Genomic DNA, 72,089 nt, shown 5'->3' with positions numbered 1-72,089 from the left:
TGAAAGGCATTATGCTGAGTGAAATAAATCAGTCACAAAAGGGCAAATATTGTATGAGATGACTATGATAAAAACTCATGAAAAGGTTTACACACAGAAAGAAACAAATCTTTGATGGTTAGGAGGGAGGGGAGGGGTGGGAAGGGATAAACACTAACTAGACAACGGATAAGTGGTAATTTTGGTGAAGGGTAACACTGTACACAATACTGGAGAAGTCTGCACATCTTGGCCAAAGCAAGGTCATGGAAGCTTCATAGACACATCCAAACTCCTTGAGGGACCAAATTACTGGTTTGAGGGTTAGGGACTACGACATCAGAGGACATCTAGCTCAATCGGCATAACATAGTTTATAAAGAAAATGTTCTACATCCTACTTTGGTGAGTGGCGCTTGAGGTCTTAAAAGTTTGTGAGGGGGGACAGGGCAAAGATGGCAGAATAGTCAGATGCTTCCTGTGGTCCCTCTTACAACAAAGACCTGAAAAAACAAATGACTTGATTATATATTACAATCAGGAACCCTGAGCATCAAAGGCAAAGTTGAGGGGTCAGACTGAATGACAGGCGGAGGGAGAGAAGGTTCAGAATTAGCGAGGAGTTGCCAGACCTGACCCAGTGGGAACCAGCACCCTGAAGGCCAGATCTGCTGAAGTAAATGCAGTGAGGCAAGTAGTGCTGTTTGGGATGCATTTTCCACATCAGGAGAGACTGAGCAGCAGAGGGTCCACTTGCCTCCAGAATCAGTGAAATGTGGGGCTCTGTTGGCAAAAGACAAGTACATGAGTCTAACCTACCACACAGATCAAAAAACAGCCCTTAGGGAGAAACTTCTCTCCCAATTACTTGCTCCCTTCCCACTCTTCACTGCGTCTGAGCTGGCTTCAGAGATTGCCACCACCCCCTGGGCCAGAAGTAGGACCCTTCATGCTCCCTGAGCCATTCTCCTGGCCTTTGAGAGGAAAAAAAATTAACAAACAGGAAAAAATAATCTGTCAACTCCCCTAAGCTGGGAAATCAGGGCAGAAAGAGCTCCATTGCCTAGACACAGGCATAAGGGGTCCATGAACTTTGAATGCCTTTCACCCCCACATAGACTTATGTGGGCCCATCTCAACAGTGTAGGCCCTCGTTAGCACAGTACAACAAGGTGTATACCTGAAGTCGAACTTCAGCTATTTCAGCTATGTGGTGCAGAGGCAGGTTCGTGACATTTGACACCACTCTGACTATTAAATAGGGTCCTCATCTACCCACATCAAGGCCCTGAGGACTGCTGGCTGCACCCATGCCACATAGCCACCAGCAACAGGGGTCCAAGAATAAGCAATGCCTCCCAGTCCTTATGTCCAACAGCACTGGGTACCCATAGTCTGGCTGTAAAACTCACCTACCTACGTGGTCTAGGGAACAGGAATACAATTCCTCACAGACACGCGGGACAGCTGTCAGCCCCAAGCCTAGCTCAGTGCTTGACCCCCTAATGCAGCCAGATACCTGTCCCTACATCAATCATGTCTGCCTGTCTAGGACTCTAGGTGAAAGCCTGCACCACACACTTGGTGGCCGACTTCCTGGACACTTGAGCTGAATCAATACAAGGAAAGTAAATGAACTCCGTGGCTCACACGTCTAGTAACAGCTCAAACCACCTGGTGGCAGGACATTAGAGCTTCAAAGGAGTCGATAATCAAAATGGCTCACATGAGCAGCCAATCTGGAAATATCTAAACAAAACAAGAAGCTAAGACACAGTAAGCAAACACAAAATAAATAAATACAATAACTTGTTCATGGCTCATTGACAACAGTCAATAATAAATCACGTAAAGAGGCAGATCATGATGGCTTCAACAAGCTCCCAAAACAAAGAATCAAGAAATTTTCTGGATGAAGAGAATTTCCTGGAATTACCAGAGGTAGAATACAAATTATTTATATACAGAACTCTCTTCAAGAGATCAGGGAGGAGATCAGGCAAAATGCAGAACAAGCCAAGGAACACACAGATAAAGCAGCTGAGAAAATTAAGAAGGGCATAATGACAAATTTAATATGCTGCAAGAATCCACAGAGAGACAGCAATCAGATCCAGAAGATGGACAATAAAACTTCAGAATTAGACAACTCAGTAGGGAGTCAGAGAGCAGAATCAAGGCAATGAAGTCAGAATTAGTGAGACTGAAGATAAAACAGTTGACACCAACATACTTGAGGAAAAATCAGATAAAAGAGCTTTAAAAATGAAGAAACCCTAAGAAATACATTGAACTCCGTCAAGAGGAATAACCTACAGGTGATTGGCATACCAGAGTGGGGGATGGGGGGAGACTGACAGAAAATACAAAGAGAATTGTTGAAGGTTTTTTTCACAGAAAACTTCCCTGATATAATGAAAGACGAGAAGATATTTATTGAAGATGCTTATCAAATCTCACACAAGGTAGACGCCAAAAGAAAGTCATGAAGACATATTATAATCGTACTTGCCAAAACCAAAGACAAATGGAGAATTTTAAGAGCAGGCCAGGGATAAACGAAAAGTCATGTACAAAGTCAGTAAGACTAAGTTCAAACTGCTCAGAAGAAACCATGCAGCCCAGAAGACAATAGATGACACATATATAGCCTTGAATGAAAAAAAAAAAAAAAAAAAATCCCAGCCAAGAATTATATATCCAGCAAAACTTTCTCTCAAATATGATGGCAAAGTTAGGGCATTTCCAGATAAACAGAAGTTTAGGGAATTTGCAAAAAACAAAGCAAAATTACAAGAAATATTAAAGGGAATCCCTCAGCTAGAAAATCAATAACATCAGACAACAACTCAAGACTAAAACACAGGACAGAGCAATGAGATATCAAACCAGGTATGGGAATCAAAAAAGTAAGCCAAAGCTAAAACACGGAAAATAGGAAAAGAGGCGCCATTATGTAAAAGATGGCAACATTAAAACAAACAAAAAAAAAGAGACTTACAAAAAAATGTAGCCATAGATCTTTCATATGAAGAGGAAGTCAAGGCAATAAAGAAATAAAAGATTGGTATAAACTTAGAAAAATAGGGGTAAACATTAAGGTAACCACAAAGGAATCTAACGGTCTTACAAACAAAATAAAAAACAAGAAAAACCTAAAGACTCAACAAATATAAAATCAACAACAATGAAAAATGACTCAACACAGAAAACTAAGTGGAAAAGAGAAACTGTCAACAATACACACAAAAGAAACATCAAAATGACAGCGCTAAACTCATACTCAACAGCAATTACACTGAATGCAAATGGGCTAAATGCACCAATAAAGAGACAGACAGTGGGAGAATGGGTAAAGCAACATGATCTGTCTGTATGCTGCCTACAAGAGGCACACCTTAAACTTAAAGACACAAACAAACTAAAACTCAGAGGATGGAAAAAATATATCAAGCAAATAATAATCAAAAGAGAGCAGGAGTGGCAATATAATTTCTGACAAAATAGGCTTTAAAGTTAAATCTACCACAAAGGATAAGGAAGGACACTATGTAATGATTAAAAGGTCAATACACCAGGAGGACATAACCATAATAAGTAATTACCCAACAACAAGGCTCCAAAATACATAAAACAAACTGTAACAGCATTGAAAAGAGAGATAATCAGCTCCACAAAAATAGTAGGAGACTTCAACACAGCACTGTCAGTGAAGGACAGAACATCCAGAAAGAAAGTCAATAAAGACAGGGAAGATCTAAATGCCACAATCTACCAGCTTGGCCTCATAGCCATATACAGAACACTCCACCCAACAGTAGCCAAGTATACTTTCTTTTCCAACACACATGGAATTTTCTCTAGAATATACTACATATTATACCAAAAAGCAAGGCTTAACAGAATGCAAAGCATTGAAATATTACAAAGCATCTTTTCTGACCATAAAGCCATAAAAGATGAAATAAATAACAGAAAAAAAAAAGGAAAAAATAAATCAAACACATGGAAACTGAAGAATACCTTGCTCAAAACCTACTGGGTTGTATAAGAAAATAAGGTTAGAACAACAACAAAAAAAAATTCTCAGAATCAAATGAGAAATAAAACACACCCAACAAGAATGTTTGAGACACAGCTAAAGCAGTGCTCAGAGATCAATTTTTAGCAATAAAAGCACACAACCAAAAAAGAATAAAGGGCTAAAATCTAAGCATTAACCCTACAACTCAAACAAATAGAGCAGCAAAAGAAGACCTGAGGCACCAGAAGAAAGCAAATAATGAAAAGTAGAGTAAGATTAAATGAAATAGAGAACAGAAAAATAATTGAAAGAGTTAACAAGACCAAAAGCTTGTTCTTTGAAAAGATCAACAAAATCCATAAACCACTGGTCAAACTTGGAAAAGAAAAACAGAAGAGGAAGCAAATAACCTGAATAAGAAATGAAATGGGTGATAATCACAACAGACCAAACTGAAATTAAAGAGTCATAAGAGAATACTATGAAAAATCGTACTTCAAGAAATACAAAAATCTAGAGGAAATTGATAAATTTCTAGAAATACACTACTTACCTAAACTAGCACAAACAGAGGTAGAATAACTAAATAAACTTGTAACAAAAGAAGAGGTCAAAAAGGTAATTTAAAAAACTACCCCCCCCACGAAAAAAAAAAAAAAAGCCCTGGCCCTGACGGCTTCACTGGAGAATTCCACCAAACTTTTAGAGAAGAGTTAACACCACTGCTACTAAAGCTATTTCAGAGCATAGAAAATGATGGATTACTCCCAAACTCATTCTATGAAGCCAGCATAACCCTGATACCAAAACCAGGTAATGACACCACAAAAAAAGAAAATTACAGACCAGTATCTCTTATGAACTTAGATGCAAAAATCCTCAACAAAATTCTAGCCAAAAAAAATGAGCAACATATAAAAAAAAAATAATTCAGCAAGACCAACTGGGGTTCATACAGGGTATGCAGGGATTGTTCAAAATGAGAACAACAATCAATATAATCAATCACATAAATAAAACAAAAGACAAGAACCACATGATCTTATCAATTGATGCAGAAAACGCATTTGACAAAGTCCAACACCCATTCATGATAAAAACTCTCAGCAAAATAGGAATAGAAGGAAAATTCCTCAACGTAATAAAGGGTGTTTATGCAATACCAACAGCCAACATTATCCTAAATGGAGTCTGACAGCATTCCCCTTAAGAATAGGAACCAGATTAAAAAAAAAAAAAAATGCCCTTTATCACCACTGTTATTCAGCATCGTTCTGGAGGTCCTAGCCAGAGCAATTAGGCTAAAAAAAGAAATAAAGCACATCCAAATTGGTAAGGAAGCAAGAAAATCATCTCTATTTGCAGGTGTTATGATCTTATACACAGAAAACCCTAAAGAATCCATAAGAAAGCTACTGGAACTAATAGAAGATTTCAGCAGAGTATCAGGATACAAGCTAAAAAAAAAAGCTAAACACACAAAAATGAGTTGGATTCCTCTACACCAACAAAGAGAATGTCAAAGAGGAAATCACCAAATCAATACCATTTACAATAGCCCCAAGAAGATAAAATACTTAGGAATAAGCAAGAGAAGCTTCTCTAGAGGTAGCTAAAACTTAATTTTAAAAATTATTGTGATAAAAGCATAGAAATAAGAAAAGCAAAATTTCCCAAAGGGACATTATCAATGATAAACTAATAAAATCATTTTTTTCTTCTTTCTATATTGGTAGTATCATCAGTCTTATATATCATCTCTTCATAGGCTTTATTATTTCTTTAAATAAATTAACTTTTATTACCTTTTTCTCTCAAGGAGCCCTGGTTGCACAGTGGTTAAGAGCTCAGGCTGCTAACCAAAAGGTTAGCAGTTTGAATCCACCAGCAGCTCCTTGGAAACCCTATGGGGCAGTTCTACTCTATCCTATAGGTTCGCCATGAGTCAGAATAGACTCCATGGCAACGGCTTGTTTTGATTTCTGTCAAGGATGCTATGCTAAAAGATAAACAAACAAAAACACTAAAATCTTCAGTTTGAAGTTACAACTAGATCTGAGAATTATTGTAGCAAGAGATTAAGTGAATCAGGATTACAGTTAAAATTATTCAGTCTTGAGTTTCATTCCTGGGCTTTCCACTTAAAATCAGAGGAGCTATGTAACATTTGTAATTTTGCCTAAGTCCCTCAAGATTCTGTAACAACACATGTAAGGTAGAGAAAATAAAACATCCTAATCAAAACACTTTGAGTATTAAGCAGGGGGCAATATGCACAATCCATAATACCTGCTAACTGGTGAGGTGTTACTTTCCTTCCCTTCTTTTTACCACTCTGAAGTATTTATTTCTCTTTCCAAGATATTTGCCTTCAAGTCAAGAAAGTGATTGCCTAGTCAGAGATAGGGAGTCAAAGCCTCTATTTGTTTTTCAGCAGCAATACAGTGACGGAATTACTTTATCTCACTTCCTTCCTGCTTTCTGTATCATTAATATAAATATAGCAACATAAACATCATCTAGGGGATTTGACTATTTTCTGGAATTAATACATTCAAGGTGCCTAGTGGAAAGCCTGGCCCATTGGAGGGAATAGAAAACGGTTAATCCCTTTCATCTTCCTCCTAGGTGTAGAAACTGAAGGCTAAGCATGTCAAAGGCAAAGATCTATCCATAAGCTTTTTTTTTTTATTAACTTTTATTGAGCTTCAAGTGAACGTTTACAAATCAAGTCAGTCTGTCACATATAAGTTAATACACATCTTACTCCTTACTCCCACTTTCTCTCCCCCTAATGAGTCAGCCCTTCCAGTCTCTCCTTTCGTGAAAACTTTGGTAGCCTCCAACTCTCTCTATCCTCCCATCCCCCCTCCAGACAGGAGATGCCAACACAGTCTCAAGTGTCCACCTGATATAATTAGCTCACTCTTCATCAGCATCTCTCTCCAACCCACTGTCCAGTCCCTTTCATGTCTGATGAATTGTCTTCGGGGATGGTTCCCGTCCTGCGCCAACAGAAGGTTTGGGGACCATGACCGCCGGGATTCCTCTAGTCACATCCAGATCATTAAGTATGGTCTTTTTATGAGAATTTGGGGTCTGCATCCCACTGATCTCCTGCTCCCTCAGGGGTTCTCTATTGTGCTCCCTGTCAGGGCAGTCATGGATTGTGGCTGGGCACCGACTAGTTCTGCTGGTCTCAGGATAATGTAGGTCTCTGTTCATGCGGCCCTCTCTGTCTCCTGGGCTCTTAGTTGTCGTGTGACCTTGGTGTTCTTCATTCTCCTTTGCTTCAGGTGGTTTGAGACCAATTCATGCATCTTAGATGGCCACTTGTTAGCTTTTAAGACCCCAGATGCCACATTTCAAAGTGGGATGCAGAATGTTTTCATAATAGAATTATTTTGCCAATTGACTCAGAAGCCGCCTTAAACCATGGTTCCCAAAACCCCGTCCTTGCTCCGCTGACCTTTGAAGTATTCAGTTTATCCTGGAAACTTCTTTTTTTTTGGCCCAGTCCAGTACAGTTGAGCTGACCTTCCATGTATTGAGTGTTGTCCTTCCCTTCACCTAAAGCAGATCTTTTCAGCTAATTAATCAGTAAAAAACCCTCTCCCTCCCTCCCTCCCCCCCTCGTAACCACAAAAGTATGTGTTCTTCTCAGTTTACACTATTTCTCAAGATCTTATAATAGTGGTCTTATACAATATTTGTCCTTTTGCCTCTGACTGATTTCGCTCAGCATAATGTCTTCCAAGTTTCTCCACGTTATGAAATGTTTCAGAGATTCGTCACTGTTCTTTATCGATGCGTAGTATTCCATTGTGTGAATATACCACAATTTACTTACCCATTCATCCGTAGATGGACACCTTGGTTGCTTCCAGCTTTTTGCTATTGTAAACAGAGCTGCAATAAACATGGGTGTGCATGTATCTGTTTGTGTGAAGGCTCTTGTTTTTCTAGGGTATAATCTGAGGAGTGGGACTTCTGGGTTGTATGGTAGTTCTATTTCTAACTGTTTAAGATAACGCCAGATAGATATCCAAAGTGGTTGTACCATGTTACATTCCCACCAGCAGTGTATAAGAGTTCCAATCTCTCCGCAGCCTCTCCAACATTTATTATTTTGTGTTTTTTGGATTAATGCCAGCCTTGTTGGAGTGAGATGGAATCTCATCGTAGTTTTAATCTGCATTTCTCTAATGGCTAATGATCGAGAGCATTTTCTCATGTATCTGTTAGCTGCCTGAATATCTTCTTTAGTGAAGTGTGTGTTCATATCCTTTGCCCACTTCTTTTTTTTTTTAATTTTTATTAAGCTTCAAGTGAACATTTACCATTCCAATCAGTCTGTCACATGTAGATTTACACTCTTCTTACTCCCTTCTCCCACTTGCTCTCCCCCATTGAGTCAGCCCTTACAGTCTCTCGTTTCGTGCCAATTTTGCCATCTTCCCTCTCTCTCTATCTTCCCATCCCCGCTCCAGTCAAGAGTTGCCAACACACTCTCCAGTGTCCACCTGATTTAATTAGCTCACTCTTCATCAGCATCTCTCTCCCCCTCACTGACCAGTCCTTTTCATGCCTGATGATTTGTCTTCGGGGATGGTTCCTGTCCTGTGCCATCAGAAGTTCTGGGGAGCATTGTCTCTGGGATTCCTCTAGTCGCAATCATACCATTAGGTATGGTCTTTTCATGAGAATTTGGGGTCTGTATCCCATTGGTCTCCTGCTCCCTCAGGAGTTGTCTGTTGTGCTCGCTGACAGGGCAGACATCAATTGTGGCCGGGCACCAACTAGTTCTTCTGGTCTCTGGATAATGTAGGTCTCTGGTTCATGTGGCCCTTTCTGTCTCTTGGGTTCTTAGTTGTCGTGTGACCTTGGTGTTCTTCCTTTGCCTTTGCTCCAGGTGGGTTGAGACCAATTGATGTATCTTAGATGGCCACTTGTTGGCATTTAGGACCCCAGGCGCCACAATTCAAAGTGGGATGCAGAGTGTTTTCATAATAGAATTATTTTGCCCATTGACTTAGAAGTCCCCTCAAACCAAGTTCCCCAGACCTCAGTCCCTGCTCCGCTGACCTTTGAAGCTTTCATTTTATCCCGGAAACCTCTTTGCTTTTAATCCAGTCCAATTAGGCTGACCTTCCTTGTATTGAGTGTTGTCTTTCCCTTCACCCAAAGCAGTTCTTATCTACTGATTGATCAATAAAAAGCCCTCTCCCTCCCTCCCTCCCCGCTTTGTAACCACATAAGTATGTGTTCTTCTCCGTTTTTTCTATTTCTCAAGATCTTATAATAGTGGTCTTATACATTATTTGTCCTTTTGCAACTGACTCGCTCAGCATAATGCCTTCCAGATTCCTCCATGTTATGAAATGTTTCAGAGATTCGTCACTGTTCTTTATCGATGCGTAGTATTCCATTGTGTGAATATACCACGATTTATTTACCCATTCATCCGTAGATGGACACCTTGGTTGCTTCCAGCTTTTTGCTATTGTAAACAGAGCTGCAATAAACATGGGTGTGCATGTATCTGCTTGTGTGAAGGCTCTTGTTTTTCTAGGGTATATTCTGAGGAGTGGGACTTCTGGGTTGTATGGTAGTTCCCTTTCTAACAGTTTAAGATAACGCCAGATAGATATCCAAAGTGGTTGTACCATGTTACATTCCCACCAGCAGTGTATAAGAGTTCCAATCTCTCCGCAGTCTCTCCAACTTTTATTATTTTGTGTTTTTTGGATTAATGCCAGCCTTGTTGGAGTGAGATGGAATTTCATCGTAGTTTTAATCTGCATTTCTCTAATGGCTAATGATCGAGAGCATTTTCTCATGTATCTGTTAGCTGCCTGAATATCTTCTTTAGTGAAGTGTGTGTTCATATCCTTTGCCCACTTCTTGATTGGGTTGTTTGTCTTTTTGTGGTTGAGTTTTGACAGAATCATGTAGATTTTAGAGATCAGGCGCTGGTCGGAGATGTCATAGCTGAAAATTCTTTCCCAGTCTGTAGGTGGTCTTTTTACTCTTTTGGTGAAGTCTTTAGATGAGCATAGGTGGTTGACTTTTCGGAGCTCCCAGTTATCTGGTTTCTCTTCGTCATTTTTGGTAGTGTTTTGTATTCTGTTTATGCCTTGTATTAGGGCTCCTAGGGTTGTCCCTATTTTTTCTTCCATGATCTTTATCGTTTTAGTCTTTATGTTTAGGTCTTTGATCCACTTGGAGTTAGTTTTTGTGCATGGTGTGAGATATGGGTCCTGTTTCATTTTTTTGCAAATGGATATCCAGTTATGCCAGCACCATTTGTTAAAAAGACTATCTTTTCCCCAATTCACTGACACTGGGCCTTTGTCAAATATCAGCTGCTCATATGTGGATGGATTTATATCTGGGTTCTCAATTCTGTTCCATTGGTCTATGTGCCTGTTGTTGTACCAGTACCAGGCTGTTTTGACTACTGTGCCTGTATAATAGCTTCTGAAATCAGGTAGAGTGAGGCCTCCCACTTTCTTCTTCTTTTTCAGTAATGCTTTGCTTATCCGAGGCTTCTTTCCCTTCCATACGAAATTGGTGATTTGTTTCTCTATCACCTTGAAAAATGACATTGGAACTTGGATCGCAAGTGCATTGTATGTATAGTTGGCTTTTGGTAGAGTAGACATTTTTACTATGTTAAGTCTTCCTATCCATGAGCCTGGTATGTTTTTCCACTTAAGTATGTCCTTTTTAATTTCTTGTAGTAGAGCTTTGTAGTTTTCTTTGCATAGGTCTTTTACATCTTTGGTAAGATTTATTCCTAAGTATTTTATCTTCTTGGGGGCTACTGTGAATGGTATTGTTTTGGTGATTTCCTCTTCGATGTTCTTTTTGTTGATGTAGAGGAATCCAAGTGATTTTTGTATGTTTATTTTATAACCTGAGACTCTGCCAAACTCTTCTATTAGTTTCTGTCGTTTTCTGGAGGATTCCTTAGGGTCTTCTGTGTATAAGATCATGTCATCTGCAAATAGAGATAATTTTACTTCCTCCTTGCCAATCCGGATGCCTTTTATTTCTTTGTCTAGCCTAATTGCCCTGGCTAGGGCTTCTAGCACGATGTTGAATAAGAGAGGTGATAAAGGGCATCCTTGTCTGGTTCCGGTTCTCAAGGGAAATGCTTTCAGGCTCTCTCCTTTTAGAGTGATATTGGCTGTTGGCTTTGCATAGATGCCCTTTATTATGTTAAGGAATTTTCCTTCAATTCCTATGTAGGTGAGAGTTTTTATCATAAATGGGTGTTGGACCTCATCAAATGTCTTTTTGCGTCAATTGATAAGATCATGTGGTTTTTGTCTTTTGTTTTATTTATGTGGTGGATTACATTAATGGTTTTTCTGATATTAAACGAGCCTTGCATACCTGGTATAAATCCCACTTGATCAGGGTGAATTATTTTTTTGATATGTTGTTGAATTCTATTGGCTAGAATTTTGTTGAGGATTTTTGCATCCATGTTCATGAGGGATATAGGTCTGTAATTTTCTTTTTTTGTAATTTCTTTACCTGGTTTTGGTATCAGGGAGATGGTGGCTTCATGGAATAAGTTAGGTAGTATTCCGTCATTTTCTAGGCTTTGAAATACCTTCAGTAGTAGTGCTGTTAACTCTTCTCTGAAAGTTTGGTAGAACTCTGCAGTGAAGCCGTCCGGGCCAGGACTTTTTTTTGTTGGGAGTTTTTTGATTACCGTTTCAATCTCTTTTTTTGTTATGGGTCTATTTAGTTGTTCTGCTTCTGAATGTGTTAGTTTAGGTAGGTAGTGTTTTTGCAGGAATTCATCCATTTCTTCTAGGTTTGCAAATTTGTTAGAGTACAATTTTTCATAATAATCTGATATGATTCTTTTAATTTCAGTTGGTTCTGTTGTGATGTGGTCCTTCTCATTTCTTATTCGGGTTATTTGTTTCCTTTCCTGTTTTTCTTTAGTCAGTCTAGCCAATGGTTTATCCATTTTGTTAATTTTTTCAAAGAACCAGCTTTTGGCTTTGTTAATTCTTTCAATTGTTTTTCTGTTCTCTAATTCATTTAGTTCAGCTCTAATTTTTATTATTTGTTTTCTTCTGGTGCCTGATGGATTCTTTTGTTGCTCACTTTCTATTTGTTGTAGTTATAGGGACAGTTCTCTGATTTTGGCTCTTTCTTCTTTTTGTATGTGTGCATTTATCGATATAAATTGGCCTCTGAGCACTGCTTTTGCTGTGTCCCAGGGGTTTTGATAGGAAGTCTTTTCATTCTCGTTGCATTCTATGAATTTCCTTATTCCCTCCTTGATGTCTTCTATAACCCAGTCTTTTTTCAGGAGGGTATTGTTCAGTTTCCAAGTATTTGATTTCTTTTCCCTAGCTTTTCTGTTATTGATTTCTAGTTTTATTGCCTTGTGGTCTGAGAAGATGCTTTGTAATATTTCGATGTTTTGGATTCTGCAGAGGTTTGTTTTATGACCTAATGTGTGGTCTATTCTAGAGAATGTTCCATGTGTGCTAGTAAAAAAAAGTATACTTTGCAGCAGTTGGGTGGAGAGTTCTGTATAAGTCCATGAGGTCAAGTTGGTTGATTGTTGTAAGTAGGTCTTCCGTGTCTCTATTGAGCTTCTTACTGGATGTCCTGTCCTTCTCCGAAAGTGGTATGTTGAAGTCTCCTACTATAATTGTGGAGATGTCTATCTCACTTTTCAGTTCTGTTAAAATTTGATTTATGTATCTTGCAGCCCTGTCATTGGGTGCATAAATATTTAATATGGTTATATCTTCCTGGTCAATTGTCCCTTTAATCATTATGTAGTGTCCTTCTTTATCCTTTGTGGTGGATTTAAGTCTAAAGTCTATTTTGTCAGAAGTTAATATTGCTACTCCTTTCTTTTTTGCTTATTGTTTGCTTAATTGATTTTTTTCCATCCTTTGCATTTTAGTTTGCTTGTGTCTCTAAGTCTAAGGTGTGTCTCTTGTAGGCAGCATATAGACAGATCGTGTTTCTTTATCCAGTCTGAGACTCTCTGTCTCTTTATTGGTGCATTTAGTCCATTTACATTCAGCGTAATTATGGATAAATAAGTGTTTAGTGTTGTCATTTTGATGCCTTTTTATGTGTGTTGTTGACAATTTCATTTTTCCACATACTTTTTTGTGCTGAGATGTTTTTCTTAGTAAACTGTGAGATCCTCATTTTCATAGTGTTTGACTTTATGTTTGTTGAGTCGTTACGTTTTTCTTGGCTTTTATCTTGAGTTATGGAGTTGTTATACCTCTTTGTGGTTACCTTATTATTTAGCCCTATTTTTCTAAGTAAAAACCTAACTTCTATTGTTCTATATCGCCTTGTACCACTCTCCATATGGCAGTTCTATGCCTCCTGTATTTAGTCCCTCTTTTTGATTATTGTGATCTTTTACATATTGACTTCAGTGATTCCCTGTTATGAGCATTTTTTTGTTAATTAATCTTAATTTGTTTTTGTGATTTCCCTATTTGAGTTGACATCAGGATGTTCTGTTTTGTGACCTTGTGTTGTGCTGGTATCTGATATTATTGGTTTTCACCACATAATATCCTTTAGTATTTCTTGTAGCCTTGGTTTGGTTTTTGCAAATTCTCTAAACTTGTGTTTATCTGTAAATATCTTAATTTCGCTTTCATATTTCAGAAAGAGTTTTGCTGGATGTATGATCCCTGGCTGGCAGTTCTTCTCCTTCATTGCTCTGTATATGTCGTCCCATTCCCTTCTTGCCTGCATGGTTTCTGCTTAGTAGTCTGAACTTATTCTTATTGATTCTCCCTTGAAGGAAACCTTTCTTTTCTCTCTGGCTGCTTTTAAAATTTTCTGTTTATCTTTGGTTTTGGCAAGTTTGATGATGATATGTCTTGGCGTTTTTCTTTTTGGATCAATCTTAAATGGGGTTCAATGAGCATCTTGGATAGATATCGTTTCATCTTTCATGATGTCAGGGAAGTTTTCTTTCAGGAGATCTTCAACTATTTTCTCTGTGTTTTCTGTCCTCCCTCCCTGTTCTGGGACTCCAATCACACCCAAGTTATCCTTCTTGATAGAGTCCCACATGATTCTTAGGGTTTCTTCATTTTTTAAAATTCTTTTATCTGATTTTTTTTCAGCTATGTTGGTGTTAATTCCCTGGTCCTCCAGATGTCCCAGTGTGCATTCTAATTGCTCAAGTCTGCTCCTCTGACTTCCTATTGCGTTGTCTAATTCTGTAATTTTATTGTTAATCTTTTGGATTTCTACATGCTGTCTCTCTATGGATTCTTGCAACTTATTAATTTTTCCACTATGTTCTTGAGTAATCTTTTTGAGTTCTTCAACTGTTTTATCAGTGTGTTCCTTGGCTTTTTCTGCAGTTTGCCTTATTTCTTTTGTGATGTCTTGAAGCATTTTGTAAGTTAGTTTTTTTATATTCTGTATCTGATAATTCCAGGATTGTATCTTCATTTGGGAAAGATTTTGATTCTTTTGTTTGGGGGTTTGTAGAAGCTGTCATGGTCTGCTTCTTTATGTGGTTTGATATGGACTGCTGTCTCCGAGCCATCACTGGGAAAGTAGTTTTTCCAGAAAATCCGCTGACTGGGACGCTGGCTCCAGGCTCCGAAAACAATCGCTGCTTCCCCATATTTGTTCGTTTTCCATCTCTAAATCTGTGTTTGTTGTTCAGGGTTTGTAGATTGTTATGTATATGATCGATTCACTTGTTTTTCCGAGTCTTTGTTGCAAGAGGGATCCGAGGTAGCATCTACCTAGTCCGCCATCTTGGCCCCGCCTCCTATCCATAAGCTTTTAATACACTTTTGAAATCAAACAAATTCTTAATCTTAAAATATAACACTTTTTTAAAAAATTTTTTTTGTGCTTTAAGTGAAAGTTTACAAATCAAGACAGTCTCTCACACAAAAACATATATACACCTTGCTACATATTCCCAATTGTTCTCCCCCTAAAGAGACAGCCCACTCCCTCCCTCCACTCTCTCTTTTTGTGTCCATTTCACCAGCTTGTAACCCCCTCTACCCTCTCATCTCCCCTCCAGACAGGAGATGCCAACACAGTCTCAAGTGTCCACCTGATCCAAGAAGCTCACTCCTCACCAGCATCTCTCTCCAACCCATTGTCCAATCCAATTCCTGTCTGAAGAGTTGGCTTTGGGAATGGTTCCTGTCCTGAGCCAACAGAAGGTCTGGGGGGCATGACAGCCAAGGTCCTTCTAGTCTCAATCAGACCATTAAGTCTGGTCTTTTTACAAGAATTTGGGGTCTGCATCCCACCGCTCTCCTCTTCCCACAGGGGTTCTCTGTTGTGTTCCCTATCAGTGCAGTTGTTTGTTGTAGGCAGGCACCATCTCATTCTTCTGGTCTCAGGCTGATGTAGTCTCTGGTTTATGCAGCCCTTTCTGTCACTTGGGCTCATAATCACCTTGTGTCCTTGGTGTTCTTCATTGTCCTTTGATCCAGGTGGGTTAAGACCAATTGATGCATCTTAGGTGGCCACTTCCTAGCATTTAAGACCCCAGGGGCCACTCTCCAATGTGGGTTGCAGAATGATTTCGTAATAGATTTTATTATGCCAATTGACTTAGATATCCCTGAAACCATGGTCCCCAAACCCCCACCTCTGCTACGCTGGCCTTCAAAGCATTCAGTTTATTCAGGAAACTTCTTTGCTTTTGGTTTAGTCCGGATGTGCTGACCTTGCCTGTATTATGTGTTTTCTTTCCCATCACCTAAAGTAGTTCTTATCTACTATCTAATTAGTGAATACCCCTCACCCACCCTCCCTCTCTACTCCCTCTCGTAAACATCAAAGACTACTTTCTTCTCTGTTTAAACTATTTCTCGAGCTCTTATATAGTGGTCTTATGCAATATTTGTCCTTTTGCATCTGACTAATTTTGCTCAGCGTAGTGCCTTTCAGATTCTTCCATGTTATGAAATGTTTCACAGATTCATCACTGTTCTTTATTGATGCGTAGTATTCCATTGTGTGAATATACCGTAATTAAAGCACTTAATTTTTATAGAATGCTTAAGAAACCCTTTCATTTACTTAGTATTACATGGAATTCAAGGAAATGTGTATGAGTCGAAGCAGACTCGATAGCACCTAACTACAACAGCAACATATTCAGAAGAATACATTTGCATGCAGAATTGACTAACTCTGTGTACAGACTTAGTGTTGTTAGTGTTGGCTAGAAATTGAATTTTAGCACCTGATTTTTTTTTATTCCTTATTTAGTATTTTATCTGTTTTACAACCTTGCATTTAGATAAATATTATAACCCAAACCAAACCCATTACCGTCGACTCTATTTAGACTCATAGTGACCCAACAGGATAGAGTGGAACTGCCCCATAGGGTTTCCAAGGAGTAGCTGATGGTTTTGAACTGCCAACATTTTGCTTAGCAGCCAGGCATTTAACCACTGTGTCACCAGTGGTCCAGATATACTATATATTACCTATTATATAATTTTTTTTATTTTAAAAATTTAAACAAAATTATTGCTACTCTATAATAGAACATGAATTATATTCTTTTGTCTCATTGAATTTCTTTTTTCTTCAGAAAACAGAATATTTAATTTTTGTTGTTTCAAGATTTTCACATTTTCTTTCTTAAAAGGGATCAAATGAAATACTTGATTCCTTCAATTATTACCAAAAAACATGAGAATCAAAATTTGCATTCAGAGGTGGGGCCAAGATGGCCAACTAGGTAAAAGCTACCTCAGATCCCTCTTGCAAAAAAGACTTGGAAAAACAAGTGAATCGATCACATACATGACAATCTATGAACCCTAACCATCAAACACAGATTTAAAGAGTTGACCTGAGTGATAGGGGAGCAAAAAGCTGCATCCTGAAGCAGCGACTGCTTCTGGAACTGGCGACCCACACCACAGCTTTGAGCCCTCGCAGTTCCTGTGTGCCGAGGGGTGGGACTGATTGCTGCTTGCTGAGGTGGGGCAGGCACGGGACACAGCCCTAACCCCTATCCCCCTGGGGTAACCTCTGTAGAGACTCAGCCAGCGCAAGCAGGCTGCACACTGACGGGGCTAACGAGAGAAGGAGCAATCATGGGGAAGCTGCAACTCTTTCCAGAGCCTGGAGCCAGAGTCCCAGTCAGAAAACCTTGGGGCTGGGCTTTGGACTGGGCACAGGGGAGCTGAGGACATCATCCTGAGATGGTGCAAACACGGGACATAGCCCTAGCCCCCAGAAGCGACCTCGGGGGAAGCCCAGCCAGTGCACAAACGCAGCACAGCAAAGCAGCTGACAGGAGGAGAAATCACCGGGAGGCAGCGACTGGTTTTGGAGCCTGGAGTGCAACGTCCCAGCCGGGGAACCTTGGCGCTGGGCTTTGGACTGGGAGCAGAGGAACTGACCACGGCTTCTGAGACAGCACAAGCACAGGACGTGGGCCTGACCTTCGGGGGCAATCTCAACCCAGCCAACACACACAGGCTACACTCCCCTCAGGAATCTCAGATAAAACAGTCATCACCAAGCAAGAAAGGTAACTTTGTCTATATTCCTGGGTGCTACTCTCTCCTATCTATCCGATCCCTCCCCTCTCCTTCCCAGGTGGCTTCATTAACATTGGAATTTCCTGGGCCAGAGAGTGAAGTGCTCTGTGGGGTTTTTTTGTTTTGTTTTTTTGTTTGTTTTTCTTTTTTCCTAACCCATTCTCCTGGCCTGAGAGAAGCAGCTACAAAAAAGCCAGGGTCAAAAATCCTTCCCTGACTTCCCGAAATTGGACTAAAAATACAGAACCAGCTCCAGCCAAGTATATGAGATCCACAGTCTTGGGCTTTCATCCCTACAGGCAATAAGGTGGCTATTATAATGCAAAGGCAATTCTGATAGTGATCTGACTGTAATTGTTTTAGCTGATTACTGGAAAGGCAATTATCCCAGGGTTGATATCTCTACCTATTAAACAGAGCCCTCACTGACCCACAAAGGGGAAATGAGGGCTGAATCTCCACCCAAACCTCCTAGCCTCCTGCTGTAGGGGTCTGAGGATAGTGACACCTACCAATCTGTAAAGGTACATGCGTTGGGTGCCTAAGGTACAGCTGCAGAGCCCACCCACCAAAGTGCTTTAGGAACAGGGACACACCTACCTCACAGGCACTTGGGGAAACCTGTCAGCATCCTGCCCCGCCCCCTGGAGTGTGACCCCTGCTGCTACTAAAATCTGGTGCACACAACTATCACCACTACTTCTCTAAGTGAATAGATGACAGTCTACACCACATATTGGTGACCGAAAATCAGATTCTACTCAATAATAGTGAATAGACCCTTAGGCTTATATATCTGGTAACACCCCAAACCAGCTGGTAATAGGACGTAAGTGATTCAAAGGCTACAAGAATCAAGACAGCACAATCTAGGAGCCCATCCACTGTATTGAAAGAAAACAAAACAAGATAAGACTCAGTGAGCAAATATAAAATAAATCATTACAATATCTTATAGATGGCTCAGAGACAGCGGTTGATATCAAACCACATAAAGAAGCAGACCATGATTGCTTCTACAACTCCCCAAATTAAAGAATCAAAATCTTTCCCAAATGAAGGTACAATCCTGGAATTGCCAGATGCAAAATATAAAAAACTAATTTCCAGGATGCTTTCAAGACATCAGGGATGACCTCATAAATGAAACAAGGCAATCTACAGAAAAAGCCAAGGGACACACTGATAAAGCAGTTGAAGAAATCAAAAAGATTATTCAAGAACATAGTACAAAAATTAATAAGCTGCAAGAACCTATAGAGAGACAGCATTCAGAAATCCAAAAGATTAACAGAAAAATTACAAAATTAGACAACTCAATAGGAAGTCAGAGGAGCAGAATCGAGCAATTGAAATGCAGAGCGGGGGAGGTGGAAGATAAAGCAATTGACAACAATAGAGTTGAAGAAAAATCAGATAAAAGAATTTTAAAAAATGAAGAAAATCTAAGAATCATGTGGGACTCTATCAAGAAGAATAACTTGTGTGTGATTAGAGTTCAAGAACAGGGAGGGATAACAGAAAATACAGAGAGAATAGTTGAAGGTCTATTGGCAGAAAACTTCCCTGACATCATGAAGGACGAAAGGATATCTATCCAAGATGCTCATCGAACCCCATGTAAGATTGATCCAAAAAGAAAATCACCAAGACGTATTATCATCAAACTTACCAAAACCAAAGATAAAGAGAAAATTTCAAAAGCAGCCAGGGATAAAAGAAAGGTCTGCTACAAAGGAGAATCAATAAGAATAAGTTCAGACTACTCAGCAGAAACCATGCAGGCAAGAAGGCAATGGGATTACATATATAGAGCACTGAAGGAGAAAAACTGCCAGCCAGGGATCACATATCCAGCAAAACTCTCTCTCAAATATGAAGGTGAAATTAAAACATTTACAGATAAACATAAGCTTAGAGAATTTGCAAAATCCAAACCAAAGCTACAAGAAATACTAAAGGAAATTGTTTGGTCAGAAAATCAATAATGTCAGAAATGAACGCAACACAAGATCACAGAACAGAACATCCTGATATCAAATAGGGAAATCACAAAAACAAATTAGATTCATTTTAAAAAGAAAAAAAAAATGCTCAAAACAGGGAATCATTGAAGTCAATATGTAAAAGATCACAATAATCAAAAAGAGGGACTAAATATAGGTGGCATAGAATTGCCATGTGGAAAGGGAAACAAGGTGATATAGGACGACACAAGTTAGGTTTTTACTTAGAAAAATAAGGGTAAATATTAAGGTAACCACAAAGAGGTATAACAATTCCATAACTCAAAATAAATACCAAGAAAAACATAATGACTCAGCAAACAAATTCAACTACTATGAAAAAGAGGAACACAAAATTTAGAAAGAAAAACGTCTCAGCACAAAAAAGTAAGGAGAAAAATGAAATTGTCAACAACACACACAAAAAGGCATCAAAATGACAGCACTAAACTCATATTTATCTATAATTACGGTGAATGTAAATGGACTAAATGCACGCATAAACAGACAGAGAGTCTCAAACTGGATAAAGAAACACGATCCATCTATATGTTGCCTCCAAGAGACACGCCTTAGACTTAGAGACACAAACTAAAACTTAAAGGATGGAAAAAAATATATCAAGCAAACAATACTCAAAAAAGAGCAAGAGTAGCAATATTAATTTATGACATAATAGACTTCAAAGTTAAATCCACCACAAAGGATAAAGAAGGACACTACATAATGAATAAAGGGACAATTGACTAGGAAGATATAACCATATTAAATATTCATGCACCCAATGACAGGGCTGCAAGATACATAAAACAAATTTTAACAGAATTGAAAAGTGAGATAGACACCTCCACAATTATAGTAGGAGACTTCAACACACCACTTTCGGAGAAGGACAGGACTTCCAGTAAGAAGCTCAACAGAGACACGGAGACCTAATTGCTACAATCAACCAACTTGACCTCATAGACTTATACAGAACACTTCACCCAACAGCTGCAAAATATGCTTTTTTTTCCTAGTGTATGGAACATTCTCTAGAATAGACCACATATTAGGTCATAAAACAAATCTTTGCAGAATCCAAAACATCGAAATGTTACAAAGCATCTTCTCAGACCACAAGGCCATAAAAGTGGAAATCGATAACAGAAAAATCAGGGAAAAGAAATCAAGTATTTGGAAACTGAACAATATCCTGCTCAAAAAAGACTGGGGTATAGAAGACATCAAGGAGGGAATAAAGAAATTCATAGAATGCAATGAGAATGAAAACACTTCCTATCAAAATCTCTGGGACACAGCAAAAGCAGTGCTCAGAGGTCAATTTATATCTATAAATGCACACATACATAAAGAAGAAAGAGCAAAACCAGAGAGTTGTCCCTACAACTTGAACACATAGAAAGTGAGCAACAAAACAATCCATTAGGCACCAGAGGATAACAAATAATAAAAATTAGAGCTGAACTAAATGAATTAGAAAACAGAAAAACAATTGAAAGAATTAACAAAGCCAAAAGCTGGTTCTTTGAAAAAATTAACCAAATTGATAAAGCCTTGGCCAGACTGACTAAAGAGATACAGGAAAGGAAATAAGCCAAATAAGAAACGAGATGGGCCCCATCACAACAGCCGCAACTGAAATTAAAAGAATCATATCAGATTATTACAAAAAATTGTACTCTAACAAATTTGCAAACCTAGAAGAAATGGATGAATTCCTAGAATAACACTACCTACCTAAACTAACAAAATCAGAAGTAGAACAACTAAATAGACCCATAACAAAAAAAAAGAGACTGAAAATGTAATCAAAAAACTCCCAACAAAAAAAAGCCCTGGCCCGGATGGCTTCACTGCAGAGTTCTACCAAACTTTTACAGAAGAGTTAATACTGCTACTACTAAAGGTATTTCAAAGCATAGAAAATGATCAATACTACTTAACTCATTCTATGAAGCCACCATATCCTTGATACAAAACCAGGTAAACACACCACAAAATAAATAAATAAATAAATTACAGACCTATATCCCTCATGAACATAGATGCAAAAATCCTCAACAAAATTGTAGCCAACAGAATTCAACAACATATCAAAAAAATAATCCACCAGGACCAAGTGGGATTTATACCAGGTATGCAAGGTCGGTTTAATATTAGAAAATCCATTAAAGTAATCCAGCATATAAATAAAACAAAAGACAAAAACCACATGATCTTATCAATTGATGCAGAAAAGGCATTTGACAAAGTCCAACACCCATTCATGATAAAAACTCTCAGCAAAATAGGAATTGAAGGAAAATTCCTCAACATAATAAAGGGCATCTATATAAAGCCAACAGCTAACATCATTCTAAATGGAGAAAGCCTGAAAGCATTTCCTTTGTGAAAGGGAACCAGACAAGGATGACCTTTATCACCGCTCGTATTCAACATTGTGCTAGAGGTCCTAGCCAGAGCAGTTAGGCTAGACAAAGAAATAAAGGGCATCCGGATTGGCAAGGAAGAAGTAAAATTATCTCTATTTGCAGATGACATGATCTTGTACACAGAAAACCCTAAGGAATCCTCTATAAAACTACTGAAACTAATAGAAGAGTTCGGCAGAGTCTCAGGTTACAAGATAAACATAAAAAAATCACTTGGATTCCTCTACATCAACAAAAAGAACATCGAAGAGGAAATCACCAAATCAATACCATTCACAGTAGCCCCCAAGAAGATAAAAGACTTAGGAATAAATCTTACCAAAGATGTAAAAGACCTATACAAAGAAAACTACAAAATAGTAGTGCAAGAAACTAAAAGGGACATACATAAGTGGAAAAACATACCTTGCTCATGGATAGGAAGACTTAACATAGTAAAAATGTCTATTGTACCAAAAGCCATCTGTACATACAATGCAATTCCGATTCAAATTCCAATGACATTTTGTAATGTGATGGAGAAACAAATCACCAACTTCATATGGAAGGGAAAAGAACTCTGGATAAGTAAAGCATTACTGAAAAAGAAGAAAGTGGGAGGCCTCATTCCACCTAATTTTAGAACATATTACAGAGCCACAGTAGTCAAAACAGCCTGGTACTGGTACAACAACAGGCACATTGACCAATGGAACAGAATTGAGAACCCACATATGAGCAGCTGATATTTGACAAAGGGCCAGTGTCAGTTAATTGGGGAAAAGATAGTCTTTTCAACAAATGGTGCTGGCATAACTGGATATCCATTTGCAAAACAATGAAACAGAACCCATACCTCACTCCATGCACAAAATCTAACTCCAAGTGGATCAAAGACCTAAACATAAAAACTAAAACGATAAAGATCATGGAAGAAAAAATAGGGACAACGTTAGGAGCCCTAACACAAGGCATAAACAGAATACAAAACATTACTAAAAATGATGAAGAGAAGCCAGATAACTGGGAGCTCCTAAAAATCAAACACCTATGCTCATCTAAAGATTTCACCAAAAGAGTAAAAGACCACCTACAGATTGGGAAAAAATTTTCAGCTATGACATCTTCAACCAGTGCCTGATCTCTAAAATCTATATGATTCTGTTAAAACTCAACCACAAAAAGACAAACAACCCAATCAAAAAGTGGACAAAGGATATGAACACGCACTTCACTAAAGAAGATGATATTCAGGCAGCTAACAGATACAAGAGAAAATGCTCTCGATCATTAGCCATCAGAAAAATGCAAATTAAATCTACGATGAGATTCCCTCTCACTCCGACGAGGCTGGCATTCAACCAAAAAACTCAAAATAATAAATGTTGGAGAGGCTGCAGAGAGATTGGAACTCATACACTGCTGGTGGGAATGTAAAATGGTACAACCACTTTGGAAATCTATCTGGCGTTTTCTTAAAAAGTTAGAAATAGAACTACCATACAACCCAGAAATCCCACTCCTCAGAATATACCCTAGAGAAATAAGAGCGTTTACACAAACAGATATATGCACACCCATGTTTATTGCAGCACAGTTTACAATAGCAAAAGCTGGAAGTAACCAAGGTGTCCATCAACAGATGAATGATTAAATAAAGTATGGTATAATCACACAATGGAATACTAAGCATCGATAAAGAACAGTGACAAATCTGTGAAACGTTTCATAACATGGAGGAACCTGGAAGGCATTATGCTGAGTGAAATTAGTCAGATGCAAAAGGAAAAATAATGTATAAGACCACTATTATAAGATCTTGAGAAATAGTATAAACTGAGACTAACACATTCTTTTGTGGTTACGAGGGGGGGGGTGGGAGAGGGTTATTTACTGATTGGATAGTAGATAAGAACTACTTTAGGTGAAGGGAAGGAGAATACTTAATACAGGGAAGGTCAGCTCAACTAGACTGGACCAAAGGCAAAGAAGTTTCCGGGATAAACTGAATGCTTTGAAGGTCAGCGGAGCAGGGGCGGGGGTTTGGGGACTATGGCTTAAAGTCAATTGGCAAAATAAATTCTTTTATGAAAACAATCTGCATCCCACTTTGAAGTGTGGCGCCTTGGGTCTTAAATGCTAACAAGCGGCCATCTAAAATGTATCAGTTGGTCTCAACTCACCTGGATCAAAGGAGAATGAAGTACACCAAGGTCACATGATAGCTATGAGCCGAAGAGATAGAAAGGGCCACATGAACTAGAGACTTACATCATCCTGAAACCAGAAGAACTAGGTGGTGCCCAGCTACAACCGATGACTGCTCTGACGGGGAGCACAACAGAGAACGCCTGAGGGAGCAGGAGAGCAGTGGGATGCAGACCCCAAATTCTCATAAAAAGGCCAGACTTAATGGTCTGACTGAGACTAGAGGAATCCCGGCAGTCATGGTCCCCAAACCTTCTGTTGGCCCAGGAGAAGAACCATTTCCGAAGGCAACTAATCAGATTTGGAAGGGACTGGACAATGGGTTGGAGAGAGATGCTGATGAAGAGTGAGCTACTTGTATCGGGTGGACACTTGAGACCGTGTTGGCGTCTCCTGACTGGAGGGGAGATGGGAGGGTAGAGAGGGTTAGTACCTCCAAAATGGTCACGAAAGGAGAGACTGGAGGGAGGGAGCGGGCTGACTCATTGCGGGGAGAGTAAATGGGAGTATGTAGTAAGGTGTATTTAGGGTTATGTGTGGCAGACTGACTTGATTTGTAATCTTTCACTTAAAGCACAATAAAAATTATTTAAAAAAATTTGCTTTCAAAATTTTAATATTCTTTTTTGTTTCCTAAGTTCAAATAAGTTATTTTTATCATGAATCCTGGATATAAATAATCCTTTAGTTTCTTGAAATGATGGAATAGAAAACATGGGCTATTAATAATGATTTGAGTTTTGCTCATCACGTTTTTTCCCACATATATGTAGATGAGTGAGATAAACACACATGTCGACATATAAGTGAAGAATATGTCAGGTAATAGAGACAAAAGAAAAGATGGTTTCAAGATAATTTCATATCAAATAGAAGAACATAGATATATTTCAAAATATCACAGAAATGCTTTGATTAGAAGAGAGAAATGGGAAAATATTGAGCATAGACATACACATTAAATGAGTCATGGATGAGAGATTTTGAAGGATACAGAGAGATTAGAGAATGAGTTTTGAAACATCAAGTTGTAAATTATCCAAGTTTCTCTAAAATTGTTTTGCTCTATTCTCATTAGTATAAGAACTGGGAAATATTTATTTTTACAAAATTATTTACTAATTTCACAAGTGTAAGTGTTAGTGATTGTATAATATTCAACTCTGGGTCAGTTTAATAAACTAGAACGTAATAATTTAAGTTGGGCAAGGGCAAAATAGGGAGAATGGGATAGACCGTTATATAGTAGGCGTGGATTTAATCATATTTACATTACTTACACAATGGCAGAATCTATATGCATAGCTATGACAAATAAAAGAAATGCCTTTTATTCATTAGTTCTTTTGACCTCCTGAAACTGCAAATGGCAGAGCTGTCTATGACTTGGGGCACCAACTTATCCTGAGGATAGAGGCTGAACAAGGAAACTTACTTAATGAGTACCAGTCAGCATCTTAGGTTGGGTTCTCTAGAGGAGCAAAACCAGTGAAGTGTATGTATAAATATATACACAGAGATCTATTTCCAGGAAATGGTTCCCACTCTTGTGGAGGCTGGCAAGTTCCAAATGCACAGTAGGCTGGAAACTTCTCCTGACTCATGTGGTTGCAGAGGCAGACAAACTCAAAATCTGCAGGTCAGGGGTCAGGCTGCTGGCTCAAGAGGTTGTGGGAGCTGGTGAATCCAAAATATGCACGTCAGGCAGCAGGCCGCACGCTTACCTCCCAAGGTCCAGAAGTCAGGATGACAAGCTGAATGTGGGATGAAGAGAGAGAGTGAGTATTGCCCAAACATCCAAACAGATTGTATACAGACCACACCTCCTTGGAAACCTCCTCCAACTGATTGGTCACTCACATCAGATCACAAAAAGGAGGAGGATGACATAATATCTGCCAAGCTACTGAGAATCATGGCCTAACCAAGTTAACACATAACATTAACCATCACAGTCCACCCCTTGTCAACTAGACACCTGTATATATCTCCTTAAATAAAGACACCATAAAGTCTAACATGATATACCTAACATGCAGAAACAGAAAATGTACTAGCCCCATTTGCATCCTATATTTTATAGTAAGTAATGGAATAACAGAAGGAAGAAAGCAAAGATATTATATACACACAACACACATACAGGTAAAACACAGCAAGGTAGAAATACTCCTAACTGTTAACAGTCCTCGTTTCTGCAACTGGTCACATGGTCATAGCTGGTCTTTAGAACTACCTTCTTCCACCAACCATTCTGTATTCCCTTAGCCCTCAGCAAACATCTCAGCTGGCTGTGGTTCTTTGCTGGAGGGGCGACCCTAACCTTCATTCCTGAAGGGTCTGAGCTGTTAATAATCATATCAGAATTGGGTTGCTGTCGATCTCCTTTGACTTTAATCACAGGGAATGGTAGTACTAAGAGACGGCCTAAGGTATCTCCTGTATTCCAGACATACTCTTTTGACCTCCATTCTGTAATATCAATCCGATTTCCCATTGTTAATCTGGAGCAATCACACCAGCCAATATAGTAACTCCCTTAAACAGCTGCAGATTCAGAGGCATGAAGATCCCAAAGTGGCTGAGTGGCATTCTTAACTTTCAGTGTTGTATGTCCCGGGGGGGAGCATTCTCCCTTTGGAAGTAAGACCTCTAGACCCACAGAGCATAGGTCACGGTGACAGGAAGCAAAAATTTTGCGAGTGAGTCAGTAAAGGTAATGATGAGTAGTGCAAATCCCATTTCCACCACTTGATTCCTGGACCCACAAATCCTGGCTTTGGGAGAAACAGCACCATATAATGGATACTTCCTTAGTGCACATATAGCCTCCTGGAGAACATTGCCTCAACCCTGCAAGATATTGCCATGTTCCTCCTCTGGATCTCACATATAGCCATATTGTCTGTCCATCCATTATTTCTCTGAGGAAATTCTGTCCTGCAGTAAAGACTGTGGTTGGCTCCCATCTCGTTTCTTACCATAGCTGTATTCATCCTTTTAAAATCCATTAATATTATGTGACTGTGAAAATAATATGAATTTATTCATCAAATGATAAATTCCATGAAAGCAGGGTCTGTTTATCTCATTGACCACTCTTTCTGTCCTTGGCAATTGTTAGATATTCAATCTAACACCTATCTGTCCGTTTGTTGTATGTGGTGGCTTGTATGTTCCTATGATGCTTTGAAGTTATGCCACTGGTATTTCAAATACCAGCAGGGACTCATGGTGGACAGGTTTCAGTAGAGCTTCTATAGAAAGACTGAATAGGAAGAAAGGTGTTGTTATCTAATTGCTAAAACTTAACCAATAAAAACCCTATGGGTCACAACATTATATTTCCAGACTTAGTGCAACAAGAAGAACCCTTAGGTTGGAAGACGCTCAGAATACCAAGTGGCCATAATAATGGACTCAAGCATATCAACAATTGTGAAGATAGTGCAGGACAAAGCAATGTTTTCTTCTGCTGTACATGAGGTCAATATGAGCCGGCAGTGACTTGATTGCAACTAAAAAGTACCACAGCAGATATACAATAAAATTTTGTTCAAGATATTTGCATTTATAACCTACTGCTGGAGAATTAAGGAACCATGGGGGCTCAGTGGTTAAGCCCTTGACTGCTAAACCAAAGTCTGATGGTTCAAAACCACCAGCTACTCTGCATGAGAAAGATGTAGTAGTCAACTTCCATAAAGAGTACCTTTTGTATATAAATATTTGTATGAGAGACTGACTTGATTTGTAAACTTTCACTTAAAACACAATAATAAAAAAAAAAAAGAATCAAGAGTCAGGAGAATAGTGTGTCCTTTGGACCCAGGGTCCCTGCACTGAGAGGCTCCTCAGCCAGGGGAAGATTGATGACAAGGACCTTCCTAAGGAACTTACAGAGAGAGAGAGAGCCTTCCCTTGGAGCTGACACCATGCATTTGGACCTGTAGCCTACTAGACTGTGAGAGAATAAATTTGTTTGTTAAAACTAAGAAAAGAAAGGAGTACATCCTTCAAAAACCATATGGACCAGTTCTACTACAGAGTCGCTATGAGTCAGAAATGACTTGAAAACAACAGCTGTCATTTGGTTGGAGAATTATTTTATATTTGTCATTAACTACTTAATACGAAACCAATGGACCCATTGTAATCCTGCCCAAACATATTTATATATTATTACTTAACTAAGACTGTGGAATTAAAACATTCACTTTTGTCGATGGAAATTTGGAGATCAGCTGAAGTAATCATTTGTTTACAGGCCAGTGAAGATGATAATCACTCACCTTGCTTCTCTCTCCACATAACAAAGCCATACTTTTCTTGTCAGTTTATACTCAAGTTCTTCATCACTTTGACATTTTCTCTCATATTTATGCTACTCATTTGTGCCTTAATCTGTAATTATTCATTGGCTTTGCACCCCTTTGGGACTCTATGACCGAGACATAGATTTGGATCTCTGGGTTGTGATATTAGCTCTGGTGCTGTCTCTGTTGTGTGCCATGACCTTTAGTAACCCATAAAGCCTCTCTGACTCTCTAATTCCTCATACATATGCATATATATAAAGAAGATCCTTCTCTAGTTAATCTGAATCTAAAATGACCACTAGCTTTAGAACTACATGATAGGTTATTCACCCTTCAAGGAAGAGCCACACATTTGATTATTCATATATTTGCAATCTTCATAGAAATAATGAAAGTGAAGTGTAATTTTTAAGTTATACTATAACGATATACTAATTCTGAAATTGAAAAACATTTAGAGATTTTTAATTTACTTGAACAAAAATATCAATTTGGAGAGCATTCCACATGTATGAGCATATAACTAATAATCATATATATTCTGTTCATTAGAATTCTGTTGTGGATAGTTGGGTCAAAGGAGATAGTAAGGCTTACCCCATCAACCACATGGGATGATTTCAGGACTATAAATCTCCACCGAATCTCTCAAAGTCTAATTGATGGGTTAAGACCTGCAGTCCCTGTTGTGTTCCCACTATAAATAAGTCGTACTCTACATCTAGCCACATTATCATTATTGGAAGCCCTGTTTCTGTACATTATGTCTCAGATCTTGCATTTTATCTTTTTAGCTTATGATCACTCTGTGGGTATTACTCTTGTGACCCCGAATATGCAACAATACGAAGAAAACAGGCTGTGAACCGAAACACCTATATGTTATTAAGGAGAAACTGCTCCCTTTTCTCCTTCAATTGGCAGTTTCCCATGAATTTTCTCAATCAGTTTCTCCTATTTAGATTGCCCAAGATTTATAACTGGAATCACACCAAACACACTAAACCAGAAAAAAATATCCAAGAAGAGGTTGAATCACACATAATATCAGGTATTCCAAAAAAACATTTTATGTCATAATAATGTGTTTAAAGCAATAATCATAGTACCTCGCCTTAGAGTTGTTCAAAATTATAACTGTTGTGGGAAAAAAAGCAATTTGGACCAAGGTCTGCATTTGATTGGAGCCATTTTAATGGAATTTAAATGTATCCATAATCTTGATCAAAAATTAGATTGTGTAAAAATTTAATAGAATTTGCTAGTAAACGTTCTAGTAGAAATTAAGCATGTCCCTAAACTTAACCCATCTCCATTTCCAGGTATATCCATGCTCACCACTATGTAGATGTATGAAGCATTGAAATGTAATTGCTCCTTCTAAAGTTTGTCTAAATACCCTGACAAGGTAGTTTGTGTCAAGTAAATTATACCACAATGATCCCTAATCTCTTTAATTCAGTATTGCAAATCCAGGACCACGCTTTTGAAGGATCCCTGAGCAAAGTCAGATACCAAGGAATCTTCACGATCATCTTATAAAACTTCATGGAGGCTGGTGGAGAAAGGGGCAGTTCTGACCTGGACTTCTGCTCTCTTTGATTTATGTCTTAAAATTCCACTACATAGGTAAGTATTGAGTAGAAATAAAAGAAAAAGTACAATATTATTTTTCAATATTTTTAAGAAAAATATTCTTCAGCAAAGTACTCTATATTAAGAAGGGAAAATTATTCTTCTTGCTTCTAAGTTATAATCTATTGTTTGTTAACCCAGTAATTAATGGAAAGAGGTAAAATCCAAAACAGTGAAAACAAGTTATAAAAATACTTATAATAAAGTAAGGCAAAAACCACAAGCCTGAGAAAGGGTAAGATGATTCTTTGTGATTAAGGTAGATTCTAGAGTAGAAGTTGACAAAATACCTTGAAAATAATTTTATCAGGGGACCACTGAAATAGGAAATTCCATGGTAAAAGAAGAGCATGCTAATGTAAGCTGGAAATTTGGAGTAATGTAAGCTGAATATTTGAAATTACTCATAATTATATTCTTATTTCAAAAAAACCCGTAACTCATTTAGAATCTCAGGAAATACTCAGTATTGAGACATTGAAAGAAAAAAAAAAAGAAAAAAAGCACAGATTTCAGACTTGTTGAATGCCTACATTGCACTTTTCTTTCATCTATTTTATTATAATGTATTTCAGACATGGAGAAAATATGTTAATATAGTGCTTGTCATGTCCCAAATTCTGCTCCAAAAAGAAATTTTTTTCAACTCTCCAACCTATGTTATAGGTGCATTGAACCATCTCTGGAATACCCTCTGTGAATTACTCTCCCTTCCGTGTCTCAGAGAACGAGCACTTCTCCTTTAGTTGGTGTATATTCTGCCTATGTATTTATTTATTTTATTGCAGATATATGTGTCCAAATTTAATATTTTGCAGTGTAGTATTTGATAAATTGTATCACACTGTAATTTTGCTATCTTTTTCCTTCAACTTTATTTGTTGAATTTTTCCAATAAATTGATATATGAATTATTTACATATCCATTTTCCTGTAGATGAATATATAGATATTCCTCCTGTACTTCTTGGTTCATAATAGTGTTGTGTTTTTGTTTTTTAATGTGTTGCAACATGTATCCTTGTATAGTCTCCCAGGGCATACTCCTTGAAGTAAAAGTGCTAAGTAGAAGTGGAATTTTATGAGATATTACCAAACTCTTCTCCAAAAGTCTTGCATTAATTTGCTCTCTCACGTTCATTTTCCCTTCTTCATTTATTTATTCATTTGACAGATATGAATGCGTGTGAACTGTGTCAGCCAAAAAGCTAATGTTAGAGAATAATAGAGAACAAAATAGACACATTTTGCCTTCCTAGTGCAGGAAAATAAACCAATAAAGAGTAAATAAGAATATATATAAATATATATAACATATATAGTGTGTTAGATGATATATGTTATGGTAATAAAATAAAGCAATGGAGGCAGGTAAGTAATATGGGTATATGGTTCTGCAATATTAAATGCAATGGCGGATCAGTCATAATGGCTCAGGTTATGCTGCTGCACAAAAATAAATAACCCAGTGTTTATTTCTTGACCACCTTGTGCATCTGGCAGGGGGTACTGGAGCTCTGCTCACCCAAATCTCTTTGGGACCAAGGATAATGAAGCACTTTGTTGCCTATTTAGTCATTTATTTTCCCAAATTTTTTGTGTTTATTGTTACAGATGAACTTAATAAACTGTTAATTGATGTATAACATATATACAGACTTCCTGAGTTTGGGATCCATTATGACGAACTTAGATACACAATTAGGAAGCAGTCTTACAGTAACTATGTTTTCCATGTGAATGTAAACTGGGCTTTTAAACCTTCCAGTTGGCAGGAAGAAGGGACTTGAACCGCAGATATAACCCTCCCCTCAATAGTTAATATTGTTGATAACACTGTAAAGCACCTAAAGCTATCATTGGATGACATAGGGTGGCACAGACAAATAGGGTCCAAATATAAAATATGTTGGAGGAGAAAAGGGTTCTAAATTGACTGTGAGTTCAAGTTCTGATTATAGTATTTATGTTCTGCATGATTCTGGCTTTCTGATATTCAGGTGTATTTTTACAAAGAATGAGAGTTTTCTTAATAAGTATCAAATATGAAAATATGCTTTACAAACTGGAAAAAACAAAACTGCTTAAAAATGTAAAATTTCCTCATGACAAAGATGGGGTTTGTGTTTTGATAACTGTGACACCTAATTGACAATCGTATTTGATTCCCATATGTATGTACCTTGAGTGGAAAGTTACTATGTGACTGAGAAGAAAAAAATGGAAAAACAACAGCTACAAAAATGGCGGATTAGGAGAGGATTTTTTAAAAAGTAAGAGCTTCAGGGAAGAGTATGGGGAATATGAACAACAAGAAAAATTGAAAATTTCTCCTTAGTTAACCAATGCTTTTTATGCTTGCTCTATAGTTTTCCATAGTCGTATTCAAAAGAATGTAATAAGGGGAAATTACCTCAATTCCCTAACATGAAGAAATGAATGATCTAAGCTTTGCTAACGTGTCAGATGAATTAAAATCATGTCATCTTTGCCCTACAATGGTGAAAGTAGTTGATGCTTCAACGTGTAGTTTGATAAAGCATACTCTAGATAGAATATTCAGGGTATAGCTGGAAACTATTTGCTGTAGAGGTTAGGAGTGTGATTTTTCGCACCAATCAACCATCTCCCAGGGGAAATATATATATATATATATATATATATATATATGAAAGATTTAAAAAACAGTGTAACTTATTCTTCTCTCCCAGGTGAAAACTGTAAGCTGAACCATGTACTCAGGGAATCAAACTTCAGAGAATCAAACATTAAGCACCTATTTTATCCTCATGGGGCTCTTTGATCAAACTAAATATGCAGTCTTCCTCTATACCTTGACCTTTGTCCTTTTCTTGATGGCCCTAACTGGGAATGCCCTTCTCATCCTCCTGATCCACAGGGAGCCCCGCCTTCACACTCCCATGTACTTCTTCATCAGCCAGCTCTCCCTCATAGACCTCATGTACGTGTGTGCGACAGTGCCCAAGATGCTCGTGGACCAGGTTACTGGAGATAATACAATTTCCCACTTGGGTTGTGGGGTCCAGATGTTCTCCTATCTCACCCTCGCTGGAGCTGAGGTTTTCCTCCTAAGTGCCATGGCCTATGACCTATATGCTGCCATTTGCAGACCTCTCCATTACCCACTGCTCATGAACCAGAGAGTCTGCCATCTCTTCATGTCTGGATGCTGGTTCCTGGGAATGTCTGATGGTTTGTTGCTCACCGCAATGACCATGAGTTTACCTTTTTGTCAGTTTAGAAAAATCATGAACTTTTTCTGTGAGGCCCCCACCTTGCTGAAGCTCTCCTGCTCCAACATCCCCCTTTATGAAACGTTCATGTACCTGTGCTGTATCCTAATGATCCTAATCCCCATCATTAGTGTATCTGGCTCATACGTTCTCATCCTGCGCCTCATCCACAGCATAAATTCAGCAGAGGGCCGCAGAAAGGCCTTTGCCACCTGTTCCTCCCACATGGTGGTAGTGCTGCTCTTTTTTGGTGCTAGCATATACACCAATATGCTCCCCAGGTCCTACCACACAGGTAAGCAGGACATGACGGTGTCTGCTTTTTACACCATCATCACCCCTGTGTTGAACTCCTTCATTTATAGCCTCTGGAATAAAGATGTCACAGGGGCCCTGAGGAACTTGATGCTATCAGGGATGGGACCGAGGAAGTTTTAATGTGAACACGTAGGAAAGACCATCTCCCATTTCCCCGTCATTTTCTCTCCTCCCAATCTGTCCTCTCATTCTTTCCCCTGCTTCCTGAGCCCCAACATAAAGTCCTATAAGACACTCCCTCCCTCTCACTCATGAGGCACTTCTTTTATATACCGCTTACTCATTCTTTGTAATTTATATATATGTTTAGGTTCCATAGAGTCAATTATTTCTGATGTAATAGCTGTTATAAAGAAAACCATAGCAAGTGCCTTGTATCTTATCACCTACCCCAACTTTATTTGCCATTTTAGTATGAGATTTGGGGAGTAAGTGCCTTAACCCTAAAAGTGGGTCACTGTAAGGAGTACTTGAGGGAAATTGGCTGTTTCCTAGCTTTGCAAATCCCCTTAAGTCATAGTCCAATTGTGCCAGCCACTGGATGGAATGCCGCAGTTGCGTCTTCGGTAATTGCATCTACACACATATTTTCCAAGTGTGGGAAGTTAGTTTCATAGTTAAATACTAAGGTTATTCACAGTATTTGGCCATCAAAACTATCTGGACAAATACCAATCCACATTAAAATTGAATAGAGCTTAAAAATCCATTTTTATATGTACAGGCCTTAAGGACATAAATAGAAGTGTCTGCATGTTTAAAATTTTTTTAGTTTTTAACTAAAATACAAAGGTCCTGGGGGGAAGTGGATGTTTAGGAATTCTTAATCTCAGTCTTTTACTTCTTGAACAGGGAAAACCAACAAAATGTTTTTGGATAGGTCATCAGAATTTACTTCCTAAAAAAAAAAAATTTTTTTTTTTTTTAAATATGTACCATGGTGCAAATCTACTAGTAAAAAAATTATTATTATATTCATGAACCAAATTATTAATGATTTGGTGTTTCTGGCATGCAGTGAATTCGGAAAGAAATGTATTTGTTCAGATAAATATGCAGGAAGGTGATTTAGGTCCCAAAGTTGTTAAGTTACCTCCATTTGACAGAGAACCCTCATCTTACCTTAAATACTTTCAAGAAATAGGCCCCAGTTGTTTCCAAGACTGCTACATTTTTAATTGACTGACAGGTACTTTTCTTTTCTGTTACCTGAGATGAATACTTTGGTTTCTAAACTGATTTCTGCAGTGGGTGAGAGGAATTTGTCTGGATTTCAAATAATCCCTCAAGGCTGAGCAAAAAGTAACATCTGAAAAGCAAGAGAAGCTTCTCTAGAGGTAGATAAAAATTTTATAAATCAGTGTGATAAAAGTATAGAAATTAAAGGAATAAAACTTCTCAAAGGGACAACATTGATTAAAAACAAAGACTAATAAAATCATGTTATTTTTTCTGATAACTACATTAGGAATATCATTAATTAATCTTATATACTCTGTCTTCATAGGCTATTTCTTTAAATAAAGGACTTTTCTTATCCGTCTGTCTCTCAAGGACACTATGCTAAGAAAAACTGAAATCTTAAGTTTGAAACTACCACTAGATTTGGGAATTGTAATAAGACAGAATAAGTGAACCAGGTTTATAGTTAAAATCAGCCAGTCTTGGGTTTCGTTCCTGGATTTTCACTTAAAATCTAAAGAGCCTTTGTAAGTTTGTCTAAGCACTTCAAGATTCCTTTACAACACATTTAAGATTGGGGAAACAAAACTTCCTAATCAAAAAGCCTTGAGGATTAAGAGGGGGTAATATGCGCAACAGTCCGTAACAGCTGCTACAACTAGGAAGGTATTACTTTCTTTCCTTCCTTTTTACCACTCTGAGCTATTTGTATCTCTTCACAAGATACTTGCCTTCAAGTCATGAAAGTGGTTGCCTAGTCAGAGATATTGGATTAAATCCTTTATTTGCTTTTCAGCAGCTGCAGTGAAGGAATTGCTTTATCTCACTGCCTTCCTGGTTTTTCAATCATTAATATAAAACTAGCAACATAAACGTCATCTAGAGGGTTTGAAAATGACCGGAGATTGATACATTCCTGCAGTACATGTCGTTTGATTTCTTGACTGCTACTTCCATGGGCATTGATTGTGGATGCAAGTAAAATGAAATCCTTGACAACTTCAGTCTTTTCTCCATTTATCATGACGTGGCCTATTGGTCCAGTTGTGAGGATTTTTGTTTTCTTTATGTTGAGGTGTAATCCATACTGAAGGCTGTGGTCTTTGATCCTTATCAATGAATGCCTCAAGTTCTCTTCACTTTTGGCAACTAAGGTTGTGACATCTGTATATCATAGGCTATTAATGAGCCTTCCTCCAATCTTGATGCCACATTCTTTTACATATAGTCCACCTTCTCGAATAATTTGCTCAGTCTACAGATTAAATAGTATGGTGAAAGGATAGAACCTTGATACATACTTTTCCTGACATTAACCATGCAGTATCCCCTTGTTCTGTTCAAATGACTGTCTCTAGGTCTGTGTACAGGTTCCTCATGAGCACAATTAAGTGTTCTGGAATCCCATTCTTGGCAGCATTATCCACAATTTGTTATGATTCACAGTCGAATGCCTTTGCATAATTGGTTAAACACAGGTATACATCTTTCTGGTGTTCTCTGCTTTCAGCCAGGATCCATTATACATCAGCAATGGCATCTCTCATTCCTCATCCTCTTCTGATTCTGGCTGGAATTTCTGACAGTTCCCTGTAGATGTACTGCTGCAACCACTTTTGAATTATCTTCAGCATTTTACTTGTGTGTGATATGAATGATCTTCTTTGATAATTTCTGCTTTCTGTTGGATTACCTTCCTTTGGAATAGATACAAATATGCATCTCTTCCAGTCAGTTGACCAGATAACTGTCTTCCAAATTTCTTAGCATAGAGGAATAAGCACCTCCAGTGCTGCATCCTTTTATTGAAACATCTCAATTTGTATTCCATCTATTCCTGGAGCTTTGTTTTTCTCCAATGCCTTCAGTGCAGCTTGGATTTCTTCCTGCAATGCCATCAGTTCTTGATCATATGCTACCTCCTGAAATGGTTGAACATCAATCAGTTCTTTTTGGCACAGTGACTCTGTGTATTCCTTCCATTTTCTTTTAATGCTTCCTGTATTTTTCAATATTTTGCCCATAAAATCCTTCAGTATTGCAAGTTAAGGCTTGAATTTTTTCTTTACTTCTTTTAGCTTGAGAAATGCTGAACGTATTTTTCCCTTTTGGCTTTCTAACTCCATCCAGTTCTTTGCAGATTTCACTATAATACTTTACTTTGTCTTCTCAAGCCACCTTTTGAAATCTTCTGTTTAGCTCTTTTATGTGATCATATCTTCTGTTCACTTTTGCTACTCTATGTTCAAGAGCAAGTTTCACAGTCTCTTCTTACATCCATATTTGTCTTTTCTTTCTTTCCTTTCTTTTTAATGACCTTTTGCTCTCTTCGTGTATGATGTCTTGATGTCATCTCACAATTCGTCTAGTATTTGATCGTTAGTATTCAGTGTGTCAAATCTATTCTGGAGATAGTCTCTAAATTCAGGTGGGATTTACACAAGGTAGTATTTTGATCAAATATTCAATCAAGGGTTTCTTCATCTTTGGCATTAGTGGTTGGTGCATAAAGTTGTGTAATAGACATGTTAACTGGTCTTCCTTGTAGGTATACGTATATTATTCTGTCACTGACAGTATTGTACTTCAGGATAGATCGTGAAATGCCTTTTTTGATGATGAATGCAACACAATTCCTCTTCAATTTGTCATACCTGGCATAGAAGACTATATGATTTCCGATAAAAATGGCCAATACTAGTCCATTTCAGCTCACTAATGCCTAGGATATTAAACTTTATGCATTCCATTTAGCATACATTTTTTTATATACGTACATATATATCTATGAACCAGAAGAGAAAACCTTCATAAGGTGGTGAAATAGACACTCTTATTGCTACTAGCCCTGGTGATGCAAAAAGTTGGGTGCTTGGGTGCTAGCCAAAGTGTTGGTGGTTCAAAACCACCTAATAGCTCTTCAGGAAAAAAGATGTGTATATCTACTTCAATTAAGATTACATCCAGGAAAACCATATGGGTCAGCTCTCCTCTGTCACATGAGATCTCTATGAGTCAAGATACACTTGACAGCACACGACACTGTTGCTACTAAGAAGGTGATAAAATTCACCTTGAGGTTCCTTTGTCAACACGGAATTCTTTCCTATAACTTAGCAACTGCACTTCGTGAAAGCTGTTATAAAGAGTATACCTACCTCAAGAGACAGAAAGGCCACATAACCCAGAGACTATATTAACCTGAGACAGGAAGAACTACATGGTACCCAGCTACCATCAAGGACTGACCTGACAGGAAACACATTACAGAATCCCTGATGGAGTGGGATAACATTGGGATGCAGACCTCAAATTCTCATATAAAGACCAGACTTAATGGTCTTACTGAGACTGGAGGCTACTCCAGAGGTCATGGCCCCTGGACCCTCTGTTAGCCCGAGACTGGAATCATTCCTGAAGCCAACTCTTCAAACAGGGATTGGACTAGACTATAAGACAGAAAATGATACTGATGAGGAGTGAGGTTCTTGGCTCAATTAGACACGTGAGACTACGTGGGCAGCTCCTGTCTGGAGGCAAGATGAGAAGGCAGAGGAGAACAGGAGTCAGATGAATGGACACGGGGAATATAGGGTTGAGAGAAGTAGTGTGCCGTCACGTTAGGGGGGGAGCAGCTGGGGTTACACAGCAAGATGTGTATAAGTTTTTGTATAAGAGACTGACTTGATTTGGAAACTACTTAAAGCACAAAAAAAAAGAAGTATAGCTACACAAGAATGTTGTTTTATAAACATATTCATTCTATAGGTATTCATAATGGCTAAAATACAACACCAATCTGCATGTTTAACAAGATGAAACTGTTAAAATTATCATTTATCTTTATAATAATTTTAGTGGGGCAGTTAAAATCAGGTTACAGAATTGTGAAACTGGTTATATTATGAAGTAAAATAATGAAGGAAACATATTTAATTGCATGACCTATCTATCTATGGGCCATCTTCCATTAGCATATACACCAAAGTGTAACACTGATCCTTTTGTGGAAATTCATGCAATATTAATATTTTTCTTTACTTTTACCTTCTTCCTTTTTAGGTAGTCATTGGAAGAGTTCCACCCAGGCTTTATGTTTCCAGGGAGAAATTAAACATATAAAAGCTTTCCAATTGGCTGGTGCACTTTTTGCTTTGTGTATTAAAGGAAAGAGATAAATTTTCACCCATTTTCCCATACTTTTTAAATTAAAAAAGAAATGAAATGTTACTTTAAAAAATAAAAACTAATGCTTATTTTCCATAAAAATGACCTATTCTTCATGGAATGAGAGGCCCACATCTAGGATAAAGCACCTTTCATCAACATGATTTCTGTTCATGAGTTCAAGTGTGCTTAATAACAATTATTTCCCTAAACAGGATTTTTACATTAACTAAACTGTCAACAGGTTAAGTGAAAACCTGCCTGATATATATGCTTAACAGACTGGCCAGTGATTTTATTGAATTAATTGATTACACAAGTTGTTTTGATGCCATTTTAGAACCTAAACTTGTCAGTTAATGAACAATCTTCATTTGGAAGCTGCTCCATGGAAGAAAAGAAATGAAGGGAGGAGAGTTTATGATTGTTGTTAAAGTGAGAAATGAAATGATCACATGAAAAACTTCTCTTTCCTTCCTTTGGCAATATTCCCAATATTACTCATTTACCCTTGGGCGGAATGTGCAACATAAGGATTCTGGTGGTGAAACACTCAGAAAACAGTTGTTCTCAAACTGTTTATTAAAAAAAAAAAGACGACGACGAAGAAGAAATCAGTCAATCACTTCAGCTTTAGAGCATGTTCTTTGTTTGCCATTGAGATATTTTGAATGAAGGCTTCAGTACCAACCGGAATCAGTTAAATTGATATCCCACTGGTCTCTCTCTGTGGGAAATCTAGTTATGATGTCACTCTCTAGGTTATTTGGATCTCTGGTGCCACATGCCACAAAGTGTTCGTGGTGCTCATGTGGGAAATCAATGGCTCTGGTTAATCAGTAGTCTTAAAATACTTCTAACAAGACTCTCCTATTTGATACTTTGCGTCCTTTCTACTTGTATCTCTTATCCTGTCTGCAAGGAAGGAAGGAGGCCAATATGGAGACAGAAAACAGGAAGAACAAGGAGGCTTCCTTTTACCACTTCAGTTTCTAAGGTTTTACTACTTCTGAAGTTGTGTGTCAACAATTTTGCCTTTAACTAATATCCTTGACTCTAAATATACCTATAAGTGATCCACTATCCTTGGATTCATCCATCTTAATTCTCAGGGTAAGAAGCCATTTGGCTCTCTTTGATAATGCATATTTGTTAGAGAGGCAGGGGAGAGTGGATAAGAAAGGCTATTAATTTTTGGTAATTGGTGTTCAGTTCACACCAATGAGCTTGATATCTTAGAAGCTTGAAGCACAGGACTTACATAACCTGAGCAAATAATTGAATTTAATAGAACGGAAAATCACAATTTTGGAGGAGGCATGAGGAATTGAGATGTTTTAACCCAAGAAGTTTGGGTTGGAAATGAATGCAGCACAGCCCAGGATTCCAGAGGCAAAAATGAAACAAACAAACAAGGAAAGGACTTAACTGGATGTAAAATAAAAGCTGTAAACAAATCTAGTTGGAAAACAAAAAACATATGTTAGAACTGGAATATTTCTGAGTACTTGCGAATAGTGAATTAGTATACTTACAGGTATATTTTTCAAGTAAAAATTAAATTTTTACAATTAAATGCTGTCAGTGGCTTGACATAACCATGGAAACCCTTGAGAGAGACCACAATTTTTCTGTTGCTTCATCTACAAAATATCTACTCACTTGTTTAAAACAAACATCCTTTTCTTGAAAAAGTATTTAGTCTAGAGATAACCAATTGCTACATTATTTTGCCAGTGTTTGATGGAGCCAGTCCCTATTTCATGAGCTGATCTTATTTATCTCCTTTTATAACCCATTTTGGACAGGTTCAAAAGAATCGTCTGGAAGACAGGCATAATCGTCACTGATGTTTTTAGATGTCAATTGGCCGGGCCGTGTTTAATATGCAGGTGTAACGCACCTTGTGAGGTTAGAAGGAACGAAAGTGGGCCACATAGTCCTGTCACTTTTCTGATCTCATCATTGTTTCTTTTTCAAAGACAAGTTTTGGTCTGCCTCAAGTGGTCCTCAAAGTTAGCCTCTGTTTGATATCACAGAAAATGACAAAGCATATATTTAAATCTTTTGTGCCATGTAATAATGTATGACTCAAATGGGAAAGGATTAACTATGCTGTTGTTAGGTGCCAATAGTCGGCTCCAGCTCGTAGAGACCTTATGTATCACAGAACAAAACTTTGCCAAGTCTTGAGCCATACTCGCTCACCTTACTATGTTTGAGCCCATTGTTGAGGCCAGTGTGTCAATCCATCTCATCGAGGGTCTCCCTCTCTTCTGCTGACCCTCTACTTCACAGTTAAGTATTAACCAAAAACCAAAACCAAATCTGTTGCCATCGAGTTGATTCTGACTCATAGTGTCCCTGTAGGACAGAGTAGTACTGGTAGAACTGCCTCATAAGTTTGCCAAGGAGCAGCTGAGGGATTCGAACAGGGTAATCAATCAATGTGTACGCTACCTAATACAAGCAAGTCTGTGCTAATGGCTCTGAATAGAAAGATCACTTAGAGCATGACTCCACCTGCCAGTATTTCACATGCTAGGTGGGGAGGCAGAAACACACAGGGTATAAAAACACCAGCCAGAATGCTGCAAATTGCGGAAAATGAGTTGAAGTCATGTCCGGTCAAGGGGAGCATGAATTCTCCCTGGTCGGAAGTTAAGGAAAGCATCACAGAGAAACCAAGATGTCTTTATTGAACTCTGAGAGCCATCAGATGCTAGCCTATCTTATTGGAAAGGCATGAAATGTAAAGTTCCTCGTGGAAGATTCTAGGAGGTGCTGGTGAAGTGTCTTCATGTGTCTTTGATCTCCATGCAATTCAACAGAGCCTCAGAGCTGTTAACCTTGAGCTTGATTTATGTCCTTGGGTTAATTCCTTCCTATCTCAACCCAAAACTTCTTGGGCCAACAGTGGACTTTTATGATTTTTCCATAAATATCTATCTTTGTAAAAGGTAGGCATTTGCATTCTATAACATGCCTTTTAACTCAAAGATAAATTATGCACATTCCTACATGCCGATAACTACATCATTATTATTAATGGGTGTGATCTAAACTGGTTAATATTTAATTTAGTCAATCTGGCATTGTTGATCATTTAGATTGTTTCTAGTTTTGTTTGTTACTATCAATAGCAATGTTTCAATTAATGCCCTTGCAGAAACTCATATTTTCACATTATTATCTAATTATTTGTTTACAATAAGTTCATAGATGTGTGATTTCTCAATCGAGTGTGTATACTTTTAAAAGATTTTGATAAAGATTACCAACCTTTTCCAGATAAACTGTTTTTTTATATAATTTTTATTGTGCTTTAAGTGAAAGTTTACAAATCAAGTCAGTCTCTCACATAAAAACTTATATACACCTCGCTACATACTCCTAATTACTCTCCCCTAATGAGACAGCCCACTCTCTCCCTCCACTCTCTCTTTTCGTGTCCATTTCGCCAGCTTCTAGCTCCCTCTACCCTCTCATCTCCCCTCCAGGCAGGAGATGCCAACATATTCTCAAGTGTCCACCTGACAGATAAACTGTTTTAATTTACACTGACACCAGCAATGCATAAGAATGGCCACTTCCTCACAGTGGAAATCCTAAATGTTACTATCATCCTTTAAAAATAGTTTTCTTTTTACAAAAATAATATACATATTTGTCAAATGGATTCAAACACTACTCTAATGTTTTCTTCCAGAAATGCATTAAATTCCTGTATTTGAGTCTTTGAGCCACCTGGCCTGCAGTTTGAAAGTGCTTTTACCTCTTTTACCTTTAACTTGCAATTTTGTTGTCTTCATGTATTTATTGTAAAATCTATTCTTCCCACTTCTTTACATTCTCATTTTATTTTGTGAAACCTTCACATATATGCTGTTTTTTTTTTTTCCCTCTCTTGCTTTGAATTTTTTTTTTTTTTTTGTGGAGGGGGCTATTTCTAGACCGATTACTGCTCTGTTGATCAATTTGTGCATTTTTCTATTGATCCTCCAGAGGTTTAAGTGCTCTCAATTTTTAACATATTTTTCCCTTTGAACACATAACATGCACTCTTTCTTTCAGATCAGATTTAAGATAATTTTGTCAAGTTCCTCTGAAAGAAAATACTGTTGAGGTTTTAATTAGAATTGCATGTTATTTAAAAGTTAAATGAGAGAGAGACAGAGATTTGACAGGTTTAACACACTGGGGTTCTATCCAGGAACAAGGTGTGCATCAGTGATTATGCCTTACCGGTTTACAGTTTTCCTCATCTTTATTACATTAGCACATATCTCATTGTTTTTTGTTGATATCGTGAAAACTGTCTTATTTGGTCGTGATTTTTTTTGCCTATTTTTAATATAAAGAGCTGTTAATAAACTCTTACTAAGTTAAGTAATAAACCATCTTGCTAATTGTCTTTCCTCATGTTCAATTAGTGTTAGTGCAGGCAGATCCTTCTTTGATCCCTCAACAAACATTTTTTGAAGTCTTGGTGCTAGAGAGGCAATGGTGAGGAAAACCAGTTTATGGTCTAGAGAAAGAATTGATCACCAACCACACAATCAAGGTTACAATTGTAATGACATGAGGAGGAGTTTAACACTGTCTCTGACACCAGGGAAGGTCCATGCAGGAAGCATATGTGATCTGAGACCTAGGGTGGTAGTAACCAGGTGAAGAGGAGAAAATTGTGCTCTAGGCGGAGGGAGCTCTTCATGTTAGGCTATTTCCTGGGAAGTACATGCCAAAATCTGACACAGGCCTGGAGATCAGGCAGCTACAGGCCATATTCAGGACTTTTGTCTTTAGGTCAAGAAAAATGTGGCACCTTGAAGGGTATTAAGCAGGGAAGGGAGGGGATTTATATGAACAGGTTTACAGGTATATTATTCTTAGTCTATTGTTGGTTTCCATAACTAATATGTGTTTATGACTTTTTTCTTCTGTATTTATAAATGAGAATGCTTTATAATTATGGGGGAGTTGTAATCTGGACACTGTACAAGTTTATAGAATAAATGGAAAATTAATTCCATATCTTTCTATACACTGAAACAATTCTGAAATTACTTTTTCTTAGAAGATTTGCAAAACATGTTTTTTGATCTAAGAAACTCTGTGGGATATCACTCTATTAAGTTTTTTCAATATTTCCAAATTTAGGGGGGCTTAGTTTTTTTTAGTTTAGCATTTTTCCTAAGTCAATTTAATTATATATATGTATAGTGCATCTCTAGAAACACTGGTGGCGTGGTGCTTAAGTACTATGGCTACTAACTAAGAGGTAGGCAGTTTGAATCTGCCAGCTGCTCCTTGGAAAGTCTATGGGGCAGTTCTACTCTGTCCTATAGGGTCGCTATGAGTCGGAATCAACTCAATGGCAGTGGGTTTGGTTTGGTTTTATAGTGCATCTCTATATATAATTATATATGATATAAATATATGTGCATATATACATGCATACATATAAATTATATGCATGTATCTTCTTTATTTAAATCTCCAGGTTTATTAGTACAATGTTGAATATAAAACTCTTACACTATAAATATTTTGCTTGTCTCACATGTGTGGTTAAAATTTTTTCTTATCCTTAATGTTTTTTTTTGTCTTCCGTTTCTTTCCTCTCCAGTATCACTAACAGGGTCAAAAGATAAATCATTTTATTCTCAATTTAAAAGAGTCAGTTTTTTATGTGCAGTCTACTTACTCTGGAATCCCTGAGTATCTATTTAAATCTTTTATATTCTCTTCCTCTTAAGTAAATCTGTTTTGTGGGTATTTTGCTAACTTATTGGTTTAAATGTTTTACATCACATACTTTTTATAACAGTTACATTACTGAGTGCTGTTAAATGCCCTCTGGATGCCTCTTTGGCTGTATCCCATAGACTTTCTTATGTAGTGGATTATGGTTAAGTTCAAGTTTAGGCTTCCTATTGGTCTGACTAGTGCTTTAGGGCTATATTGAAGTGTTTCTAAGTCTCTGATTTAGATGTAAATCTGTTATTTTCTTTTATTTCTGATGTAATTTTGTCAAAACAGGATGTCATTTTGAAAATTAACTGGTTATATTAAGCATACAAAAAGCTTCTCCTTTTAAAATTTGTAGTACAGAATCACTCTTTTAGCTCCATTTATTATATTTCCTTACATGCACACACACACACTCTTACACACACACATACATATATATGTTGCCATCAAGTTAACTCTGACTCATGTGTGTCAGAGTAGAACTGTTTCATGGGGCTTTCAGTGGCTGGTTGTTCAGAAATAGATCACCTGTAGGTACATATATCACTCTCATTGTTTTTTAATCGTATTTTTTAAATTCTATCTTTTCCATTTTGTACCTTGTTTTGCTTTCTTTAAAAGTGAATCTATGCTTTAAAAGGGATTTTTCATCCCACTTATAACATCATTGCTAAAATTGACAGAGTTGTTTTTTCTATAATCTCACTATATGCTTGTATTTTTAACCTCTTGCTATTATACTCTGCATTAGCTATTATACTTTCCAGTGTTTTAGAATAAACATGCACACACATTCTTATGTCCCATCTCAATACTACTAATGATTTTTTTATTCCTTTGAAAAAATTTTCATACACTGCAGTTCTCTTTGTGTTTGAGTCATGCATGAAAACCTATCATTCTGGCTCATTTATCGAGAGGAAAGTGTTCGATTATCACTACATTGAATGTTTACATTTGACCAGCCTCACTAGAATGTATGCTGTGAGTGGCTTTGTTGACTATCTTCAGCTCCTAGGACACTTCCTGGTGAAGAGCAAGCTCATGGTAAGTGGTTGGTTGAATGAATGAAGGAGTACAACTTCCTCATTTTCCATTCTATGTAAATGGAATTGGTTTTATTTTTTTTAATGTAGATAATTTACATTACATTCTCAGACCTTGCTATATATCATTGTTGCTAAGAATCATTTTGAATTCTACACAGTTTTTTTTCTGCAATCATATTTGCATTATTTTTGCAGACGTGCCTATGTGTCTACAGAATTCTGTGTTTATTACTGATAATAGTATACAGTTTCTTCCAGATTCTTAATTCTCAATTTGTTTTCTCTACACAAATATCCGGATGTATCTTACTGTTTATTGCCCTTAATGTATTTCATTGTATTTCTTTTCAATTCACATTACTGACAATTCGAATGTATCTGATAATATTCATAATGACTTTTATTAAGCACTCATTACATTCTAGGCACTAGTCTAAAATATTGACATGTACTTCCTTGCAAACTGTATTCTTTCTGTTATTACAGAACGGATTGGCAAATTGAGTCCAAAAGAGGCCAAGTAAATGAAATGGTCTGTGGTCACACATTTGAGTGGTGAAAATAGGATCAAATACAGGAAAATTCTGGCTCCAGAGCCCACACTTTTAACTCCAATAGCATGTTTCTTCTGTTCAGGTGCTCTTTCACTCTCAAGAAGATGTTTGTGGCCAGTCAGCATTTTATTCTGTAGTAGATGATTTTTTTTCCTTTTATTCTGTTTTGTACTTTTGAATGTTTTCTTCCACCCTCCAGCCTTCTCTTTTCTCCCTTTCTCTCTCTCTTCCTCCATCCCTCCTTTCTTTCATTTGTCCCGACCTCCATTTCTTTCATCTTCCATTTTCTTCAAATTATTTTCCAAGAAATATATATATATGTGTGAGTTTATTATGCATCTTTTTTAATTAAATGAGACCTACCCACATATAAACGAGCCCTGGTGGCACAACAATTAAGCAGTTGACTGCTAGCCAAAAGGTTGATGGTTCTGACTCAGCCAGCAGCTCTGCAGGAAAAAGACCTGGTGATGAGCTTCCATAAAGATTACAGTCACAAAAACTTTATGGGACAGTTCTACTGTGTCACATGGGGTCACTACAAGTAGGAGTCAACTCTACAGCACTCAACAACAACATCCACATAAAAAATAATTTTTTTCCTTTCACAAAAATCTTGTTCTCTTCTATTTTTTCATTAATAATCCCTTGTATTTGTGAAATCACTCTTTTAAAATGCCAATTATTTACATTTTGCTTTTGTATTCTCTTTATTTCTTTGTTATCATTTAATCTTTTGCCTTTTTCATTCTCTGGGAGTGCTGTTCAAATTTCACTCTCCACACATGTGATACAATTTTCATTTTATCATTACCATTCTTTGTTGCCTCTCCTGTAATTTCTTAACCTGCTACTGTATCTTTGACAGTGTGACTATCCCTCCCCTTCCCTTCCAGGAAACAGTGCAGTAACCTAACTGTGTGTTTGTCCTCTCCTGAAGAGTCCTCTAGCATTGTCAGCTTTTCCTGCTCCTCTTGGTTTTATTAAGGCCCCTTCTGATTCCAGGGATCATCACAGGGAAATCACAGGCTGAGTGGTACCCCTTTCTGCCAGACTCCCACTGTAAATACGGGCAGGATAAACTACCATTCCACCCTTCCTCCTCACTACCTAATTTGCTTAGCCTTTCCCAGGCTGACAGTGAAGACTGCAGAGTGATGTTTTAATTTCTTTGAAAAAATTAGGAAAATTTAGCCTACATTTTCCCTTGTGTCTACATATTTCCCACATTTCTGAATTAGGCCTACTACTCATTGTGCTGAGGATACTCCTCTGAGCACCTCCCTTGTCTGGTCTCTGCACAAATCTCTACCCCTCTTATGCACAGCTGTATATGAAAATTGATTCTGGGGCAGGGAAGACGGAGGGTGAGAATGGGAAAGAAGACCCTGCCCCAGAGCAGATGCTGATAGAGAGAGGGCTGTCAACCCTTTTTCTGAGTGATTCATAGATCACAGGCTTAGTACAATGTGGTGATCAATGCGTGGGAAGCTTTTCCAACCGGGGAATAATTAGTGTCTATCTCTTCCTATTGCCCGGGATTCTTAATATTCAATGTCATTGAGTGGTTGAATTTGTTCAGTGGGTCTACAGACATGTAATGAGAAATCAAGAGGGTGTGTACTTGTACTAGGGAGTTTGTAGGCATCTGTAAATTAATTTTTAGATCCTCATAATTCATGCAACCCTGTTATCTAATGCCTTGCTACTGCTCCTCAGTGTCTATGCTGTCAGTGAAACTTAGAAATGATTGTCTTCCTGGAATGCATTTTCCCCAAACCTAATCTTTCTTAAGTTCCTGTCTCTTGCTGAGGCTTCTCACTAATAACAATTAATAGCATGCTCAGGAAGACTTTTCCAAGATTCTAGGATCTGAAATAATTCAGAAGATAGTGTATGAGAGTAGTGGGTCTCCCATCCTAGGGCCCTGTTACAAGTTCAACAGGTAATGTGTGCTCCTCATCATGCTTCACATTGGTGAATACACACAAGTGGTTGAAAAATGGAAAAGTTCATATAGCTACAATTTATGGTTGTCTGCAACACCAGAATTACTTCACAGCCACAGAATAGCATTCTGTACATATAACATGATTCAATAGTTGTATATATCTCTCTATCTATCATCTATCTATCTATCTATCTATCTATCTATCTATCTATCTATCTATCTATCTATCTATCTATCTATCTATCTATCTATCTATCTATCTATCTATCTATCTATCTATCTATCTATCTATCATCTATCTATCTATCATCTATCTATCTATCTATTTATGTATCTATCATCTATCTATGTATCTATCATCTATCTATCTATCTATCATCTGTCTATCTATCTATCATCTAGCTAGCTATCTATCATCTAGCTATCTATCAATCATCTATCTATGTATCTATCATCATCATCTATCATCTATCTATCATCATCATCATCTATCTATCATCTATCTATCTATCTATCATCTATTGTCTTTCTAATGACATTTAATCATCACAATAACCCATAAGGTAACTGGGATCCTTAACCCTTTCATGCCCAGTGGTACATATAGCTACCATGAACTTTCTTAGCCTGTGGTGTTTATTGGAAGCTGTGGTACCATTGGGTGCATGCTGCCATAAGGCAGGGGCCTTTATGACTGTTTGAAACTGAAGACATGGGTGTGCGCCACAAATTACGGTTCTTACAGGGTACCATATGAGGTATCTGAATTTTTGGTAGAAAAAGTAGAAATTTTGAAGAATTTTGTTTGTTACACATATATACCAATAAACCCTAGTGGGGACTCTGAATATAATTAGTGGTACTTCATATGTACCACTTAACATGTAAGGTAGGCTTACCACTAACAAAAATTCAGACACACTCAATGATTGAGAATGCTTCCATTAATGAAAAACACATGGTATCAACAAAAAATTCAAAGCAGAAAATGATTGGGTCACCAAAGGCTTAATTATGGACCAGGGAACTGGCTCTAAGATTGTAATTTACTTGCATTAGGACACACTGCTTGTTAGTACTGGAACTAGGTATTCTTAGCTCAAGTATTTCAGAGTTGACAGTCAGCACAGAGATCCCCTGCTACAAAATATTGTTCCTGGACTAGAAAACTGGCTGCCACTTGTGTTTACTTCTGACTGTATCACCTGCCTCTTTTTATGGTAACATACAATCATTAACATTATGTCCCAACAATTAAAAAATCACATTTACCTTTGAGAAAAATGAAACTAATGGGAATTTGAAATGTGCTTTCCTGTTCGCATTTATATTCAGGATGCAAATACTCCACTCAAAGCGTAGGGGTCCCTCTGCCGCCTGAAACTTTTCCCAAACCATGACACCTTTGAGAATGAAAAGAGGCAGGATAAATGCTAAATACAATGGATGCTGGGACAATACAAATGGCCTCAGGCTAACTCAGATGTATGTTTCCGTCATGTACATACTTCAAGGCAATGAAAATGTAAAATAATAAAAAAAAATTGACACAAATATACAAAATGAACACAAGAAAAGGCAAACAAACAAAAATCAGACTGAACACATTTAAGTGGTAAACAAATTGCTACAGGTTGTCAACGGCAACTCCAGATTAGTGATAATATATAAATAATGGAGACCTCCTTACACTGTCCTACAAGTCTTACAGAGGTGACTACTGACACATCACTGCCCTCTTATTCACAGTGCTGTGCCTACAGGGTCTTTTGTTTCCTGAACATAACAAGCTTCTACTTGCTTAGGGATCTTACATCTACTCTTCATCCTGCAGGAATGCCCTTCTGTCAAAATCTTCATGTGCCTGCTCGTTTTGTCATCCTTCATTGTATTTTTAAAAATGTTCCTCACAACACTTATTTGCATTACCTAGAAGCATTCTTTACTTCTTTGTAATTTGTTTCCTGTCTTTCTCCCACAACTAGAATGTAAGTCAAGTAGGACAGCATCTCCAGAGCTTAGAACAATGAGTAAAGGAATCCCCATAAATACTGATTGGGTGTGAGAATGAGTGACAACAATCAACAAATGAGTGAAACATCAAATAAGGATGGTTAATGATCAGTCGGATTATGCTAGATACAATTCACCATCCTTTTCAGTGGTGTCTACAATGTGATAGTTACTTCTAGATGAGGGCGATCAATATCAAAGTTGTCCTGAAAATTTTCAAATTCAATCAAGCCTCATACTGAGATGTATGATTATTTGAATTGATTGAATCAATTGTTTTTGCAGTTTTGTCCACATTTTAAATATTCCAAGCCAAGTGAAGAATCATCTCTGGGACCCAAATTTGTGCAAAATAATTTAACTCCCTTAAAGCAAGCAGCGACTGACAAATTTTCATTCATTTTTGTGCCAAGTGGACTTAACTTTCAAATTGCAATCAGGGGTGGATTAACCAGTAAGCAAGGAACACAGGGGCTTGTGTTAGTTACTAATCTGTAGTGCACAGTTTCACAAGGCTTTAACCACATCAAAAATATGGTGAAAAATAGATGAAATTGTGTACTACAGATTAGTAAATAACCACAAGTAAGCTCCTGTGTACCTTGCTTATTAGACAATTCATCCCTGACTGCACCTCAACTAGAAGAAATAGACAAGGAGCTACAAATCAACATTCTCTCCCCAAAATTCTTAATATTGGTTATAAAAATAATTTTAATCTAATAATTCTTATTTTTTTAATTCTTATGCAGATATCTTAAAAATTAATTTTATCTACAGCAGTTTTCATTAATGCTCTACTTCTCTTCTTACGCCTCCAGGTCAAAATCAACCATAATGGATGAAGATAACAGGACCTTGTTTAGTGGCTTTACCCTCATTGGGCTCTTCCCACACCATAAAGCCTCAAGCTTCCTTTTTAGTTTCATTTGTGCCATCTTCTTCATGGCCATTGTAACTAATGGGGTCATGATCTTCCTAATCCACATAGATCCTCACCTCCACACTCCCATGTACTTCCTACTTAGCCACCTCTCCTTCATTGATATGATGTATATCTCCACGATTGTGCCCAAGATGCTGGTTGATTATGTTTTGGGAAAGGGGACCATCTCCTTCATTGCTTGCACAGCCCAGTACTTCCTCTACATGGGCTTTGTGGGGGTAGAATTCTTCCTGCTGGGGCTCATGGCCTATGACCGCTATGTAGCCATCTGCGCCCCACTCCACTATCCTGTCCTTATGAGCCGACGGGTCTGTTGGATAATCTTGGCGAGCTCTTGGTTTGGGGGTGCTTTGGACAGTTTCCTCCTCACCCCCCTCACCATGAGCCTCCCATTCTGCGCCTCCCACAAGATCAATCACTTTTTCTGTGAGGCTCCCACCATGCTGAGACTGGCGTGTGGCAACAAAGCTGCCTATGAAATGGTGATGTATACCTGTTGTGTCATGATGCTGCTTATCCCCTTCTCCGTGGTGATTGCTTCCTATGCCCAGATTCTCATCACTGTGCATCAAATGAAGTCAGCAGAAGGGAAGAAGAAGGCCTTCACCACCTGTTCTTCGCACATAATGGTGGTGACGCTGTTCTATGGGGCCGCTTTATACACTTACGTGCTTCCTCAGTCCTATCACACCCCAATCAAAGATAAGATCTTCTCTGCCTTTTACACCATCCTCACCCCCTTGTTAAACCCCGTAATCTACAGCCTGAGGAACAGGGATGTGACAGGGGCCTTGAGAAGGGTTTTGGCAAGATGTAATGGGGCCTGTGGTGAAACAAAGGAATAGCTATGACTGTCTGAATTCTTTACACCTTGTCAAGGGAGTGGGGGTTCTATTATTTTAGGTATGGATATTGTGGACAATGCAGGAAGCAACCACCAATGCCAGCTGTGTTAAAACGTATATCAGCAGTACTTTCATCAAAATTTGTCAAAAATCTAAAGTCATCAGAACATTTACACATGAATAATGCCAGTGTTCCATAAACACCACTGATGTTTATTTCTTCTTTGCTTCCCTTCATTCCAATTCTTCTCTTATACTACTTCTCTGTACTTATATATATTGTTCCCCAAATATCTGGTTATAATTATATACTTTTGCCACCTTTAGTGGGTGTTTAACCTCACAGAAACTGACTATCCAAGTGATTTTGATCACATTGTTTAAACTCTCCATCGATAAAGTTTATGGAAGTTTCAGGGATATAGAAATTTGAAGTACATAGAGACTGAACTGGCATAAACCTTAAAGGGAATGTCTCCATAGAGTTTCACCAAGCCTTAGAATATTCAGATATCCCTTCTTTGGGTAGAAAATGAAAACATTCCTCTTTTATCTCAATTTGGAGGTAGAAACAAAATGAGTCACATGTATTTTGCAGAAATTAAATGGCTTCACCTAAAGAAGCAAGGATTCTATGATGTTATTTTTGTTGTGTTGCAAATAACTGTTACTTTGAAAGACACATTGAAGGGTAGATGAGAAGGAAGTGCCCCATAACTGGCAAGTTTCAGTAATCACTTTAAAGCTCCTTTTCCAAGTCTTGAGGTTAGGTTTACCATTATTAGACTTCTCAATTGTAGTGGGAATATTTACATTAACTTTTCCTTCCAAATAAGTAGTGAACAACACTATTTTCTCTTTGGAAAATAAGTAGACTGGCAGGCAGACAGGCAGATAGACAGACAGACAGATAGACAGATTGATGCTGTCAAGTTGACTCTGAGTCATGGCAACTTTATACACAACAGAATAAAACGTTACCCTTAGTCCTGCATCATCCTCACAATCACTGGGGTGTTTGAGTCCATCATTGCAACTATTTTGGCAAACCATCTCATCAAGGGTTTCCCTTTCTCTCTACTTCACCAAACACGATGTCTTCCTCTAGTAATTGACCCCTTCTTATGTGTCCAAAACAATCAAGTTAGACAATGCTCTCTTGTGACCCATAAGGTTTTCATTGGCTGATTATCAGAAGCAGGTTTCCAGGCTTTTTTTTTTTCTGGTTTTAATCTGGAAGCTCCACTGAAACCTGTCCACCTTGGGTGACCCTCCTGGTATTTCAAGTACCAGTGGCATAACCTCCATCAACACAGCAACATGTAAGCCATTCCAGCATGACAAAATGACAGGTGGTGGTTTTCTTCTCTACAGGACTGAAAGTGTTATACCCGGTTGTTAAAATCCAGGATGTTAGGTGAAAGTCTTTAACCAGATGGAACAGTCCACCATTGGATGCTTTGAGTTTCACTCAGTTGTTTTTCAGGAAAGCAGAGATTCCCATCTAATGGGGCAGGGCCATCTCATGCAAATCAATGGGTGTAGTTTTCCCCAGGCTCTCTCTCTCGAGGCTGTCATCTCCTTCAACTTCATCAGACTGGCTTAGATTGCACTATGTCCCAGGTGATGAGAGGGAGCATTTCCAACCTGGAAGACAGTGAAGTAGAAGAAACCCAATGAACCCAAAAATTAGAAGGGGCTGAGCCATGAGAACTGGGCATCAAGGTCAGCTCCACATTTAAAGACCATGTGAATTTCTGTCAATCATGTAATGATTCTGATGTCCAATTTCCTCTTCTGTAAAATTTGAGTTAATACATCTTATTCCTGGAAAGGTTTTGAATATCAAGTAAAACGATATATGCAATATCCAAAAACCAAAAAGCCACTGCTGTCGGGTTGATTCCGACTCATAGTGACCCTACAGGACAGAGTAGAACTGCCCCTTAGAGTTTCCAAGGAGCACCTGGTGGATTTGAACTGCCAACCTCTTGGTTAGCAGCTGTAGCACTTAACCACTACGCCACCAGGGCTTCTGATATATGCAGTAGTACTTCTTATTTCCAATTGTTTTTAACTGTGCTTAACAAATTTTTTTAACAAAGGAGGTTGCTTTTGATATTTATAATATTCAAGCTTTTTTTTTTCTTTACATTCCCCTTATCTCTCTTCTCACTACCCCTCACACAATTTTTTGTTATTGTTGCTAATTACACTATGATATAGAGGACAGACATAGTATTAATATCCTACTACAGGTTTGAAAGTAAATTTTATGTGAAAAATTAGAAAAGGAATAGAGAATTCTTCAAAAATGCATAGCAGGTAAAATAATTTTTAACAAGTCCATATTTCCACATGATAAGCATAGGACCACCTTTGAGTGTAGGAGTAGATTGCGGACTGTGAAGGTATACACATACAAGCTGGCAAAAAAATGATTGCCAAGTATCTTAGCTATCTAGTGCTGCTATAACAGAAATACCACAAGTGGATGGCTTTAACGAACAGATATTTATTCTGTCATGGTTTAGGTGGCTAGAAATTCTAATTCAGGGTGCTAGCTGTAGAGGAAAGCTTTCTCTGTCAGCTCTGGGGGAAGGTCCTTGTCTCCATTCAACATCTGTGGGCCCAAAATTCCTTGGAAATCCCCATGTGTCTTGTCACCCCTCTTCCCCTGGGTTTAGTGCAGGGACCCCATGTCCAAAGGACATGCTTTGCTCCCTGTTCTTGTTTCCTGGTGGTAGTGAGGTCCCTTCTGCCTTCTCCTCCGCTAACTTCTTTCTCCTTTTTCACTTGTAAGATGAAAGGTGTGACTCAAGTGTGACTTGAGTAAGAGTGGTAACTTAATTAAGGGTGTGACTCAAGACACACCCCTCCCTAAACCTGCCTCATAGAGGTTTTGGGATTTACAACACATAAAATGGAGGATAGCTGTACAATATTACAAAAAGGAGAATAATTACATCAGATCACAAAATGGAGGATAATTACATACTACTATGAATCATGGCCTAGAAAGTTAACACATATTTTTGGGGCCAGAATTCAGTCCATGACAACAAGAGGTTTAATTCAGCCATCATTGCTGATACAAACTCTTATGGGATGAGCAATCATATAGGGTAATTCCTTAGAGTAATGAACTGTATCTGTCTCATATTAAGGAAAGATTCAGGCATAAGGATGAATATGTGCATTAGATTTGAAATCAAGCACAGGGTGAGAAGGCTCATTTCCACCTATGTTGGTTGACATAGTTTTAGAATTTCCAGACATATAATGCAAATAAAAAAAAGCCTTAAGTTTATAAAATAAAGGAGATAAAATGTTTATTTTGTACATTTGATGACTGTGTAAACACAAGGTGATCTTCTGCAAAATTATTTACTAATTACAGGTTGTAGGTTGGTGAGATTCAAAAATAAAATAATATTTAAAAATCAACAGCTTTCCAGTTTGTCAGAAATAAACATTGACAAACAGAAATGAAGAAGCAATCAAAATATAAAAAAAACAAGGAATAAATTTGAGAAATATGCAGAACACACACATATGTTGTTGTTGTTAGGTGCCGTCAAGTAAGCTCCGACTCATAACGAACCTATGCGCAACAGAAAGAAACACTGCCCTGTCCTGAGCCATCCTTACAATCATTGTTATACTTGAGCTCGTTGTTGTAGCCACTGTGTCAATCCACCTTCTTCAGGGTCTTCCGCTTTTCTGCTGACCCTGTACTCTGCCAAGCATGATGTCCTTCTCCAGGGACACTCCCTCCTGACAACATGTCCAAAGTATGTAAGATGCAGTCTCACCATCCTTGCTTCTAAGGAGCATTCTGATTGTATTTCTTCCAAGACAGATTTGTTCATTCTTTTGGCAATCCATGGTATAGTCAATATTCTTCATCAACACCACAATTCAAAGGCATCAATTCTTCTTCGGTCTTCCTTATTCATTGTACAGCTTTCATATGCATATGATGCGACTGAAAAAACCATGGCTTGGGTCAGGCACACCTTCGTCTTCAAGGTGACATCTTTGCTCTTCAACACTTTCAAGAGGTCCTTTACAGCAGATTTACCCAATGCAATGCATCTTTTGATTTCTTGACTGCTGCTTCCATGGCTGTTGATTGTGGATCGAAGTGAAGTAAAATCCTTGACAACTTCAATCTTATCTCCGTTTTTCATGATGTTGCTCAATGATCCAGTTGTGAGGATTTTTGTTTTCTTTATGTTGAGGTGCAATCCCTACTGAAGGCTGTGCTCTTTGATCTTCATTAGTAAGTGCTTCAAGTCTTCTTCACTTTCAGCAAGCAAGGCTGTGTCATCTGCATAATGCAGGTTGTTAATGAGTCTTCCTCCAATCCTGATGCCCCTTTCTTCTTCATATAGTCCAGCTTCTCAGATTATTTGCTCAGCATACAGATTGAATAGGTATGGTGAAAGAATACAACCCTGACGCTCACCTTTCTTGACTTTAAACCAGTGAGTATCCCCTTGTTCTGTCTGAACAACTGCCTCTTGATCTATGTAAAGGTTCCTCATGAGCACAATTAAGTGTTCTGGAATTTCCATTCTTTGCAATGCTATCCATAATTTGTTATGATCCACACAGTCAAATGCCTTTGCATAGTCAATAAAACAGAGGTAAATATCCTTCTGGTATTCTCTCCTTTCAGCTAGGATCCATCTGACATCAGCAATGATATGCCTGGATCCACATCCTCTTCTGAAACCAGCCTGAATTTCTGGCAGTTCCCTGTTGATATACTGCTGCAGCCACTTTTGAATGATCTTCAGCAAAATTTTGCTTGCATGTGATATTAATGACATTGTTGTATAATTTCCACATTTGGTTGGATCACCTTTCTTGGGAATAGGCATAAATATGGATCTCTTCCAGTCAGTTGGTCAGGTAGCTCTCTTCAATATTTCTTGGAATAGATGAGTAAGCACCTCCAGCACTGCATCTATTTGTTGAAACATCTCAATTGACATTCAATCAATTCCTGGAGACTTGTTTTTTGTCAATGCCTTCAGAGAAGCTTGGACTTCTTCAGTACCATTGTTTCCTGATCATATGCCACCTCTTGAAATGGCTGAACATCAACTAATTATTTTTGGTATAATGACTCTGTGTAGTTCTTCCATCTTCTTTTGCTGTTTCCTGCGCCGTTTAATATTTTCCTCGTAGTATCCTTTACTATTGCTACTTGAGACTTGAATTTTCCCTTCAGTTCTTTCAGCTTGAGAAATGTTGAGCATGTTCTTCCCTTTTGGTTTTCCAACTCCAGCTCTTTGCACATGTCATTATAATACTTTACTTTGTCTTCTAGAGCCGCCCTTTGAAATCTTCTGTTTAGTTCTTTTACTTCATCAATTCTTCCTTTTGCTTTAGCTTCTCAACCATCGAGATAAAGTTTCAGAGTCTCCTCTGATATCCATCTTGGTCTTTTCTTTCTTTTCTGTCTCTTTAATGACCTTTTGCTTCCTTCATGGATAATGTCCTTGATGTCATTCCACAACTCATCTGGTCTTTGGTCACTAGTGTTCAAAGTGTCAAATCTATTCCTAAGAAGGTCTCTAAATTCAGGTGGGATGTACTCAAGGTCATATTTTGGCTGTTGTGGACTTGCTCTGATTTCCTTCAGTTTCAGCTTGAGCTTGCATCTGAGCAATTGATAGTCTTTTCTGCAGTCAGCCCTTGGCCTTTTCTGACTAATGATATTGAGCTTTTCCAACATCTCTTTCCACAGATGTAGTCAATCTGATTTCTGTGTGTTCCATCTGGTGAGGTCCATGTATATAGTCACCATTTAAGTTGGTGAAAGAAGGTGTTTGCAATTAAGAAGCTGTTGGTCTTGCAAAATTCTATCATTCGATCTCCAGCATTGCTTCTATCACCAAGGCCATAGTTTCCAGTTACTGATCCTTCTTCTTTGTTTCCAACTTTCCCATTCCAATCGCTTGTAATTATCAATGCATCTTGATTGCATGTTTGATCAATTTCAGACTGTAGCAGGTGAAAAAAATCTTCTATTTCTTCATCTTTGGCCCTAGTAGTTGGTACGTAAATTTGAATAATAGTCGTATTAACTGGTCTTCCTTGTAGGAGTATGGATATTATCCTATTACTGACAGCATTGTACTTCAGGATAGATCTGGAAATGTTCTTTTTGACAATGAATGCAACACCATTCCTCTTCAAGTTGTCATTCCCAGCATAGAAGACTATATGATTGTCCGATTGAAAATGGCCAATACCAGTCCATTTCAGCTCACTAATGCCTAGGATACTGATGGTTATGTGTTCCATTTCATTTTTGACGATTTCCAATTTTCCTAGATTCACACTTCCTACATCTAAGGTTCCAATTATTAATGGATGTTTGCAGCTGTTTCTTCTCATTTCGAGTCATGCCACATCAGCAAATGAAGGTCCCAAATCTTTACTCCATCCACATCATTAAAGCCGATTCTACTTTGAGGAGGTAGCTCTTCCCCAGTCATCTTTTGAGTGCCTTCGAACCTTGGGGGCTCATCTTCCAGCACTATATCAGACGATGTTCTGCTGCTATTCCTAAGGTTTTCACTGGCTAATGCTTTTCAGAAGTAGACTTCCTGGTTCTTCTTCCTAGTCTGTTTTAGTCTGGAAGCTCAGCAGAAACCTGTCCTCCATGGGTGACCCTGCTGGTATCTGAATACTGGTGGCATAGCTTCCAGCATCACAGCAACATGCAAGCCCCCACAGTACGACAAAATGACAGACACATGGATTTAAGCATATGCACACACAAAACATAACTTAATAGAGAACATTAACTGAAAACCTAACTAAATCAAAGGGCCTTGTGTATTCCTAGATGAGAATTGTTTTATAAAGATGTCAATTATTTTCAAATCAGTGATAAAATACATGTGATTCTAATAAGAAACAAAACAGATTCTTCTTAATACTATCATTTTTGAAAAATAACAAAGTGATTCAGAGGATTTTAACAAAGATAAATTAATAGGTAAATATTTATAAAATAACTTTCAGAAATAAGAAAGGTGAAAGTCCATTTTTAACACATATAAATAGGAAATAACATATTAAAACAATCTAAGAGAGGCAGGACCAAGATGGCTGACTAGATAGAAGCTACCGTGGTTCTCTCTTGCAACAAAGACTCGAAAAAAACAGGTGAATAGATCACATACATGACAATCTACAAACCCTGACCATCAGACACAGAATTAAAGAAGTGACCTGAGTGACAGGGGGGTGAAAAGCTGCACCCTAAAGCAGTGACCACTTCTGGAACCGGCATCCTGTGGCACAGCCTTGAGCTTTCACAGTTCCCTGGTGCCAGAGAAGGGGGGCTTATTGAGGATTACTGAGATGGGGCAAGCACGGGGCACAGCCTTAACCCCTAAAGCCCCGAAATAACCTCAGTAGAGACTCAGCCAGCACAAGCAGGCTGCACACTGACACCGCTGACAAGAGAATGAGCAACCACGGGGAGGAAGTCACTGTTTTCAGAGCCTGGATCCAGCATCCCAGTCAGAAAATCTTGGTGCCGGGCTTTGGACGAAGTGCAGAGGAGCTGGGCATGGCTTTCTGAGACGGCACAAGCACAGGATGCAGCTCTAGCACCCTGAAGTAACCTCGGAGGAAGCTCAGTCAGTGCATGCAGGCTGCACAATTGACGCTGCTGACAGGAGAAGAAATTAACGGGGAAGAAGCCATGGCTTTTGGATTCTGGAGTGCAGCGCCCCAGCCAGAAAACCTTGGCACTGGGCTTTGAATTAGGAGTGGAGGAGCTGATCATGGCTTCCTGAGACGGTGCAAGCACTAGATGCAGGCCTGGCCTTCTGGAGCAATCTTGACCCAGCCAGTGCAAACAGGCTACACATCCCTCTGGAATCTCAGATAAAACAGTCATCAAAAGCAAGATAAGCAACTTTGTCTATATTGCTGGGTGCTACTCTCCCCTATCTATCTGATCCCTCCCCTCCCTGCCCCAGGTGGCTTCATTGACATTGGAATTTCCTGGACCAGGGAGTGAAGTGCTCTGTGGATTTTTTTTCCCTAACCCATTCTCCTGGCCTGAGAGAGGCAACAACTAACAACCCAGGGGGAAAAAATCCTTCCCTGACTTCCCTAAAATGGAATAAAAATACAGAACCAGCTCCCACAAAGGATATGAGATCCATAGTCTTTGGTATTCATCCCTACAGGGAACAAGGTGGCTATTAGAATGCAAAGGCAATTCTGATAGAGATCTGACTGTAATTGTTTTAGTGGAGCAGTGGAAAGACACGTTTTGCAGTTCTGATACCTCTCTAACTATTAAACAGAGCCCTCACTTTTGCACAGCAGAGAACTGAGGGCTGAAGCTCCGCCCAAACCACTTAGCCACCTGCTAAAGGGGTCTGAGGATAGTGATGCCTACCAATCCTTAGAGGTATAAGCATTGGGTGCCTAAGGTACAGCTGCAGAGCCCACCCACCAAAGTGCTCTAGGAATAGAGACATACCTACCTCACTGGCACATGGGGGAAGGCTGTCCGCATCCTGCCCTCCTTGGAGTGTGACCCCCTGCCACTACTAGAATCTGGTGCACACAACTATCACCACTACTCCTCTCAGTTAATAGGTGACAGTCTATACCACACATTTGGTGACCCAAAATCAGAACACCTAAGCTGATTCTATTCAAGAATAGTGAATAGACTCTTAGGCTTATATATCTGGTAATGGCTCAAACCACCTGGTAGTAGGATATAAGTGATTCAAAGGCTACAACAATCAAGACAGCACAACCTAGGAGCCCATCCACTATACTGAAACAAAAGAAGATAAGACTCAGTGAGCAAATATAAATCATTACAATATCTTATAGACGGCGTGGAGACAGCAGTCAGTATCAAATCACATAAAGAAGCACACTATGATCGCTTCTACAAAACCCCAAATTAAAGAATCAAAATCTTTCCCAAATGAAGATCCACTCCTGGAATTGCCAGATGCATAATATAAAAAACTAATATACAGAATGCTTCAAGATATCAGGGATGACCTCAGAAATGAAATAAGGCAATCGACATAAAAAGCCAAGGAACACACTGATAAAGCAGTTGAAGAAATCAAAAAGATTATTCAAGAACATAGTGGAAAAATTAATAAGCTGCAAGAATCCATAAAGAGACAGCATTCAGAAATTCAAAAGATCAACAGTAAAATTACAAAATTAGACAACTCAAAAGGAAGAGGAGCAGAATTGAGGAATTGGAATACAGAGTGGGGGAGATGGAGGATAAGGCATTTGACACCAATAGAGCTGGAGAAAAATCAGATAAAAGAATTTTAAAGAATGAAGAAAAGCTAAGAATCATGTGGGACTCTTTCAAGAATAACTTGCATGTGATTGGAGTTCCAGAATAGGGAGGGATAACAGAAAATACAAAGGGAATAGTTGAAGGCCTGTTGACAGAAAACTTCTCTGGCACCATGAAAGAGAAAAGCGTGTCTATCCAAGATGCTTATCGAACCCCATACAAGATTGATCCTAAAAGAAAATCACCAAGCATATTATCATCAAACTTACCAAAACCAAAGATAAAGAGAAAATTTTAAAAGCAGCCTTGGATAAAAGAAAAGTCACCTACAAAGGAGAATCAATAAGAATAAGTTCAGACTACTCAACAGAAACCATGCAGGCAAGAAGGCAATGGGATGACGTATATAAAACACTGAAGGAGAAAAACTGCCAGCCAAGAATCATCTTACCAGCAAAACTCTCTCTCAAATATGAAGGTGAAATTAAAATATTTACAGATAAACACAAGGTGAGAGAATTTGCAAAAACCAAACCAAAGCTACAAGAATTACTAAAGGAAATTGTTTGGTCAGAAAATCAATAATATCAGATACCAGCACAACACAAGGTCACAGAACAGAACATCCTGATATCAACTCAAATAGGGAAATCATAAAAACAAAATAAAATTAATTTGAAAAAGAAAAAAAATGCTCAAAACGGGGAATCATTGAAGTCATTATGTAAAAGATAACAATAATCAAAAAAGAGGAACTAAATACAGGAGCCATAGAGCTTCCATATGTAGAGGAAAACAATGTGACACAGGATGATACAAATTAGGTTTTTACTTAGAAAAATAGGGGTAAATATTAAGGTAACCACAAAGAGGTCTAACAATTCCATACTTCAAAATAAAAACCAAGAAAAACATAATGACTCAGCAAAAATAAATTCAACTACTACGAAAATGAGGAACACACAATTTGCAAAGAAAAGCTTCTCAGCACAAAAAAGTAAGTGGAAAAATGAAATTCTCAAGAACACACACAAAAAGACATCAAAATGACAGCACTAAACTCATACTTATCTATAATTACACGGAATGTAAATGGACTAGACGCACCAATAAAGAGATAGAGAGTCTCAGACTGGATAAAAAAACATGATCCGTCTATATGGTGCCCAGAAGAGGAACACCTTAGACTTAGAGACACAAACAAACTAAAACTCAATGGATGGAAAAAAACATATCAAGCGAACAACAATCAAAAAAGAGCAGGAGTGGCAATATTAATTCCTGACAAAAGAAACTTTAAAGTTAAATCCACCACAAAGGATAAAGAAGGACACTGCAAAATGATTAAAGGGACAATTGACCAGGAAGATATAACCATATTAAATATTTATGCACCCAATGACAGGGCTGCAAGATACATAAAACAAACTTTAAGAGAATTGAAAAGTGAGATAGACACCTCCACAGTTATAGTAGGAGACTTCAACACACCACTTTTGGAGAAGGATAGGACTTCCAGTAAGAAGCTCAATAGAGACAAGGAAGATCTAATTGCTTCAATCAACCAACTTGACTTATACAGAACACTCCACCAAACAGCTGCAAAGTATACTTTTTTTTCTAGTGCACACGGAACATTCTCTAGAATAGATCACATATTAGGTCATAAAACAAAACTTTGCAGAATCCAAAACATCGAAATATTACAAAGTATCTTCTCAGACCATGCGGCCATAAAAGCAGAAATCAATAACAGAAAAATCAGGGAAAAGAAATCAAATATTTGGAAACTGAACAATACCCTGCTCAAAAAAGACTGGGTTATAGAAGACATTAAGGAGGGAATAAAGAAATTCATAGAATGCAAAGAGAATGAAAACACTTCCTATCAAAACCTCTGGGACACAGCAAAAGCAGTGCTCGGAGATCAATTTATATCGATAAATGCACATATACATAAAGAAGAAAGAGCCAAAATCAGAGTACTGTCCCTACAACTTGAACAAATAGAAAGCAAACAACAAAAAAATCTGTCAGGCACCAGAAGAAAACAAAACATAAAAATTAGAGCAGAATTAAATGAATTAGAGAACAGAAAAACAATTGAAAGAATCAACACAGCCAAAAGCTGGTTCTTTGGAAAAACTAACAAAATTGATAAACCATTGGCCAGACTGACTAAGGAAATACAGGAAAGGAAACAAATGACCTGGATAAGAAATGAGATGGGCCCCATCACAACAGACCCAACTGAAATTAAAAGAATCATATCAGATTACTACGAAAAATTGTACTCTAACAAATTAGCAAACCTTGAAGAAATGGATGAATTCCTAGAAACACACTACCTACCTAAACTAACACAATGAGAAGTAGAACAACTAAATAGACCCATAAGAAAAGAAGAGATTAAAAAGGTAATCAAAAAAATCCCAACAAAAAAAGCCCTGGCCTGGACGGCTTCACTGTAGAGTTCTACCAAACTTTCAGAGAAGAGTTAACACCACTACAACTAAAGGTATTTCAAAGCATAGAAAAGGATGGAATTCTGCCTAACTCATTCTATGAAGCCAGCATATCCCTGATACCAAGACCAGGTAAAGACACCAGAAAAAAAGAAAATTACAGACTTATATCCCTCACGAACATAGATGCAAAAATCCTCAACAAAATTCTAGCGGTTAGAATTCAACAATATATAAAAAAAATAATCCTCCACGGCCAACTGGGATTTACACCAGGTTGGTTCAATATTAGAAAAACAATTAACATAAACCACCACATAAATAAAACAAAAGACAAAAACCAGATGAGTTTTTCAATTGATGCAGAAAAGGCATTTGACAAAGCCCAATGCCCATTCATGATAAAAATCCTCAGCAAAGTAGGAATAGAAGGAAAATTCCTGAACATAATAAAGGGCGTTTATACAAAGCCAACAGCCAACATCATCCTAAATGGAGAGAGCCTGAAAGCATTTCCCTTGAGAAAGGGAACCAGACAAGGATGCCCTTTGTCACCTCTCTTATTCAACATTGTGCTGGAGGTCCTAGCCAGAGTAATTAGGCTATATAAAGAAATAAAGGGCATTCAGATTGATAAGAAAGAAGCAAAAATACCTCTATTTGCAGATGACATGATCTTATATTGGAAACCCTGGTGGCGTAGTGGTTAAGTACTACAGCTGCTAACCAAAGGGTCAGGAGTTCAAATCTGCCAGTTGCTCCTTGGAAACTCTATCTTATACACAGAATATCCTAGGAACCCTCAAGAATACTACTGAAACTAATAGAAGAGTTCGGCAGTGTTTCAGCTTACAAGACAGTTCGGCAATGTTTCAGGTTACAAGATAAACATACAAAAATCACTTGGGTTCCTTTACATCAACAAAAAGAACATCGAAAAGAAAATCATCAAATCAATACCATTCACGGTAGCCCCCAAGAAGATAAAATACTTATGAACAAATCTTACCAAAGATGTAAAAGACCTATACAAAGGAAACTACAAAGTACTACTGCAAGAAACTAAAAGGGACCTACATAAGTGGAAAAACATAGCTTGCTCATGGATAGGAAGATGTAACATAGTAAAAATATCTATTCTACCAAAAGCCATCTATACATACAATGTACTTTCGATCCAAATTCCAACGATATTTTTTAATGTAATGGAGAAACAAATCACCAATTTGATATGGAAGGGAAAGATGCCCCGGATAAGAAAGCATTACTGAAAAAAAAGAAAGTGGGAGGCCTCATTCTACCTGATTTTAGAACATATTATGCAGCCACAGTAGTCAAAATAGCCTGGTACTGGTACAACAACAGGCACATAGACCAGTGGAACAGAATTGAGAACCCAGATAGAAATCCATCCACATATGAGCAGCTGACATTTGACAAAGGCCCAGTGTCAGTTAATTGGGGAAAAGATAGTCTTTTTAACAAATGGTGCTGGCATAACTGGATATCCATCTGCAAAAAAATGAAACAGGACCCATACCACACAACATGCACAAAAACTAACTCCAAATGGATGAAAGACCTAAACATAAAGACTAATACGATAAAGATCATGGAAGAAAAAATAGGGACAACGTTAGGAGCCCTAATACAAGGCATAAACAGAATACAAAACATTACTAAAAATGAAGAAGAGAAACCAGAGAAACCAGATAACTGGGAGCTCCTAAAAATCAAACACCTATGCTCATCTAAAGACTTCACCGAAAGAGTAAAAACACCACCTACAGACTGGGAAAAAATTTTCAGCTATGACATCTACGACCAGGGCCAGATCTCTAAAATCTATACAATTCTGTTAAAACTCAACCACAAAAAGACAAACAACCCAATTAAGAATTGGGCAATGGATATGAGCACATACTTCACTAAAGAAGATATTCAGGCGGCTAACAGATACATGAGGAAATGCTCTCGATCATTAGCCATTAGAGAAATGTACATTAAAACTACGATAAGATTCCATCTCACTCCAACTAAAAAAAAAAAAAAATTTTCTAGGCTGGCATTAATTCAAAAAAACACAAAATAATAAATGTTGGAGAGGCTGTGGAGAGATTGGAACACTTATACACTGCTGGTGGGAATGTCAAATGGTACAACCACTTTGGAAATCGATCTGGTGTTTCCTTAAAAAGCTAGAAATAGAAGTACCATAAAAAAAAAAAAAACAGAAATCCCACTCCTCGGAATATATCCTAGAGAAATAAGGGCCTTTACACAAACAGATATATGCACACCCATGTCTATTGCAGCACTGTTTACAATAGCAAAAACCTGGAAGCAACCAAGGTGTCTGTCAATGGACGAATGGATAAATAAATTATGGTATATTCACACAATGGAATACTACCCATCAATAAAGAACAACGGTGAGTCTGTGAAACATTTCATAACATGGAGGAACCTGGAAGGCATTATGCTGAGTGAAATTTGTCAGACGCAAAAGGACAAATATTGTATAAGACCACTATTATAAGATCTTGAGAAATAGTTTAAACTGAGAAGAACACATTCTTTTGCAGTTATGAGAAGGGGGAGGGAGGGTGGGAGATGGTTATTTACTGATTAGATAGTAGATAAGAACTACTTTAGGTGAAGGGAAGGACAATACTCAATACAGGGGGAGGTCAGCACAACAGCACTGGACCAAAAGCAAAGAAGTTTCCTGAATAAACTGAATACTTTGAAGGTCAGTGGAGCAAGGGCGGGGGTTTGGGGACTATGACTTCAGGGGACATCTAAGTCAATTGGCAAAATAAATTCTATTAAGAAAACCTTCTGCATCCCACTTTGAAGTGTGGTGTCTGGGGTCTTAAATGCTAACAAACGGCCATCTAAGATGCATCAATTGGTCTCAACCCACCTGGATCAAAGGAGAATGAAAAACACAAAGGTCACAAGGTAGTTATGAGCCCAAGAGACAGAAAGGGCCACATGAACTAAAGACTGCATCATCCTGAGACCAGAAGAACTGGATGGTGCCGGGCCACAACTGATGTCTCCCCTGACAGGGAGCACAACAGAGAACCCCTGAGGGAGCAGGAGAACAGTGGGATGCAGACTCCAAATTCTCATTAAAAGACCAGACTTAATGATTTGACTGAGACTAGAAGAATCCCAGCGGTCATGGTCCCAAACCTTCTGTTGGCCTGGGACAGGAGCCATTTCTGAAGCCAACTCAGCAGACATGGATTGGACTGGACAATGCATTGGAGATGCTGATGAGGAGTGAGCTACTTGCATCAGGTGGACAATTGAGACTACGTTGGCATCTCCTGTCTGGAGGGGAGATGGGAGGGTGGAGGGGGTTAGAAACTGGCAAAACGGTCGCAAAAGGAGATACTCGAAGGAGGGAGAGGGCTTATTGGGGGCGAGTAAATGGGAGTATGTAGTAAGGTATATATAAGTTTATATGTGAGAGACTGACCTGACTTGTAAACTTTCACTTAAAGCACAACAAAAATTATTAAAAAAATAATAATCTAAGCAGTAAAGTACAGTTTCAAAAATTAGAAAGATCAGTACAATACAATAAATAACAAAGCAAGTCCAAGCCAGCTGCTGTTGAGTTGATTCCACCTTGGCGGCCCACGTGTGTCAGAGTAGAACTGTGGTCCAGAGGATTTTCAATGCCTGGTTTTTTGGATGAACATCTTTGCGAAGCCTTTTTCCAATGCGCTTCTGGGTGGACTCAACCCTCAACCCTTCAATTAGCAAGGAGCACGTTAACTATTTTCACCTAGGGACTCATCACAATAGGTACCAAATCAAAAACTAAATCCACTGCTGTCGTGTAGATACAGTACCTGACAAATGTAAAAATTTAATATATATAAAAAATGGTATAGGAAGTCATTGGTGATGAAATAATTTGTCAATAAATGGTGTTAGGATAATTGCTTAATTATTCCAATTATACAGTAGATCACTGCTTCATAATAACATTAAAAAACTCCAGATTGTTTAAGAGTTAAGTGAAAACACACATACACACATATGAAAGGTAATAAAAGTAAAATTTTGTTTATATTTTAAGATATTAAAGGCTTTTATAAACATAAAATCTGTGGAAGAAACCACAGAAGCATATTGATATATTTTACTTGATAAGTTAAAAAATCCTGTAGAACAAAAAAAGCATAAGCAAAATAAAATAAGGGAAAAACAAGAAAATGTGAACACTGTGAGAAACATATATGACACACGTATCTTCATAACGTAATATGCAAACAGCAAATCACATAAATAAGAAAACCCTATAGCATTTCAAGTAATAAGGGCAGATGCAATAGGTAGAACACTTAGAAAAGGATAAATACCAACATATTCAAGACAGTTCAACCCCAACCTCTCTCCAAAAAAAAAAAAAAAAATTAAACCAAGTCATCTCAGGCCAGAATTTCTAGTGATATAAATGTGTGTGTATTATTTAGATTTAGGTTTATTTAGAGAGAGAGTTTCAGGATGAGTCAGTGAATTGGGAACTATCAGACAATGGGAGCATAAACAAATACTTTTTTAGAAGTACAATTTAAAAATGAAATCAAAATCAAAACCAGTAAAAATACACAAATGGATTAACCAATTATGACTTGAGGAAACGTTTATGAAGAAAACACTCTAAGATCTACACCCCAAATGAAGTATGCAGATGCTCATTATCACATGCCAAAACTTAAAACAATTTTGACTTAAAAAATAAACATCAATTTAATTAAAAAACCAAGTATATCCATAAAGTGGAATACTTAGGATGTTGAATGACACATTTGGAAGACTATTTCACAGCGGAGACACTTCGTATGACATATTCTGTGAACAATTCAAATTGTAAAATGATATGTAAAAAACACAACAACATGTGTGTTGTGTAAATGCGATATGCATAGACACAGCATAAATGCAGTTTTGTAAGGATAAACATCTGTATGATATGTTTGTTATGACTATTGCTAAGTATTATGGGTGGTTATAATAATTTATACTTTTTCATATTTTCTTGGTGTGTCTTTATACTCAAGCAAGTAATAATTATTAGACTGCCAATAAAATAGTAAAACACAACAGAAATTAGATTGCTTTTAATCTTTTCTATGACTTTTCAGTTATTCCCACTTTTTCTCTGGGGATAAGCTGCTAGAGGAAATTTCTGAAGAAATGCTCAGGAAATTCATGGTCCATGTGTCTTTCAAGCTCACCACCACGTGACTAAGCTTCTCATTACTACTGAGGCTTCTCTGTCAAAATGAAGTCTCTTGGGATCCACAGAGACTTGCTGTTTCCACCAGCACTTCACTGTACCTGGCTTCTCAGAAAACTATTTAAACCCCTGCCTCCTCTCACCCTGGCACTTTCTGTTGCTCCAGGAACCCCAAGGCAGTGCTTTCAAATGAATTCAACATTTTTTAATAGTCTGCAGCTTTTCTCCTGCTTTTATAATTTTCTACAATTATTGTTCCTCTGTTTTCCAAATATTTCCCTGCAAACGTAGAAAGAAGACATTATCATAAATTTCCAGAAGACTGGAGGATTTGTGTGATTTGGCCCAGCAATGCCAAATGTTTCAGGGTGGGTTTTTTTTTTTTTTTTTTTTAAGATACTGCCTTCTGCAGAGTTAAATTACAAAAATACCCATTGCCGTTGAGTCAATTCCGGCTCACAGCGACCCTGTAGGACAGAGCAGAACTGCCCACAGGGTTCCCAAGGCTGTCAGTCTTTACGGAAGCAGACTCCCACGTCTTTCTCCTGGGGAGTGGCAACCCTTTGGTTAGCAGCCCAGTGTTAACCACCGGTCCTCCAGGGCTTCTTTGACAGAATTACCAAAACAGCCCTTAGTAACTTGCTGCATGTCTCTCTGTGCTCATTCCGTCATCATTTGCTGAGAGTCGCCTCTGGTCTATAGTTCAGTCACGTCAGGTTCATAAACCCAAAGTGAAAGCCTCTGTGGGCTGGTTCCTCAGGAATAATATGCAAATGACACACGGGCGCACAGTAGGGCCAGATCTCGAAAACGCTGCCCCCAGTTTTTGCTGTGGATGCACAAGGTTGTGAGTTGCTGTGCGCTTTTTCCTCTCAGTATAAACTGGAGGAGAAACTAAGTCCGCTAAAGCTAATTGTTTTCCCTTCTAGTAACAAGTCCCCTTCCAGCTTCTGAAGTCTCTGCTTATTCCCCATCCCATTTTTAGTTGCATAATGTTCTCACAGTTTGTTCTTTATGGTCCTTTTTGTTTGTTTGGTCTTACTGCATTATTTATAACCAGCTCTACATTTGCACGATGCTCTTTACTCTGAGTGGTTATCTGGAGAAAGTTCTGGTTTAAGTAAGTAACAGAGATGAAAATAGGGGTGAACTTCTTAGCTGGAATAAAGTTGAGAATGAAGTGGGGCATTTGGGTGGTCTTTGGTATAAATAATGCCCGTTCTATTCTTTGATGTCTGCCAGGATACTTACATAGCTTGCTTCTTTCAGACTGTATGGAGAGGAAACGGTAAGAGGAATGTGAGTAATGAAGTTAAGCAAGGGTAGATAGAGGAAAAAAACAAAACAAAACAAAACTGAGTTTAATGGTTTCAGGTTCTACCCAAACAATGAAAAACTTCTAATTAAAATTGAATCAGTGAATCATCTAGGAACTTCTGCTATACTTAGACCAACTGTTTGCTTAATCCTCTCTCCCATATTACCTTAATAAAAATTCAAGTCTTCTGAAAATTGTCTCACATGGTAACAGACAAAATGCTGACAAGTATATAGCCTGGCACATTTTGTGACACTTTAAATACATGGCATAGTGAGTGAGGAAAACACGGAGTTGTCACGGCATTTCCTAGTGGTCTGACTGAATTGGCTCTTTTTATATGAAGGAAACAAGATTTACATAGGCTAGATGGAACCCTGGTTGCTCAGTGATTAAGAGGTCAGGCTGCTAACCAAAAGGTTAGCAGTTCAAATCCACTAGCCACTCTTTGGAAACCCTATGGGGCAGTTCTTCTCTGTTCTGTAGGGTTGCAGTGAGTCAAAATCAACTAGATGACAACTTCTGGGTGGTGGGTAGGTAAAAGGAAATGAAGCAGGGTTGTCTGCAGCTGATGGGCTGCACACCTCAAATACATATTCAATGGGGGCATCACTGCTTGGTGATCCCCTCCCTCAGCTGCAAAAGCACTGAAAAGCAAATTGTCTGTTCTGTTATCTATGGGTATTACCTGGAGCATATTTTGCACGTATCAGGTTGTAAGGTTGAGTGGAATAGTATGAAGAAGAATCTTGCTTTCTATACAATACTTATTTATGTCCATAATTTTAACAAACACTTTTACATCTTTGTTTTGTTTTTGTTTTAATAATTTAAGCATACCATATACCATAGCCTTGTGGATTTAAAATAAGATGGATTCTCTTTGAAGGGCACAAGAGGGTAAAGTGAAAAACTCGTATTAGTCTTTGGTTATAGGGTACAGAGCTAGAGCTGTGAACCAGGATTCCTGATTCCCTGTGTAGCTGTTTCTACAGGCACAATTGCTGTTGTATTTTTGCCTTCATTTTACAGATAAAGGCACCGAGGACTGGAGAATTACAAGTGCTTGCAGTAAGGACACAAAGCTGACTTAGGCCCTCCAACTTCAAACCCAGGCCTCTTTACCTTACTGTCTGCTGTACAAGCATTTCAGGAATCACGTCTCCCTAATGTACAACCGCATTCCCCAGCTCCACACTGACAATGGTTCACAGGTGTTTTTTAGTACCTACCATATTTTTTTTTTTTTTACCACATGGAGGTATCAGCATCGGGGGGTTCTATATAGCTGTGGTTTTTAACTTGGTTTGTGCTGTCTTGGAGCCCTGATGGTTCTGTGGTTAAGAGCTCACCTGCTAACCAAAAGGTAAGCAGTTAGAAACTACCAGCTGCTCCTTGGAAACCCTGTGGAGCAGTTCTGTTCTGTCCTATAGGATCGCTGTGATTCGAAACTGACTTGACGACAACGGGTTTGGTTTTGGTTTTGTGCTCTCTTAATAGATTCTGATATTATTTATGGCAGGAGGGAT

At 38.1% G+C, this 72,089-nt stretch overlaps 2 protein-coding genes across 2 annotated transcripts; both read left to right on the top strand.

The window, feature by feature from the left end:
- The first annotated feature begins 32,885 nt into the window (after positions 1 to 32,885).
- On the top strand, positions 32,886 to 33,845 carry LOC126068145 (olfactory receptor 2T3-like). The gene has a single exon (XM_049870544.1). It carries the CDS (start codon positions 32,886 to 32,888, stop codon positions 33,843 to 33,845), a length of 960 nt encoding a protein of 319 aa, XP_049726501.1.
- Positions 33,846 to 51,232: 17,387 nt separating this feature from the next.
- Positions 51,233 to 52,186, top strand: LOC126068139 (olfactory receptor 2T6-like). Its single transcript, XM_049870532.1, has one exon. The coding sequence runs from the start codon at positions 51,233 to 51,235 to the stop codon at positions 52,184 to 52,186; it is 954 nt and encodes a 317-aa protein (XP_049726489.1).
- Positions 52,187 to 72,089: the final 19,903 nt, after the last annotated feature.

Source organism: Elephas maximus, chromosome 2, assembly GCF_024166365.1.
Source record: "Elephas maximus indicus isolate mEleMax1 chromosome 2, mEleMax1 primary haplotype, whole genome shotgun sequence".
Taxonomy (NCBI): Eukaryota; Metazoa; Chordata; class Mammalia; order Proboscidea; family Elephantidae; genus Elephas; species Elephas maximus.
Note: the sequence above shows the minus strand (reverse complement) of the source record. Positions and strands in the feature narration are given on the sequence as shown.

Coding starts and splice junctions, on each gene's coding strand:
- LOC126068145 (XM_049870544.1), top strand. CDS start 32,886: ATGTACTCAGGGAATCAAACTTCAGAGAATCAAACATTAAGCACCTAT.
- LOC126068139 (XM_049870532.1), top strand. CDS start 51,233: ATGGATGAAGATAACAGGACCTTGTTTAGTGGCTTTACCCTCATTGGG.